Source organism: Quercus lobata, chromosome 3 (assembly GCF_001633185.2).
Source record: "Quercus lobata isolate SW786 chromosome 3, ValleyOak3.0 Primary Assembly, whole genome shotgun sequence".
Classification (NCBI taxonomy): Eukaryota; Viridiplantae; Streptophyta; class Magnoliopsida; order Fagales; family Fagaceae; genus Quercus; species Quercus lobata.
The window spans coordinates 10,661,137-10,733,225 of record NC_044906.1 but is presented as its reverse complement, the minus strand read 5'-3'; the positions used below and the strand labels follow the sequence as shown (position 1 = coordinate 10,733,225).

General features: G+C 33.7%; 2 protein-coding genes, 1 long non-coding RNA gene and 2 pseudogenes across 3 annotated transcripts; all 5 read right to left on the bottom strand.

Moving 5' to 3' along the window:
- Positions 1 to 4,146: 4,146 nt before the first annotated feature.
- LOC115980310 (putative receptor protein kinase ZmPK1) lies at positions 4,147 to 6,534 on the bottom strand. Its single transcript, XM_031102572.1, has one exon. It carries the CDS (start codon positions 6,532 to 6,534, stop codon positions 4,147 to 4,149), a length of 2,388 nt encoding a protein of 795 aa, XP_030958432.1.
- Positions 6,535 to 13,521: 6,987 nt separating this feature from the next.
- LOC115983017 lies at positions 13,522 to 13,608 on the bottom strand (annotated as a pseudogene).
- Positions 13,609 to 22,062: 8,454 nt separating this feature from the next.
- LOC115980309 (putative receptor protein kinase ZmPK1) lies at positions 22,063 to 23,928 on the bottom strand. The gene has a single exon (XM_031102571.1). It carries the CDS (start codon positions 23,926 to 23,928, stop codon positions 22,063 to 22,065), a length of 1,866 nt encoding a protein of 621 aa, XP_030958431.1.
- Positions 23,929 to 46,431: 22,503 nt separating this feature from the next.
- On the bottom strand, positions 46,432 to 48,925 carry LOC115982379 (annotated as a pseudogene).
- A 15,552-nt stretch (positions 48,926 to 64,477) lies between these two features.
- Positions 64,478 to 68,197, bottom strand: LOC115982602. Its single transcript, XR_004089671.1, has 4 exons — positions 67,774 to 68,197; positions 67,610 to 67,681; positions 65,932 to 66,159; positions 64,478 to 64,597 (listed from the first exon to the last, which is right to left on the bottom strand). It is a non-coding gene; the product is annotated as an uncharacterized LOC115982602 (long non-coding RNA).
- Between the last annotated feature and the right edge of the window lie 3,892 nt (positions 68,198 to 72,089).

Below are 72,089 nucleotides of genomic sequence, written 5' to 3'. Positions count from 1 at the left end.
TATTCACATGTCCGCAGACAATGTAATAGACCAGCGCATTTGTTAGCAAAGCATGCGACTGGTATTATTGATTTTATTGCTTGGTTAGAAGAGAACCCTTGCTTTATTGAGCAATCTCTTCACCATGATGTTTTGAACTTGAATTGATTATTCAATGGAAGTTGCAATTTTCCTATCAAAAAAAAAAGTCTGCGTTTGCCTAGCGTTTCAGCTGCCGTTTAGCTTTTTTTGGGTCTCATAGTACTATTCATGGGATCACCAAACTCAGCAAAATGCGCATACCTATATATTTTTGGGTCCTACAGTGCTATTCACACATTTAAAAATTATTTTACTACAATATTTTCAACAATAAGTTTTCAGTTTTCAACAAATAAGAAGTATCCAAATAAATCCTAAATTATTTATTTATTTATTTTAAATAGCACGGCCAGAATACGTTTATACATTTTTTGAAGTTTTAAGGAATGTACTCATTTTGTAGGAATAATAATACAATGTACTAGTTATTAATTCTTTTTTTTTTATGTGACTAATTATTAATTTTTGACCCAACATTGCTGATGAAACTGTCCAACAAAGTCACAATTATAATTGTTTCTTATATTAAATTATTATTTTTTTAGAATGAGAAAAATAGAACTGCCCGAGTACGTTTATACACTTTGAAAGTTTCAAGGAATGTACTCATTTTGTTGGAATAATAATAAAATATACTAATCAATAATTCTTTTCTTTTATGTGTCTAATTATTAAGTTTTGACCCAACATTGCTAATGAAATAGTCCAGCAAATTAGTTTAAAAAAAAAAAGTCCAGCAAATTCACAATTATAAATGTTTCTTATATATTAAATGATTTTTTAGTAGAATGAGATATCATGGAATAGCCAAAATACGTTAATAAACTTTTGGAAATTTCTAGGAATATACTAATTTGTACTAATAATAATACGTGGCCTTGTGCATGTGTTGGGAGTGTTTAATTACATGATTTTGAAATCTGGATTGAACCGTACAGTCAGACCGGAATAATCGAAAACCGATCATCATTCTGGTTTTTTAAACTTATAAAACCAAAAATTGTAATTTTGCTGTAAAACCCTCAAACCGTGGTCAAACAGTGCAGTTTTCTAAACCGAAAACGGGTTTTCCGGTTTCTTCTTTCCAAAAAATTTCTCAATAAAAAATGGAAAAAAAAGTAGATAGGGTCTTCATGGAGAGCAACTACCTGTTTGCTGGATCTATTCTTCAAAGAAGAAAGAGTGAGGAAGGGAGAGAAAGAGGTAGAGTAGAGATTCTGTGTTGCTTTACTCTGTGTTTGAAAAACTGGGGAAGACGAAGTGTAGTAGAGTCTGAGAAGTGAGAAGAAGGAGATGAAGATTGAGAAGCAGACGTTGGAAAGAAAAGCTAATTAAAGACCGGAAGAAATTATCAGATTTAGATCGCTTGGGAAACGTGACAGTGGGAATGAGTTGGCTTTCTCTTTATTTGTTTAAATTATTTTCAAATTTAAAAAGCTAATCATTTGTTTAAATTATTTTTAAAGGATTTATATCATATGCAATATTTAGAATATTGTACTTGATACAATAGTAATATATGATTGAGATTAAAAAATTTAAAAAGAAATTTTCAATCTCAATCATTAAATAAAAAAAAAAGTTAAAAAATGTTAAAAAGTTTAAGTCAAAAAATAAAAGTAATAAAAATTAATGTAAGTGAGTGTAGTATAATTGCACCCGATGCAATACCACAATATCCAAATCCATTTTTAAACTTAAGAAGCCAGGTCTAAGACTTGGCCTCTAGGGCTAGTGATTAGTGACGTGCTCACTACTCTCTGCTTACTGTGAGATCTTAATATCTCATGCATGAGTTGTGAATTTTGAAATTTTTTTTTTATATATTATCTTGAAGGACTTATTTATGTGAAAGTATTATATAAAAAATAATAATAAAATATGCCAATATAATTTGCACATTATTATTTAATATCTCTATATTTTTAAATCAAGATTACTTATTTTTATATTTTTTTCGTAATTTTTTTATATTATTATTAAGTGATTTATGATATCATCACGATTCAACCTCGATTGAACCTCATTTTGATCTCAAAAACTTTGAACCTTCAATAAATGGTTCGGATTTCAAAACCATGTTTAATTATTGACAGGGGATAGAGATTAAAAAAGTAAAAAGAGAAAAAAAAAAAAAATCTACTCTTGTACTTTCTTTAAAGCTTTATATCATATAATTCAAGTTTGTTTTAATTTGTTTTCTATTTCTATTTTATTGAGTGAAATGTTGCATAGAATGTATAAATGTTTAAGTAGTTTTGGTATCATATTCTCTAATAATTTCGATTACTACGATTATAAAAATACGTTTTTAATAATGTACCTCACACAGTCACACATAGTGCAAGGCTATCTTGTAACCTTTTAAGATTTGCTAAGTGAGAAAAAAGAAAAGAGAAAGTTATCTTAATTTAAATTGATAATTATAGGCTTATATTGTACTAATAATGTAACTTTTATATTGTAAATCAAATAAAAGCATACAGTGTTATGCACATTTGCAAAACATAAAAAATATTGTATATTTTTTGCAAAATAGTTTACATTATTATCAATATATATATATATAACCAAAACCTTTAAAACTTCCACAATTTTCCACATCAGCATAATATAAAAAAATAAAAAATAAAAGTAATTGAATTTTTTAAAACCTGACTCTACCTTTTCCTTTCACGAAGACTCTGCCTTTACCTTTTATAATATTGTGCCTTCTCTTCCAGCTCCTCTCAACTCCTCCTCAATCAAACCCACGACAAGCCAATCGGACCCATGGCAAGCCAACAGCAATGCATAATCGCATCACATCGCATCTAAAAACCCACCATACCCACCAACAGATATCTTCTTCCTCAAAATCGATCTCCTTCCTCTGACCACCCATCATGAACACTATAAAAGCAATACAAACCTCAATATTTTAACATTTGAATTATTCTTTTGACATTCTCATGCTACAATCTCCTTCCCCCAAAACCCAAAACTCAGATCATTTAAATATTATCCACACAAAAAAAACCCATAGAGAAAAATGGAAGTTGATACTAGATAGCTGCTGTCACCTCCATCTTCTTCACCAAGACTCCTTTCTTTTTGCTTTGTTTCTTTTCCCTATCATTCTTTTGTCTTCTCAACCTTATTTTATTTTGTGTGCCTCTGCCTGACCAAGCTTATGAAGCTTTCAAATTCAAGTTTATATGCCTCTGCCATGTCCATCAAGTGTTAACTTCATGCGCTTGCATTATTTATTTTATTATTTATATTATTTTACATTTAGTATTGATTGTTTATTTTATTATTTATATTATTTTATATTAATTATTGATTGTTTATTTTATTAATAGTGCCATCTCTTTTGACAGTTCTTTTGATAGTAGCGATTTTAAATAGCCATGCATATGTTTTGTGGTTTACAACGACCACTATTAATGTTTTATAATTTTAATTTACATTTAGCCTTTTGTTTTGTTTCTCTCTTTGTATTAATATGAGACTTTTTTTTCTTTTTTCTTTTTGTGTTTGGATATAATTTAAGCTTATGAGTTGTATTATTGTTGTTGGATGGGTTAACATATTTGCTATTGTTGTGGTTCATCATGATTAATTAGAAATATTGAATAATTTGTTCTTTAAATATTGAATGTTAAACCTTTATACCCAATAGCTTTCCCATGCATCGCATGGGTTAGCGACTAGTTATTATTATTATTATTATTTTGAGATGAAAGGCAGAAATTGTATTGATATAAAAAGTATACAATCCTGTGGACAAAACCACAGGCATGAGGAGCCCCAGCCACTTACTTATGCTGAGTCCATGCAGTGAAGGAAAATAAATACAATATATGGGTAACTACTTAAAAACTCATGCTATACTTTGTGTTTCCATCATACTTTGGTATTCCTCTAGCAAGCCCGTCGCCCCTTCCAGGATTACCTTCGGGTGGGTCTGGAATTGTTCGAAGATCACCTTTTTTTCGTGCATTCCACATTAATAGTACAACGGAAAGTAAAAATTTTTCAATTTAAATTACATTAAACTTCAAAATTAATTTTCCTATAACATCATTCCTCATGGCTTACAAGCATTTCAACTACCTGGTTCATGGTGGGTCTATCATCCTTGTTTTCTGCCACACATTGCAAAGCCACTTTGACCAAAAGTTCCACCTTAACCTTGTCATAGTTACCACAGATCATGGGATCTATAATTTCCTCAATCCATGCCATTGTTATAGCGTTCTCAAAGTCAATAGTTTCTCTTACCAACGTCACCAACCTCTTATGCTCCCTTGTCTCTCCGTTGTCTAAGGTATGCATGCCATTTGGGCTTTTTCCAGTCACCATCTCCAATAACACAATTCCATAGCTATACACATCCACTTTTGAAGTAATGGGAAGATTATAAATCCACTCAGGAGCCATATAACCTCTAGTTCCCCTCATCTTAGAAAAGTTGGAACGATCAATTGTACTTCTACTTTGTAGTTTAGACAAGCCAAAATCTGCTACTTTTGGTTGATAGTCAGCATCTAGTAGTATATTTTGAGGCTTTACATCACAATGTAAGACCCACTCTAAGCACTCTTCATGAAGATATGCTAGGCCTTTCGCGGTGCCCACTGCAATTTCAAACCTCTTCTCCCAATCTAGTGCATTAGAATTAAGATTTTCAGCTAAAGATCCATGCTCCATGTACTCATACACCAAGAGCTTATGCTTTCCCTCTGCACAGTATCCCCACATCTCTATCAAGTACATGTGGTTCAACATTCCAATGGTGTTTACTTCTGCTAGAAATTCAGCTTTTCCTTGGTTAGCTTCATTGAGTCGCTTGATTGCTGCAACACGCTGATTAGGCAGTACACCTTTGTATACTATCCCTCCTGCTCCTGCTCCAATCACTTCTTTGAATCCTCGTGTCGCTTTTCTTAGCTCATCGAAGGTGAATCGTTGAAATCTATTAGTCAAGAGGTATCCTTTTGCAGCTGGATTTGGATGTTTACTACTTCTTAACAAGAAAAGCCAGACCAAGACAATGCAGGTCACCTCAACACCTCCCACTGCTGTGGCAAACCAAAGCAAAAGCTTTACCGTCTTATTTTCATACGTTATTCTTTGTTGTGTGGAATTTTTGGCAGAGCACTCCAATCTGGATGCTTCATCAGGACTCTTGTTATTGGAAAGACCAGCTTTGGGTACTCTCAAATAAAAATCTCCTTCAAAATTCGGTGAATGGTGTCCACTAACTAGTTGAAACTTGGGGTAACAAAAATAGTAACCATTATACACAACAAATTTATATTGAAAGCCTTTGCAAATACATGAGTTCCTGCATTTGTCTTCACAATCTGGCAAAGTAATATTAGCATAGACGGTTAGATCCGAGCCATAGTATTCAACATTATCAAGTTGAACAAAGCTAGACGGATCTTTTCGGTTGCAAGAGATACTGAATTCTGGTTCACATCCATATGACCAATCAGTATGATCTTTAACCTTGAAGCCTGGCAAGCATGAGCATCTCCTGCCAGAAACATGATCTGCACTACACAGACTATTGGGTCCACAGATGCCATGAATTCTGCATGGTTGAGAGGAGACTTGCCATGTTACAGCCCAATCCCACGTCCGATTCATCTTTTTCAGGCTGTATGATCGAAGATTGCCATCAGAATCAAGCGTTAATCGTCTATGAGTAACCACACCAAAATCTGTTGCAAAGAATGTGAAATTGTCAGATGACCGGAAATAGCCTGAGTCATGAAGTATCGCATGTCTACTACTATTGTGCGGATCCCTTTGAGGTAATTTTCCAGGGTCTGTAACCCAAGGGTCCGGCCAGTACAGACTAGTCATAGTTGGACCTACAAAAAGCAGGCGGAGGACATTATCATTGTCAAAAAAGAGCTTGTAGTTGCCTGAAGCATAGTCGTCTTGGCTTCTTTTCGAGATAAGACTTGAAAGCATGGTGAGTGCTTGTTGAGGAAGAAGAGTATCTGTAGGTGAATCAAAACTTTGCCAGATGATAACACTTTTGGAATTACTAAGAACAAGATTTCCTGTGTTTAAGAGCTGTAGTTGCAAATAGGTGGCCTCTGATGTTGCCAAGGCTGGTGTTCTAGTGGTCCAAATAGTGATACCAACTGAATTGGTAAGGATAAGTTTCCCTTCATTCAAAACAGAAAGCTTTGAACCTGTTCCATCAACAGGGTCATCTCGGTTTGCCATCCAAACAACTGTAGAATTTGTGGATTTGTTGAACCATATGGCAAAGCAGAAAGCGTTGTCACCAACGGGGAAAAACCCTGCAGAATATTCTCCGTTTGCTGAAACCAACCGGTTCTCAATAGATAGAGATGTGCCTCCGAGAGTGTCACTGTCAAATGTATTAGCTAATTGTGGAAGAGTTTGCAACAGACATAGAAGAAGGAAGAAAATTGAGATATCCATGACAAATGTAAGAGCTAGGTTTTTTTTTTTTTTGATAGGGGAGCAAGGTTGAATGAGATGTTTCTGTTTGTTGAATCATCTTCATTTATATACCTTATATATAGAGTTAGGACCTCACTCTTTGCGTAGACCAAGACTTGGAATGCGATGCTTGTCTAGGGAGAAAATTATAATTACCAAAAAAATAATAAATAAATAAGACAACTAACTTGGACCAATTAGTAAATGATATGAATCTAAGGAATATTGACGACATAGGATAAATAAATAAAATTTATAAAGCAACATTAACATAGTGATTTTTGAAATTGGGGGGTTAATGATATATATTTTAGGTTGGAAACCCTAGTTATTCTTAAACCAATAAGTTGCATTTGATTCAGATAACTCTAGAGAAAAGACTAGGGATTCAAGGGAAAGAAGGTTTGAAAATGTTTAAGATTATTGAGTTAAGTATCTTAGAAGTCCTTTTTTCCATTGGTTTAGTGAATTAAAATGGCTAGTTAGACCCTAGGATCATTCTAGTAAATTTTTGGGACACCATTCTCTTTAATTGAATTGATTATGTTAGATTGTTCTTTTTTTTTTTCCTTTTTTTTTTTGAAAATACTAAATATTTTTAACACACACACAGGGAGAGGAGAAAATGACTTAAAGAAATTTACAATGATGTATATCTAAAAGGACCTAACTCTTAAATATACAACACAGGTTTTAAACCTCTTTAACTCTCATTCATTTTCCAATGTGGGAGAGAAGGTCTTGAAGAGTTCTAGGAGTTTTGAGTAGAGGTATTAAAGGCGGTAAGTAACTATTATTTTGACTAGTTATGTTTTGCTTAAAATATAAATTTTTACTAATTAAATATTCATTTGTTTTCCCTCACAAATTTTTATTTAGTTTTTTAGCTGCATTGATTTTTTTTTTTTTTTGTTAGAAAAAAAAAAAAGAATTAGAACATATTCCTAACAAAAATATTTTCAGTCTCCCAATTGAACTAAGGTACAATATCTAAGCCTACAACATTTAATCCTGTAAGGGCACAATTTGTAACGACCCCCGAAATGATGTTGGGTTTGCACGTTAAGGGTTCAAACAATACAATTTGTAGAGCGTGGGCTTAAAAGGTTAGGCCTTGGTCATCGGACAGCGGTTAGTCGTGGTTTCTATAGAAATTTACACGAGGGTGAACATGGCGTGTCTAGCAAGACCTTCTTCCGATGCGACTTGAGTGGTTCCGGTCCTTAGACCTCGTCCGAGGAGCTTAGTGTTCTTATTATTCTCCTCCTTTAGGACTTTATGGTCTGGGAGATGACTTGTCTCTCTTCTTACTCAATTGGTTCTCTTTCCCTTTTATACTAGCATTTACCCTCCTTCTAGTGTCCACGTGTAAGCTCCACTTTCTAGAGTTGAGACTTGTCCTATTAGCCCATACCTAGAGTGGTTGGGGGTGGTTGTAAAAGCTGAATAGCATGGTGAAGAGTATGGACCTGTCAGACGCAGAGTTCTTTATTGTAGTATTGGTAGCTTTTTCACTTGACCTGCTCCTGCACTGAGCTCGTCCTTTCCTTTAGGGGATCTATGGGTTGCTGAGCATAAGATCGTCCTCGGCCATATCCTTAGGCCTTTTTTGGACTTTCATTATGCGTCATCGGTAATACTTCTCCTCGGCTCAGGCCTTGGGCCTTAATATAAAATGGGCCGGGGTCATAAATTTTCTGACCCCACATTAGCCCCTCAAAATCTTGCTGTCCGACCTCTTGGTCGGAGATGAGGGTTTTGGTGATGTCAGGCCTTTATCACGGTTTGCCTGGTTTTATCCCTCATTAATATCGGTGTCTCTTCATTTGCCTGTAAAATGCGCCTGGTAATGAGACATTCCTTTAGATTTACTCACGCCGCGTCCTCGCCGTTTCAATACTCGAGGCGCATCTTTAATATGTTCCCTTTACGAGGCCATTCAAATCTGACAATTGTAGACGGTGTTGGGAGTTGAGTGGAAATTGTCTCGTCTGTAGCATTTCTTGGAAATCTGCGTAGATTAAATGCCACCAAACTTGCCCTCCGTATAAGAAGCAGGGTAGGAGGTCACTCCCTTTACGTACAGACCCTTCGGTCCTTTCAAATTCCTAATCCATCAGCTGTGCTAAAGTTTTCATTGCCAGTGCAATTAAAGCTTAGAGAGTGATATGTTTAAGGCACGAGTGGGAGTGAAGGAACCACACCTGCTCCAGAAGCACTGGGTCCTTCCGAGACTCAAGATGGCGCGGTCAGGGCAGGGGAGACGGAGACTCAAGACAGTTCTCTGCTTTCACAAGGCAGGAGCGATGCCTCCACCCCTTTCAGTCAAAATCCGAAGCAGGTGCTGGTCACGTCAAATTTTTGGTGCGACAACAGTGGGACTTCTCGTCGTCAATACCATACGCTCTCTCTCAAGCGCCGCTAATATGACACCTACGTGTTAGGAGTCAGAGCTAATGCGGGGATTAAGCATCCCTGCTTCCTCTTCTTTTCCTTCACTAGTGCCTCTTTCTGCCTCCGCTTCTTCTTCTTTCCCATCACCAGGGCCATCCTGGTGTTTCTACTTCTTCTTCTGCTTCTTCTTCTCTTCCATCAATGGGGCCATCCTGTCATGCATAATCTCTACTAGAGTAGAGTTTTGAATGATTTATCTCTTCCTTGTATCTTTTTCTTTTTGCTTCTGTAGTTAGCTTTTGGTATAGGCTTACTTAAGCCCCTCATTGTACATTGTACTATTTCTTTGTCTTAATAAAAGATGATTCTGTTTTATTTTACATATTCTTTCTTTTCTACAGTAATTACTTTGTGAATGGATGTATTTCATATGTGTATATTTTATTTTATTTTTTGAACGATACTTATGGCTGAAACTCTTGTTAACAAAAAGCTATTATTTTGAACTTATTGAGACTATCAAGCATAATAATATCAACTTACAGTAGATTAAACATACGAGACTAATCGAGATAACAGCTGAATGCTCTGTATTGCGGGGAAGGTAGTCATCCGAGAATGAGTAACCCAAAATAAACCGTCCGAGAGGGTTGGCGAGTGCTAGGGGGCTTGGCCGCATTCTTGGTAACACATGGCCTTAATCGTCTTTGGCATCTGGTCCGAGGACTAAGGTATGGCTATACCGGGCCTAAACACTTGTTTGCATTAGTTCCCTTAGAATTGAGGATTCGAGGATAAACCAGGACTTCCATTCGGTCTAGGACTTAACCCAATTTTTAATAGGTAATCTTTCCATGGGTCAGAGTCCGAGGACCATATAATACCCTAGTTCTGTTCAGAAGTTATAATAACAATTAATTAATAATAAAAAAAAAAATTTAGGCAGTTGGTTTCCCCATAGGCTTGAGTCCGAGGACCATACAATACCTTGGTTCTGTCCAAAACTTATAATTTTTCTTTTAAGTAGTTGGTTTCTCCATAGGCTTGAGTCCGAGGACCGTACAATGCCTTGGTTTTGTCCAAAACTTATAATTTTTTTTTTAAGTAGTTGGTTTCCCCATAAGCTTGAGTCCGAGGACCGTACAATGCCTTGGTTCTGTCCAAAACTTATAATTTTTCTTTTAAGTAGTTGGTTTCCCCATAGGCTTGAGTCCGAGGACCGTACAATACCTTGGTTCTATCCAAAACTTATAATTTTTCTTTTAAGTAGTTGGTTTCCCCATAGGCCTGAGTCCGAGGACTGTACAATACCTTGGTTTTGTCCAAAACTTATAATTTTTCTTTTAAGTAATTGGTTTCCCCATAGGCTTGAGTCCAAGGACCGTACAATGCCTTGGTTCTGTCCAAAACTTATAATTTTCTTTTAAGTACCGAGGATTAGCCCCCCGGCCAAGGCACGAGGCGTCGAACTGATGGTGGAAGCCCCTAGAACTGTCCTTGTCACTAGTGCTTCGAAGCATAGCCCCTAGTAGAACTTTATACTAGGGCAACAACACCAAGCCGCTGGAAGTAATGGAGGGGCTTTCGCAGGCCCTGGGTTGACAGGAGCTTGACCCATCGTCTATGCCAATGCACAAGTCTTTCCCACAAACAGCGCCAATTGTAAGGGCACAATTTGTAACGACCCCCGAAATGATGTTGGGTTCACATGTTAAGGGTCCAAACAATACAATTTGTAAAACATGGGCTTGAAAGGCTAGGCCTTGGTCATCGGACAACGGTTCGTCATGGTTTCTATAGAAATTTACACGAGGGTGAACATGGCATGTCTAGCAAGACCTTCTTCCGGTGCGACTTAAGTTGTTCCGGTCCTTAGACCTCGTCCGAGGAGTTTAGTGTTCTTATTATTCTCCTCCTTTAAGACTTTATGGTCTAGGAGACGACTTGTCTCTCTCCTTACTCAATTGATTCTCTTTCCCTTTTATACTAGCATTTACCCTCCTTCCAGTGTCCACGTGTAAGCTCCACTTTCTGGGGTTGAGACTTGTCCTATCAGCCCATACCTAGAGTGGTTGGGGGTGGTTGTAAAAACTGAATAGTATGGTGAATAGCATAGACCTGTCAAACGCAGAGTTCTTTATTGCAGTATTGACAACTTTTTCACTTAGCCTACTCCTGCACTGAGCTCGTCCTTTCCTTTAGGGGATCTATGGGTTGCCGAGCATAAGATCGTCATCGACCATATCCTTAGGCCTTTTTTGGACTTTTATTATGCGTCCTCAACAATACTTCTCCTCGGCTCAGGCCTTGGGCCTTAATATAAAATGGGTCGGGGTCATAAATTTTCTGACCCCACAAATCCTATGTGCAAATTATTTATTTTATTATTATAAATTACTGATCTAGTTAGTTGGAATTTGATTACTTACTAAGTTCTCAAGCTTACCCTCATTTTTATCCCTTTTCAGATGATGAGAAATAAAGTTTTTAAGTTTTCGCTGAAGTAGTGCACATTCAAGGAGTTTAGGAATTTCAAAAAAAAAAAAAATTATTAGTATTCATTAAAAATTTAGAGAATTTTTGGCAATTAAATTACTGAGGTTAGTTTTAGATTTTATATGAATTATTGCTTTGTAACAATTACAAGCTTGTAAGGTGAAAACTTTATATGTACGTTAGGTTGGGGTGTGAAACTACTTGTCATTGGAAGCTAGACCTTGATATGTCTTTTTTAGAGCTTTCAAATTTCAATAATAGGGTTTTATTTATTTCTTTTAGAGTATCAATGTGTGTGTGCGTGTTTTTTTTTTTTTTTTCCTTAAAAACTGATGAGTGATGGGTATTTAATTATGAGTCTTTATATTTTTTCAAAAAAAAAAAAAAAAGTGTGAGTCTTTATACGTTTAAAATATATTTAAGAATATGTTTTAAATGGAACCTAAGTATTTTAAAGTCGTTGCCTAAGCTGTAAAACAAGAAATTAGAAGTCCATACTATATTATACTTAATTTAGTGGATTCAGAATATCAACCTTGTGGATTAATCCAGAAGGTTGATATTCATAGTGTTTTGAATATCAACCTTCTGGATTGTCTAGTCGTGCAGTAACCGTTCAGTTTACTTTTTTGCCGCCGCATAAACTGACCAGAAACTATCAATGTAGCTTTTTTTTTTTTTTTTTTTTTTTTTTTTCTTTTATATATATATATATATATATATATTTATATAAAAGAGTGCAACAACAGTTAAGAGACGGTCAAGATCCCGATTGTCTAGGCCGTTGATTATATTGGCTAATTGTGTTCACGCGGCCACCGACATTTTAACTCTTTAATTAATCACATGCTTATATATAAGGTCTAGTTTAAGAGTTTAAAACAACTAGTTGAGGTCCTTGTTTAATATACCAAATATGGTAATTTTGTTCCTTCGAGTACGGCATCTTGGAAACTTTGCTATTGGAAGAGTTAGAAGTCTAGTAGAGTAGCTTCTCTTTCTGCAATATTTCTTAGGCTAATATTTTAAATCAAACTTTGAATATAGTTTTTACTAGTTAAAGGTGCATGCATTGCACAATTTACTTAAAAAGATATATGTAAATAAATTAAAAGATTTAAAACTATATTAATAATTAGTTAGTCACATTATAAAAAACATTAGTGTTATGACATAATTAATACATACATTTGAGTCATTTTTTTTTAGCACGGTGTGTTATATATAAATTTTACATATTAAAACATAAAATTATGATATACAATTAAAATAAATATTAAATTTGTTTTAAATTACTTGAAAATTTTTGTCAATTGAATCTTAGATGAAGTAGAATTTTAAATTTCTTATAGTTTAGAAAATAGATTTTTAAATTATTAGTAAAAGTGTTTGATCTACATCAACTACAACAGTATGCATATAGTAGTATAACCTATTACCAAAGCACTTTAGTTTTGAAAGGAAAATTTTGAAAAGGAATGGGCATTTTGTGGAGATAAAACATGGCATTTGAGGCTTATGAGCATTATTTTGACTTTCATAATGCATAATGTAAATAGGGATGGCAATGGAGAGGGGCGGGGCCAAAGGATGAGATCTTCACCCCCGCCCCGCATGAATTTTTCTTGCCCCATCCCCGCCCTGCCCCGCATGACGGGGAAAATTTCTTGCCCCATCCCAGCCCCTTAAGGCCCTACAAAGACCCGCGAAACCCCGCCCTACACCATAAAACTTTATTTCTTATTAATTTTCCCTATAACTATTACCATTTTTTTCAAATAAAATGACATTTTCAATAATAAAAATATACTTGAAATTATAAATAAATTTATCCTATCAAATCAAACTAATTTTTAGCCAAAATTAAATAATATTATCTAAATTTTTATATTTCATTGGCCTAAAAAACAGTAAAACAAATCTCCTTTATACTAAGTAGTGTGCATTATTTAATTCCTCCCATTTTGTGACTATTTCATAGAGAATGGGACAAAGTCTCAAACCTATACCTTATTTTTTTTAATAAAAATACAGAAAACTAAATTAAATTGTATATAATTTTTGTGTGGAGAATGAGAACAATCAGCTAGAGCTAGTACATGATTGATGTCATCATATCTGCAATCAAATCAATAGGGAAACATATTCCTCATCACCTCGTTCTCCAAAAATTAAAAAACAAAAACCCAGCTTGTAAAATAGATATGGATTTTGACAAGCATAAAGAAGCAGTGTTGTTAAACAGCCAAATACCCACACAAAATTACAAAAACAATGACACTGACACAAATATTTAGAGCCTTAGACCAGTACCTCATTAAAAAAAATTATATTATGTTCATGATGAAAATTAAGTTGAGCAAGATGTATGAATCATGAATGAAACCAGTAATTCAATAGTATATAAATTTGTTTCTAATAAAGACAAAAAAAAAAAAAAAAAGTTAAAATTGGTACCTTATTTCCAACTTTGCTGGAAAGAAAAAAGAGGTAGAGCCACGTTAGGTATAATAAAATAAGCTAATGATATTTTTATTTAAATAGCAGGGTTTTAGGGTATGAAAAAATTACAATTTAACCCTTATTAATGCGAGGTGGGACGGGGTAGGTCTAAAAAGTGTAAACCCATCCCCGGCCCGCCCCGTGGTGCGGGTCTAAAATCTTGCCCCATCCCCACCCCACCACCTTTGCGGGGCGGGGAAAACCCGCACGAGGCGAAGTGGGGAGGGGCGGGTCAAGCAGGGCGGGGGAAAATTGCCATCCCTAAATGTAAACAAAGAAAGAATAAGTGCTAACCTTATGTGTGGAGTAAAGTTGCTTGAGATGATTGTATATGAAATCTTCACATGTTTTGTAACCAAATAGACAAAAAAAAATCTTCATAAGAGTGTCATTAAAAAGTAAAATAAATACTAAACTAAAACTCTTAACTCACGGAAAAAACTGAAATTTGCAAAACTTTAACTTTTTCAAGTGTGTGGGAAAATTTTAAAAGTATATAAATTAACACTTAAATTAAAATAGGACAAAAAAGTGTAGTGACAAAATAAAAATTGTAGATAATTCATATAGTGATGAAGAGGGAAAAAAAATTTGATATAAACTTTTGTATCTATCCAAAAATTAATATAGCAATGGTTTAAAAGTTGTAAACTTACTCTAGATTTAGCGGAAATAGAATTTTGTACTATTAAAACTTTAGCTAATAGAGTTTAATCTTAAGAAAACTATCTTCATAAGAGTGTCATTAAAAAGTAAAAATCAATACTAAACTTAAATTCAAACTCTCTTAATTTGTGGAGGTGTGAAACTAATAAAATCTAAATCTTTAAAACACCATGCTTTTGCTCAATTATTCTAATTTTTATTAATAAAAATTCTACTACTCAAGAAAATTAATTTAATCTAATAACGCATATATAAACATAACACAAATACATATGGAACCTTTGTTGTAGGAGAGAATACAAAATTTGATAATTCTTAAATAATAAATAGATTAAACGTAAATATTTATAGAGGTTTATATAATAGATTTCATGGATTTAAAATTGCATTTATGACTCATAAGCAAAACTAAAAAAAAAAAAAAACACAAAAACAAAGAAGAGAAATACATACCTGTAATAGTTTGGATGGTAGGTTTCAATGTCCTAATGATATTATTTGACCCTTTCGCTGAACTATTTTCTTGGTCATTTGCTGAATAATGATTAAGCTTGTGGAAATTCTCTTGGTTTTGGGAGCGATTTCAAAGTAAATTTTATAAATTAAAATTTGTTAATATATTTTCGTTAAAATTCATCCATGAATGATAAAAGAGCTTGGTTGGAGTTTTACCATTTATCAAATTAATCATCTCGCTTTAATTTGATGGGAAAAAATTATTAATGGGTTGTTTTTAAAACTATTTTCAACTTTTAACGACCTTCCAATGGTTGAAAATTCCAAATCTCTAGAATTATAAATTCTTCAAAGTTATAAAATAAAAACCAATTGAAACTTTTGACAGGTTTTTTTTATTTGGTTAGATAGTGGGAAATTTTTTTGAGTTGATTTTTATGTTATTCAGATTTACAAAATAATTTAAATTTATTTCACATTATTTTAGAAAAATTTATAGAAAATTGATACTGTGCCAATCACATCCTCCTATCTTAGTAAGTTGCGAAAAAATATCAATAAAAAAAATTCTCTTAATATTATTACTTGAAAAAAAAAAAAAAACTCTAAAGCTACTAAAGGAAAGTTTTCTTTTCTTTTTTTGATAATGCAATAATTGGTGGATAGGCAATTTGTAGGATTTAGATCCTCTAGATTTCTTAGACTACTCTATTAATAGATTTTCTTAAATCCTAACCACACTTTAACAATTTATGGTCTAGATTCTGCCATATCAGTATTCCACTAACAATATTCTTAAAATAATAAAATAATGTTGTAAAAAAAACAATTAAGATTATTGTTAGTGGAATGCTGACATGGCAAAATCTAGTCCATTAAATCATTAAAGAATGATTAAGATTTAAAGAAATCTATTTGATAGAGTACCTTAGGAAATCTAGAAGATTTAAATCCCAATTTGTACCATGTATATCTTTGTTAATAACACCATAAGGTGCCAATTTATTGAATTCAAGATTCTTGACACTGAAAATTATGGCTTCACAAACTTTAAATATTTAAATTTTTTCATGTTTCATTAAACAGAAAGTTTTAACCCTTATAACCTAATTTAACTTTGTGTTAATGAAAAATTATAAAGCTACTATAAATTTTATTACATAAAATTTATGAACTTATATATCAATAAGTATAATTAGTAAGTTTCAACCACCTATAACTCTGTGTTTGGATTAAGAATTTGGCAAATATTCACAAATTTACAACTGATGAGATCTAATGACTTCCCCATTATTTAAAAATTTCCTTGTTTGGTTTTAAAGTATAGATATTTCATCCATTTACACCAATGAAATATAAGTATATAACAAAAATATTTAAATTACAAGATTATAATATTTTTTTTTATAATAAAAATAGAGAAGGTGTTATTAAAAGGACTTTTTTCAATATACCATAATTAATTGACTATTTGAACATATCCAAGAATAAAAAACAAAAACAAATGTACACCCTTACTCCATAGAACACATGTAACATATTGCATTAAGTTTAGCTCAAAATTAAAGTGTTTGACCCAAATAAAATAAAATTTCATATGTTCAAACCAAAAATTAGTTGAAAAAATAAATTTTGACCCCAAAAAAAAAAAAAAAAAAGCCTACAAAACGAATCAATTTAAGTCTCAATTTCTATTAAATAAAAAAAATAAATAAATAAATAAACCTAAGGCCAAATTAGTCAAAAATTGACCGAATGGACCAAGTTAGACTGAATGAACTGAAGTGAATTAAGTTGACCAAAATGGATAGAATAGACCAAACTGGACCAAATAGGCAAAACGGGACTGAATGGAACTGAAGTAGACTAAATTGAACCTAAGCGGACCTAGTAGGACTAAATGGACCAAATTGGACTTAAGTGAACCTAAGTGGACCGAATGTGGCCAAAGTAGGCCGAATTGAGTTAAGTGAACCAAATTAGACTGAATAGACTAAAATACTACGCTGATGTGGCTTAAAAAAAAAAAAAAAAAAATGGGGCCTAAAATTTAAAAGGCAGCTTACAAAAAGAACCAATTTAAGGCCCAATTATTCCAAAATGGACCAAAGTAGACTAAATAAACTGAAGTGGACAGAGTTGTTTAATATTCCAAAATGTAGTGTTAGTCTAATTTAGAACAGCTTGAGGACGTTGTTTAATATTCCAAAGGTAGAAATTAATTTTGTTCTGGCGAGAATGCACATGGAGACTTTCTTATTTGGTGGCAAAACTAAATATTAAGCACCACAAGGTAATTGCGAGTTACCTTCTCTTTCTGCAATGTTTTTTAGGATAATATTATTTTAAATCAAACTTCGAAAATACATGTAATTCAGAATTGATATTAGAATGTCCTAATGATATAGAATAGTAGATAATTAAGATAAAAATGATGGATTTTGCTTACCTCCAGTATTTTTTTAACTGGACATGTCCTTTTGTTTTAAATATACAATGACAAGTAGTAGTAGATTTTAATCTTCACATTTTATTTAGTTAGTGGGTGACGTGGCATTCTCTCATAAAAACAAAATGAGATTCTTGTTAAAAAAGTACTGGAGGTAAGCCGAACCCAAAAATGATAAAGACTAAGTCTCTGTCACTCCCCAACCCCCACCCCCCAACCCCCCCCCCCCCCCTCCCCAATTGGTGATCAAAAATTTGGAGCCAGAGGTAAAAGAATCCAAGCGTGTTGATCACAGTAGTCAGAGTGGTTTAGGTTCAATGAGAGTTGCTAGTATTAATAATTATTATTATTATATATTTTGACAAGAGCATTAATTATTATCTTCTAATGCATGAATATTCAATGCCCTCCAATTGGTGATCAAAAATTTGGAGCCAGAGGTAAAAGAATCCAAGCGTGTTGATCACAGTAGTCAGAGTGGCTTAGGTTCAATGAGAGTTGCTAGTATTAATAATTATTATTATTATATATTTTGACAAGAGCATTAATTATTATCTTCTAATGCATGAATATTCAATGCCCTAATGATATTATTTGACCATCGATATATTAATTATTGAGCCTTTCTCTAAATGATTTTTTGGGTTAGTTAGTTTAACTGATAAAAAATTTTGTCGTCGAATAAGATATCCGAAGTTCAATCTTTGGCTACACCAAAAACCAATTGATATCTTAATTTGATAATAAAAAGAAAATATCAAAAGTGGACACAAATTCTATCTCTTGGCTTTTAAAGGAATTAATTTGAAATTAAATACTGTATATTCAGGGTTTAAATTCACCCTCCCCATTTTAACTATTAAATTACCATAATAAATAAATAAACTATACATCAAAAAATTTTAATTAAATTTTGAACTTCTAATACTCCTCTCATGTTCTTCAAAAAAAAAAAAAAAAAACAGTAGATTTGTGGAATTTAGTGAAGCAAAAAATTATTAGGACTAAAACAACAAATATTCACAAATAAATTAGGGTCCATTTGGATACAGGTGAAAACTGAAAAATGAAATTGGAAACTGAAAAATACTGTAGCAAAATAATTTTTAAATGTGTAAATAGTACTGTGAGACCCATTTTTAATGAAAAAGTTGTTGAAAAGTGAAATTTGTGGGTCTGTGAACAGTACACAATATGCACTGATTGGCTGAAAAAAGTTAGAAAAGTCAAACTTTACAGCTACTATTCATTGAACAGTACATGAACGGTAGGCGCAAGTCTTAAAAACACGTGAAAAAAAAAGAAGGAAAAAACACAGATACAGACACGCTCAAAATCAGCCCAATCCAAATGTACTCTAAATGAAAGAAAAAGAGTAGATAGTATTTGGCTAATAGTCCTAGACTTAGTAAAATTAGACTCAGACACGTTAACCTGACCCAAACTCGAACGAAAATGCTAGACCCAATTCAAGATTTTTAGCCCAAGTAAAAAAAAAGGTCAACCCAACCGACCTGATTAATTTTCGAGAGGGACCAAGTCAATTTGACTAAATTGTCAAAAGCGACTATTCACTATATTAACATCACATTCATCAAGTCTTATTTGTTTCGCACACTAGCTTAATAGTTTAGTACACCACCCCACTATTAATTTTTTTTTTTTTTTTTTAAGCCTTTAAACCTAAACCTTTACATTTGAAATGTTATTGTCTTTGTATGTGCTTCTCGTTCTCACTCTCATATCTCAATTCTCAAGTATGAAGATTTTCAATGCTAAATTTTACTACATATTTTTCATATTAAATATTTACATATTTTTCTTTAATTTTTGTAAAGAATATTTCACTTTTTATAATATATTATGATTTATTCTTAAAGGTTTTTTTTAGTTATTTTATAGTTAATTTAATTTTATTATTATTTTACATACAGCAGATCGAAACAAGTGAACTTAAGAACATTGATAACTTGACATGACCCACAAAAACGTCTTTTTAAAATTTCTCTTGTCAATGTGCTAGATACCATCTTCTTTGATGATACGTAATCAATGAAAATTATATTTTTAGTACCATATCAAATGGGGCAAAATTTAGGTACACTACCTTAGATTACCTATTTAAAATTTTGACATCTGTCCAATTTTACAATCCAAACAAATAGCGTTAAAACTAAAAATTCTTTTTTTTTTTTTTTTCCTTCTTTCTTCTTTTTCCTGTACCACAACTGCAAGAGAACCCACTGCTTCAGATTCAAATCTTTCGGATTGTAAGATTTGTGCCTTCCGCTGTAGAATAAATAGATGAGCTATGCTTTCTGCTCCAAATAAATCCAAATAAAGTAAACAGCAAAAAGCACCGTGGGAAATCCAATAGTCACTGCAACTAAAACCATATAAAACAATAAAAATAAGGCAAAAATGCAAAACTGACCCTCTAACTTTCACTGTTTTTCATTTCAGTCCTTTAACTTTCAGTTTTGTCAATTCAGTCATCTAACTTTTAATTTTTGTCAATTTAGGACTCCGTTACAACTCAATTAGTGACTGCCGTTAAAACTCCTAAAACGACACCGTTTTGCTTTTTCTTTTTCAATTCAATTCCTAATTATTCCTACTCTCTCAAATACAATTCCACAGATTGATTACCAGATTCCCCCTCTCAGCTTATTTAAGTTATTTATAAATAATTTTTTTTAAGGATAAAAAGAATCTTGAGCCTTGACGCTTTGCAGTGTGTAATGGACAAACTAAACCAAGTTCACTGGTTCAGGCTTTAACCAGAGGAGAAAAGAGGATCTCTAAACTGAGCTGCAGTATCATCGAAGTTCAAGCTCGGCCACCGAGAAAAATCAATCTCACCGTTCGTGGCTTCTATGTTTCGCTCCCTCTCTCTATCCCTTTCTTTGTGTTTGGTTGCTAAGAAAAACCTACAGAAAAATGAAAACATATTGGTGATTTAGACAAACACAGAGACAAATCGAACAAAATCCTTCTCCCTTTTCTTCCTCTTCTTCCTATTCCTCTTGGAACTGCAAGCTCCTTCTTTGTTTTGTTTTGATTTGATTTCAGGGGACACGTTTTTTTTTTTTTTTTTAGAGTTTTCTTATTTTCTTTTAATTTCAAAAAAAAAAAAAAAAAAAAGCAAAACGGCGTCGTTTCAGGAGTTCTAACGGCAGCCATTAACTGAGTTGTAACGGAGCCCTAAATTGACAAAAATTAAAAGTTAGAGGACTGAATTGAAAAAACTGAAAATTAGAGGACTGAAATGAAAAACGGTGAAAGTTAGAGGGTCAGTTTTACATTTTTGCCTAAAAATAACCATGAAGATAGTGGAGGTACTCCTTTTGAGAGAACAAAAAGGAAAACAAAGAAGTCCACTTATATTAAAAGCTAAAACAACTTTCAAGGAACTTACGTGTAGCAAAGATTATTTGTAAAGGACTGCAGCCCATCAGCTATAAAATTGTTCTCATCTCAGCCCATCAAAGGCTATGCTTTCAGCTTTCCCACGATGCTCATCAAAAGCAAACAAAAAAGCCCTAGCAAAAGAATAAAGAAGAAAGGAGAAAATAAAGAAGCTGGAGATTTTTTATCACTGGAGAAACTATGGAAACCCTAACTTTAACTATTCTAACACTATATCTAGTCGAAAATCAGTGGTCCGGCAAGAGATGAAGAGGTATGTCACCACGGTGGAGCCAACGGTCTCGAAGAGGTTGAGCTCTGCGGACGATCTGAGAGTGGCGAAGACCGGTCCGGTGATGGAGAAGATGACAATTTTGATAAGAGGCGAGTTGTTGGACTTAAAGATCAAGAGCGAGTCTAGGAAGGAAGCTTTTTGCTTTTATCCCCCTTTCTTCCTTATTTTTTTTTGCTGGGGTTTTTTTTGTTTGCTTTTGATGATGATATCTATTTATTCTTCAGCAAAAGGCATAGATCCTATCATTTGAAAGATTTGAAGTCGGGGGTTCTCTTGTAGTTGCAGTACAAGGAAAAAGAAAAAAAAAATAGTTTTAACACCGTTGCTTTGGTTGTTAAATTGAATAGATATCAAAATTTTAAGTAAGAAACCTAAAGTACTGTATTTATGGTACTATACTTAAATTTTTCCCTATCAAATAATAGTAATATTAACGACTAATATGTTGACCTCTTGTGCCGAGACCATTTTTAATAGCAAATATTGCAACTTGTTTATCACAAATGATTTTATAGACTCCTCTGGTATATTTTAAATTTAGATTTTGAAGAAAACCTTTTAATGCTTACAACATGCAGTAAATATAAAATACAAATACATTTTTTTAATGCATCTAACGTTGCATTACTTCCGGGTATACTTCTACAGATTTCAAAACAAATATAAAAATATTGCTGTTAATAATGTATCTCACCCATAGTGTAAGGCTATCGTGTAACCTTTCAAGATTTGCAGGTAGAAGGATGAATAAATATTAAATCCCTTTATTACGGCTCGGAAACATTTGTTTTTCACAAAAGAAAAAACGCATACGATCTTTTAAATTACCTTTCCAACAACATCATTCCTCATGGCTTAAAAGCATTTTTACAACCCGGTTCATGGTGGGTCTATCATCCTTTTCTTCTGCCACACATTGCAAAGCAACTTTGATCAGAAGTTCCATCTTAGCCTTATCATATTTACCAGCCATCATGGGATCTATAATTTCCTCAATCCATGACATTTTAGCATTCTCAATGTCAATAGTTTCTCTTACTAATGTGACCCACCTCTTATGGTCTCTTGTCTCCCCACTGTCAGAGGTATGCAAGCCCTTTGGGCTCTTTCCAGTTACCATTTCTAATAGCACAATCCCATAACTGTACACTTTCACTTTAGAAGCAATGGGAAGATTGTAGACCCATTCAGGAGCCATATAACCTCTAGTCCCCCTCATCTTGGAGAAGCTTAAATGATCAAAGGGCTTTAGTTGATAGTTAGCATCTAGAAGTATGTTTTGAGGTTTTACATCACAATACAAAACCCACTCCAAGCACTCTTCATGTAGATAAGCTAGGCCTTTTGCAGTTCCCACAGCAATTTCAAACCTCTTTTTCCAATCAAGTGTATTAGAACTAAGATTTTCAGATAAAGATCCATGCTCCATGTACTCATACACCAGAAGCTTATGATTTCCCTCTACAAAATATCCCCACATCTCAATTAAGTACGTGTGGTTCAACATCCCAATGGTGTTCACTTCTGCTAGAAATTCAGCTTCTCCTTGGTTGGCTTCATTGAGTCGCTTGATTGCTGCAACCCGCTGATCAAGCAGTACACCTTTGTATACTATCCCTCCTGCTCCTTGTCCAATCACTTCTTTAAATCCTCGCGTTGCCTTCCTTAGCTCATCAAAGGTGAATCGTTGAATTCTATTAGTCAGGAGGTAACCTTGTGCTGCTGAATTTGAATCTTTTCTACTTCTTGACAAGAAAAGCCAAACCAGGACAATACAGGCCACCACAATACCTCCCACAGCAGTGGCAAACCAAAGCAAAAGCTTTACCGTCTTATTTTCGTATGTTATTCTTTGTTGCTTGGAATTTTTGTCAGAACATTCTAACCTCAATTCATCACCAGGAGTCTTGTTATAGGTAAGACCAATTCTGGGTAATCTTAAATAAAAATGTCCTTCAAAATTTGGTGATTGGTGACCATTTATTAGCAGAAACTTGGGGTAACAATTATATGCACCAACAGTACCGTTGCTGCTAAATTTAAATTGAAAACCTTTGCATTTACACCAATTCATGCATATATCTTGACATTGCTGCAAGGTAACATTAGAATAGTAGTTTAGATCTGAGCCATAGTATTCAAGATGTTCAAATTGGACAAAGCTTGCCTCATCTGTACGGTTGCATGAGAGACTGAATTCTGGTTCACACCCGTAAGACCAATCAGTATGATCTTTCATCTTGAAGCCTTGCAAGCAAGAGCATCTCCTGCCAGAAACTTGATCATAAGTACAAAGACTATTGGGTCCACAGATTCCATGAATGTGGCAAGGTTGAGAGAAGGCTTGCCATGTGACAACCAAATCCCAACTCCCATTCATCTTTTGCAAACTGTATAATCGAAGATTGCCATCAGGATCAAGCGTTAATCGTCTGTGTGTTACTGCACCAAAATCTGTTGCAAAGAATGTGAAATCATCAGGTGACCAGAAATAGCCTGAGTCATCTAGTAGTGTTTGTCTACTTGTATTGTACTTAGACCTTCCAACTTGTCCGGGGTCTTCAACCCAAGGGTCCGGCCAGTACAGACTAGTCATTGTTGGACTTTGAAAGAGCAGGCGGAGCACATTATCATTGTCAAAAAAGAGCTTGTAGTAGCCAGAGGAATAGTCATCTTGGCTTCTTCTTGAGATAAGGCTTGAAACCATGGTGAGTGTTTGGTGGGGAAGAAGAGTATCTGTTGGTGAATTAAAGCTTTGCCAGATGACAACACTTTTGGAATTATGAAGAACGAGATTGCCTGTGTTCAGGAGCTGTAGTTGCAAATTGGTGGCCTCGGATGAGGTCAAGGCTGGTGTTATAGTGGTCCAAACGGTGATACCAACTGAGTTGGTACAGGATAAGTTTTCCTTCGTTCAAAACTGAGAGTTGTGAACCTCTTCCATCAACAGGACCATCTCAATTTGCCATCCAAACCACGGTGGAAACTGTGGATTTGTTGAACCATATTGCAAAGCAGAATGCGTTGTCCCCAACTGAGAGTGAAAGTTCAAATATATGTGTATAAACACCCTTGAACGTTTAGACCCCCAATTTACAAAATAACCAATTCAAGCTTTATATCAAACAACCAGTGTGCGGAAAATGAACAAAAGCTATAATATAGAATTGGAAAAACTATCTAAGCCAAATTAAAATCACAACCCACAGCAGATAATAAAAGATAAAGATAAAAGGGAAGGAAGATGTAAACACAAAGACAACACGCAATATGTTATCGAAGAGGAAACCGAAACCCTCAGCGTAAAACCTCTTCGCTGCCCTCCAAGCGGTAAACAATCCACTAGAAAATGTAGTTGGAATACATGGACAGCAATAGACCCTCCAAGCCTAATCTACCCAGTGCACCTAAGCCCTCCAAGCTTCTTGCTCCAACGAGGTTGCGCCGAACCTTTTTCTTTTCTAACTTCCCGGATTCCGCTACTAGACCGTAGCATCAACCAATGTAGATTGATTCCTTCCTAACTGCTTCCCAGAACACCAAACAGCCCTCTCACATTGATGAATATGGTGAGAACAAGGTTTTGGTAAAATGCCTCTCAAGGGTTTGACAATGGAGAGGAAGAGAGTTGAGGAATTTGAAGAGACTCTAATGTATAGATTGTAGGTGAATCAATCTTGTTTTACTCTAGGGTTTCTCTCTCAAAATTCTCTCTGGAAACTCTCATTCATTTGTGGGTATAAAGAGTATATATACTAGGGTGAGAGAGGAATGTGAAACGTTAGGTTTTTCAAAACAGGGTTGGCTCGCGGCTTGACCTCGCGACTTGACTGAGTTGCGAGATAACCGTATGGCCAGTTGTATTGTTTTGTCCTGTAGTCCTCTAGCTAGCATGATTGTTCACCTTCTAGCATGCTTGGCACGTGTGGTGCATCTGGCGGCTTGCAGCCGCGAGTAACCGCGAGATCCAGCCGCGAGACTCTGTTTTCTTGCACACTCTTGAGCATTCTACACTCTATCTCACTCACTACCCTTACAAGAAATCCACCTAAATACAGGGTTACTAAATGCTGAAATACAAACAAATTTGACACGGAATAAAGCCAATAAGATGGTTGATTAAATTCAACCTTACAATCTCCCCCTCTGGCTATTCCGTGACAAAACCCTAAAACAGACTCTAGACTTAATATGTGAGTTGGGAACAGTTGAGCAAAACTCACTCACACCTAACTCTAGAAAGCTGTGAAGCACTTGAATCATAAGAACATGAAACTCTTGAAACACAACAATACACCATGATCATTGTATGCAGAAAAGTATGAAATGCATATGAAACAGGCTTAAGGTGATCAAGCAAAGATGAAGTGAAGTTCCAAATCATGGCTTGATCAACCAAGTAATCACCACAAGGTAGTGATCACAGTGCTCATTCCCACTTGGAATGAACACTTGAACATACAAGTTAACAAGAACAAAGCAAGTTACTTGTATGCCCAACACTCAACCAATGCATAATACACTAAGTATATGCATCTAGGAACAATCCTATAAGGGCACAAGAGTGACAGTACTTAAAACAAAATGCAAGACATTTAGATAAAAGTACTGATTTAAACAAAGCATAAAAGGTTGCATAAAGCATGGTACAAACCATAAAACATGGTACAAACCATAAAACCTACAAATTTGCATAAAAACATAACCCTAAAAGCTTACAAAAGCAGCATGGGTACAAAACACAATATATACTGAATAACATCAACAATATATATAAAAAGAGTAAACCAAGTTTATAAGTTATGAGTTAGACACAAAAATACACCAAAACCACAATGTATCAAACCCATAGTAACACTAAATATCCAAAAACATAAACCTATAAGTTTAAAGGATAAGACTTAAACAAAAGTATGTGTGTACTCCCCCATTACTATGCACACTTCCCTTTGAGCTTTCTCCCCCTTACTGAATGCTCTCCCCCTTTTTGGCACGAATAGCTAAAGGCTGTCGTCCAACTTCTGTTGAATAGCTTCTAGCTGATTCTCCATGGTCTCAAGTCGCATTTGAACATGGTTGTTAGTGGAGTAGAGAAGTGTCACCATCTCATCAATGCGTTTCTGAATATTTGCAAGCAAACTAGCCACTCTATCAGTTTGAGGATCAGTCTGTGCTTGCGGAATGCTAGCTTGTGGAACTTCAGGGATGACACGTGAAGTAGGTGTGGTATGTACAGGTGTCTCTGACTCTGGAGCAGATGGAGTGACCGGAGAGATGTGTGCACTCTTTGGTGTTTTAGAGGAGTGACTTCTGCTAGCTTGAAGTGTGTACGCTGACGGGTCAACATTTTTCCATCTATGGGAGGAACAATGCCTTCACGAAGAATGAACTTCATGATGAGACTGCAAAATGGAATACATCCTCGAGCTGTAGTTCGAACCGCAGTCTTCCTCATGGTTTGAAAGATGTGAGCACAGATATCAATGGGGGCTCCTATAATGAGATCACAAAGGAATTGAGCTCTCCCAAGATTTATGAAGGTAGTGTTGGACAGAGGGTAGAGATTAGAGAACATGATCAACTTCAGTGTGGTCAGCTCTGGTGCAAACTTTGCAGTGCTGATGGATGTGCCTGTATTGGATACTTCATGATCAGAGCCTAGAACTTGTAGAATGTCTTGAATCTCTGGAGTTCGATCATCATACGGAGTTAGATCCACATTCTAAGGTCTAGTGATGCAGAGAATATCGGTGATGGAGTTCGGGGAAATGCCAAATTCCTTTCCTCTAACCCAGAAAATGAGTTCAACTCCAAGATCAATTGCATTAGAGAAGCATTCCTTAACCAGTTCATCCATTGGATCGACAAAATTCCCAAACAAGTTTGCCCAATCTCGTGGCTCAAAGATTCGAGGGATAAAAGTGGTCCCTAAGGTGTCAAACTCAACCACCCGTTCCACTATAGGAGTTGACTTGTCAAAGATGTTTGAGTAGATGTGTGAGCTAAGCGGGGTTCTGAACCTCTCCAAATTGGAGTCTTGAGATGACTGTGATGAGAGTTGAGTCCTTTTAGCAACTGGGATTGCTAGATCGTCAGCAACAATGTCTTTGCCCTTAGAGGATCGATGAGACATCTACAAGAGAATAGACCCACAGCAAAGAACAAAAAACAGCATCACACAAGATAAATATCAACATGATTAGATGCAAATAAGAGTGTAAACCAGAGATTTTATACACAAATACAAACTTAAGACAGGTCAGACCCAAACACGCCGAAACAAACCCATAACTAAAATCAAACACACCAACACAAATATTCACGAAAATGAATATCAAAGTAAGAGATATGAGGTGAGAGAATAAGAGCCCATACCTTGTTTTTCGAAGATTTGAAGGTGAACAAGTGCAACAATGGAGTTTGTGAATGGAGACACGAAGTGTTTGGGTAAGAACAGTTGAGAGAGTAAGTGAACAGTCACAAAAAGTTCGAGGGAAAACTGAAAAAGATTTAAAAACTGCCCCTATTTTTGCCAAACACGTGTTTTTCGCGACTGAAGTGAGTCGCCAACAAGTCACCAGGTCAAGCCGCCAAAACACTCAAAGACAAAATTTTAAAAAAAAATTTCTAAGTGTTTTTCGCGACTGGAAGGTCTACTCGCGAGGGAGTCATGAGCTGAGCCGCGAAAATTTCTGTGTAACCCTCGCGACTGGACCTTCCACTCGCGAACAAGTCGCCAAAATTGACCCGCGAACACGCGACTGAGGCTTGCAACTTGATTAACCCACGATTGAGTTGCCAAAACAGGGCAAAAATGAATTTTTGAAATTTTCAGATTTTAAGAACAAAATACTTTCCAAAAACACCTAAAACACTCAAAAATCTTTTTATGCTTGAATCAACAAAGATTGAGCATATGAAAACACATTTCAACAAGTACAATCACACAAATGAATATGGCATTTATTGAACATAAACTTGTGTGTTGTGTGTGGATATCAACAATGAGATAGTTCTTAGTCTAATGTGAAGTTTCAATGATCAATTCAACCAAGGCATACACAATTAGCACTAGATCATGTGACCCATCTCAATTATAGAAATATGCATATATGACCTCCCACAAAACTTGATAACATAACTTGGAGCTTTACATTTGACTCCATTTTCAATCATAACAATTGATCTTTTTGATCCTTTTGAGACAATCACCTCTCATTGTGAGATTGATATTTGATATTTCACTTTAATGGACTATCCTTTGGCTTTTTGAATAAACATTTACTTTAATTTTTTTGTCGCTTTCCCTTTTTCCTAGTCGAATACTAATATGTGAGACAGGCTTTTGCAGCTCAATATCTCTTTTCATTTGAAGATTTACGTTTGGTGAGCTCTTTTTAGCAAAAACAAAAAATAAAGAGTGGGAAAATATATAGATACAAATCTATGCATATCTCAAGATCATCATAACCATTCACTCATCATTCATGACAAGTTTGAAGATCTATTTACAACAATCACATAGATTTCAAGATTTCTCCCACAGTGATAAGAGTGTAAAGAAACAAGTTATGGTAAAAAATGCACAAAGCCATTAGCACAAAGGTACAAGGCAAAACAAGTTTTGAGACAAAACTCAACTACGTCAATCAAACTTTTTGATTTTCTAATTTTTATGTGATTTTTAGATTTTTTACACGAGGAAAAAGATTGATCAAAAACAAAAAGAAAACCAAAAGTATGCACAAAAAGACAAACAAACAACCATCAACACACAAACAATAAGCAAACACTCAAACACCGTCACAAAGCATAGGAAGAATTAATGCATGGACATGTTGTAATACTTATGCATGAGTACCCTTTTTCACCCACACGTCACTTGCGTTTGGTGTGATTTCCTTATAAGATTGGGTACGGGAGTTAGGGCTTTCAAACCTTCGTGTGAAACTTTCCCAGCAGTTGGTGAATGCACCAATCATCTTCATCACGTTCATCATTCGGAGATCACCATTTTGATCTCTTGATGGTTCACCAGCCCAATTTTTTCTATCATTTCTAGGTCCTTGTGACCTTTGAGAAGTTGCACTATTCATTGCTCTCAGCTTTGGACAATTTGGTCGAGTATGCCCTTGAAGTCCGCAATGATAACACACATAATTTGATCTAGGACCTCTTTGTGATCGTGGACGAGACTTGGCTCGGGATTCAAACCTGCCCACAGATTGATTGCGTGAATTCAACAACCGTTCGTTCCCCACATTTCTCTTCTCCTCTATCTTGGGCTTCTCAGCAGTAGGACCAACATCAGCTGATTCTTTGGCCTTTATAAACTTCACTTCTTTAGTGACATTTCCAAATGAGCTACTTCCTCCGATATATCCCAATCCGGATTTGTCTGAAAAGCTCTTCTGAGATGAAATAACATCATCTAGCTTCTTAGTGGTGACCCTCTCTATTTTAGCATTTGCTCGCACAACCTTTTACTCAATAAATCTCACTTTTGTGTAAGCTTCTGATAGCTCACCGTTCAGTGTTTCTATCTCACATTTGGCTTCCCTATATTGAATTAGGAGACTTTTATAGTCCTCCTCTGCCTTCTTCATTTTTCTCACAGCTGCCTTGGCCACCCTTGTGTACTCACCCGACTTTTCCAAGAGTGAGTTATAATTCTCTTGAAGATTAGCTGTGCTTTCATCTTCTTCAGCATCTGATTCTTCAACAACTCCTAGTGATTCTTCATTACTATGTTCTCCAAGGTCTCGTACAAGCAGATTCAACTCGTCTGAAGACTCAACACGGGCAATAATCATAAAAGCTGAATAGTTCCCCTCTCCATCACAGCTTTCTTCAGAATCTGAGTCGGATGAATCCGAGTCACTCAACGTCGTGGCATACATTTTGCCTTTCGATTTTAAATAATTTGGACATTCTTTCTTAAAGTGTCCATGCCCGTTACATTCGAAACAAGTGACACCTTGTGTAGATTGAGATTCTTTTCCATCTTTCTTTTTGAATTCCCTTTTCTCCCTTCCTAAACTTTGAAATTTTCCTTTATCACCAAATTTGCCATTATTTTTGAATTTCAAGAATTTTCGGAAATTTTTTACAAGGTATGCAACATCTTTGTCAACCACATCTTCTCTCGATGAGTCATGATCTTCCACCTTCTCATTAATAGTCTTAAGAGCAAGAGATTTACTCTTCCGTTGATTGGGCAGCGACATCTCATAAGTCTGAAGAGAACCAACCAGCTCTTGGACTCTGATGTCATCAAGGTCCTTGCTCTCTTCAATCGCTGTCACTTTAGCACGAAAACATTCCGGCAATAATCGAAGGATCTTCCTTACAATTTTAGAATCCTCTGTTTTCACTCCCAAATTGAACTTGCTTACAATCACCTCATTCAGCTTGCTATAGAAAGAGTCAAATGACTCATCCTCACTCATTTTTAACTCCTCAAACCGAGTGGTTAGCATCTGCAGCTTGGTGTCTTTTACTTTCTTCGTGCCTTCGTAAGTGGTCTCCAATATCTCCCATGCTTCTTTAGCAACGGTAATGTGAGAGATCCTATGAAATTCATCTGAAGATACAACACAGAAAATAGCATTGAGTGTTTTACTATTAGCATTAGATGCAGCAAGTGCTGCCTTATCCCATGTGGATTTGGCTTCCTCAGGCCTGGTCCAACCTATCTCAACAGCATCTCAAACAGTTTCATCAATAGAACATAGAAAAGCTCTCATGTGAACCTTCCAAAAAGCATAATTACTACCATCAAAATATAGAGGTGCATTTAGGGATTGAAACCGATCCATCTCAATAGGGAGTCAAGGATCACACAATGGTAATGAAACCACTAGAAGTGTACCCACTCTGATACCAATTGAAAGTTCAAATATATGTGTATAAACACCCTTGAACGTTTAGACCCCCAATTTACAAAATAACCAATTCAAGTTTTATGTCAAACAACTAGTGTGCGGAAAATGAACAAAAATTATAATATAAAATTGGAAAAACTATCTAAGCCAAATTAAAATCACAACCCACAGCAGATAATAAAAGGGAAGGAAGATGCAAACACAAAAGCAACACGCAATGTGTTATCGAAGAGGAAACCGAAACCCTCAGCGTAAAACCTCTCCGCCGCCCTCCAAACGGTAAACAATCCACTAGAAAATGTAGTTGGGATACATGGACAGCAATAGACCCTCCAAGCCTAATCTACCCAGTGCACCAAAGCCCTCCAAGCTTCTTGCTCCAACAAGGTTGCGCCGAACCTTTTTCTTTTTTAGCTTCCCGGATTCCGCTACTAGACCGTAGCATCAACCAATGTAGAATGGTTCCTTCCTAACTGCTTCCCAGAACACTAAACAGCCCTCTCACAATGATAAATATGGTGAGAACAAAGTTTTGGTAAAATGCCTCTCAAGGGTTTAACAATGGAGAGGAAGAGAGTTGAGGAATTTGAAGAGACTTTAATGTATAAATTATAGGTGAATCAATCTTGTTTTACTCTAGGGTTTCTCTCTCAAAATTCTCTCTGGAAGCTCTCATTCATTTGTGGGTATAAGGGGTATATATACTAGGGTGAGAGAGGAATGTGAAATGTCAGGTTTTTCAAAACAAGGCTGGCTCGCGTCTTGACCTTGCGACTTGACTGAGTCGTGAGATAACCGTATGGCCAGTTGTACTGTTTTGTCCTATAGTCCTCCAGCTAGCATGACTGTTCACCTTCTGGTATGCTTGGCACGTGTGGTGCATCTAGCGGCTTGCAGCCGCGAGTCACCCGCGAGATCCAGCCACGAGACTCTGTTTTCTTGCACACTCTTGAGCATTCTACACTCTATTTCACTCACTACCCTTACAACAAACTCACCTAAATACAGGGTTACTAAATGCTGAAATACAAGCAAATTTGGCACGGAATAAAACCAATAAGATGGTTGATTAAATTCAACCTTACAGAGAGAAACCCTGCTGAGTATTCACCATTTGCTGAAACCAATATGTCATTTGGGTTCTCAACAGATAGAGAAGTGCCTCTGAGTGTGTCAAAAGTATTAGAGGAAGATAGAGGAAGAGTTTGTAATAGACATAGAAAAAGGAAGAAAAATGAGGTATCCATAAGAAATGCAAGAGGCATTGCAAGATCGAGATCAATCTACTTGTTAAATGTTATTCATTCATACCGTATATATATATATATAATTGAAGATGGCAAATGCTCACAAGTCAAAACCAGAAGTCATTGTTTTCCTTGCTTGGCAAATGGCAAATAACGAAACCTTTGCAGTTTGCAGAACAAGACTTGGAATGTAATGTTAGACAAATGAGAAAAATTAATGAAACAAGGAGATATTGATAGCATAGGATATCCTACTTGTCATTGGAAGACTTTGTTTAATATTACCAAATATTGTAATTTTGTTTCTTCGAGTACTTCATCTAGAGACTTTTGCTATTGGAAGAGTTAATCAAGATTAAGTCTAGGTCTTGAGGGGGGTTTTGTTTTATTTTTTCATTTTTGGGACCATTAATTGCTTAAAATTTTGGATCTAGCTGTAAGAGCTTATGCATGTTTATCACAATGGTCAGACTTCATAGTGGTATATCAATGTGGGAAGATGTTTTCATTACTCAAGACAAAGAGAAAAAGTTTGCTCAAAAAAAAAAAAAAAAAAAAAAAAAAGACAGAAAATGGGAGTTGTTAGTATTATTATTTTCAATGTGCTAGTGACATTATTTGACCACTGATAATATAATGAACATTTTAAGCCCTTCCCTGAATGATTTTCTTGGTCAGTTGTTGAATAATGGTTAAGTTTGTTATCCAAATTTTCTTTCTTTTGGGATAGATTTCAAAGTAAACACAGTACATTGTAAAGTTTCGATTGGAGGATCACAATTCAGTTCCCTTCGACTATTCTAATAACAGGCCTGCAAGACACGATGTTGAATGTCATAAATGACTTGAGGATGCCTCCATTACTTATCACCAATTAATTGATTTTAAAGTAAAATGGTACATCTCATGGTCTAACATACGCATTTTACATTCATCAATTTCACATATGACAGCCATTGCAAACACCTGTTACCAAAAATGTCAGTAAACTTTTGACAAACTAACTTCTTGATTTGTTAAATATGCAACTTGCTCTAAAATAATTTTCAATATATTGATCAATAGTATAGCCCATTGTGGTTTGCTAATTAATTTTCCTATTAGCAGCTGGAATTCAGGCAGGTGGGATCTACTTCTAAGTTCAAAATGCTCTCACTTGGGATTTGGGGGCAAAACGTAACCTGACTTTGATGGGGACATAATATCTTGGGTGGCTTCCAATTAAATAGTTTTTTTTTTTTTTTTTTGAGTTATCCAATTAAATAGTTAATATAAAGACACTATTTGATCTAAAAGACTTAAACTTATGAGTTTTGGCTCAATTATATTATATTATCGCTTACTCTTATCATTATTTATTCAATTGTAGACCTCACTCACTCATGTATTCTTAACAAATTTATTATATTTTTATAGAAATTTTCATGAATAAGAAAACAGTTTTTTATTTGTAGATTTAAAGGGTACAAACATAACAAAATTCTTAATAAAATTCTTAAACATTTGAATATTGTAATCTTTGTATAATAGGTTTTATATATGGGGTTTTTTATTAGCCTTGAATCAAGGACAATAGTGACAAGCACCATTATTGAGCAGGTGATCCCACGCCATGTATGACAAAGATAATGACCACACGAGTCTCACATGAAACTAAAAAATATTATATTGATAGCATAAGATATCATACTTGTCTTTGGAATACTTTGATTATTTATTTTTTTTTTTTTACTTTCTGAATTTTTTATGGCGTATTTACTTGTTTTTCCTTGGAATTTATATTGTTAAGGCTATAGAGTGAAAGACTAATTGAAAAGAGAAAAATGGAAACAAAAATATAACATGATTTACATCTACATTGAAAAGCTCTTGACAACTGTATCTTTGTTATTCATATTTTTATAAATATAAACACAATGTAGGATTTACATACAATAAAATCCTAGGCTACTCTTACACTGAACCTAGGATTTGTGTACTTACTCTACAAATATATGGGCGCGCTTACAAATGGTTTGGTTTTATTGGGCCATAATACTTATAAGTTCTAACACACCCCTCAAACTTAAAATGAATACTTGAAATTGAAATGTCTTGAATGAATAACATGACCAATCTGGAAAAGCAAAAACGAACATCGGTGATAGCGAATGGCCACAGTTGATGGTTGACAGCAACTATTGAAAACTGCATCCACAAATGGAAGGGAGTAAATGGGCAAATGCCCTTTTCAAAAAAAAAAAAAAAAGCATTTTACCTCATTTTCCACACTAATTAGAGAAATGTCTCTCTTTTACAACTCAATTTACTCAAAATCGAATTAAGCCCTATAATGGCATTTTTAAGGAGCCTATAGTGACGTTTCAAAACTCAAGCTCCATGAACTCGAGATATAGGCCAAAAAAAAAAAAAAAATTACATGTAACTCGAGTTCATGAAGCTCGAGTTACAAAACGCCACTATAGGGCTTCAGAAAATTTTTTTTTTTTCTTAACTCGATTTTGAGAAAATCGAGTTTCAAAAAAAAGGTATTTTTCTAATTAGTTTGGGAAATAAGGCAAAATGCTGGATTGTTTTTTTAAAAAGAGCAAAGGCCAATTTTGTCAAAGGCCAATTTTGTCCCGAATGGAAGTATCATATTAATGCTACTAGTGGTTGTACGACATATGGTTCACAGGATGTGTCTACCCTCAAAAGGCTTAAGATTGATCATGGTTATGGGGTTATGTGAGATGCTTGTGCATATGAGCACACATGATCATGATGGCACGTGGTCATCTTCTCATCTTTTTTTTTTTTAATTTTTTTTTACATTTATATGTATTTTTTATGCATCTTTTATATATATATATATATATATATATATATATATATATATATACTCATAAAAGAAAGTTCATTGAATAAAGGGCAATAAAGTGTTCCTATTTATCAATCATTTTTTAGGGTTGAGAAGTTATAAAAAAGCGTAAAAATAGAAAAATAAAATAAAAATAAGTTTACTTGTTTTGTATTCCAGTGTTTATTACATTGAGCACTTGAATAGAAGAGCAACATATTTTAATATTCAAGTGTTTATTATAATAAACTCAATATAGAGTTCATATACTTGAGAATTTTAGACAAACTCTAAGATTAGTTTATTTGTTTTATAAATATGTCTGCGCCATCAATATTTGGATCCCTTAGACTATCACCTCTCAAATAGTTTTTTTAAAAGTTTTTAAATTGGTGTCTATAACTTAATTAAAATAAAATAAAAATTGGTCCATCAGCTGTAAACAATAATTCAGAAGTCTCAATAAGGAATAATAATAATAATAATAATCATTAAAAAAAAAAGTCTCAATAATATTCTTTATATCTTGTGTTAAAAATAATATTTTCTTTATATCTCTAGTGGATAAGAATTCTAAGTATTTCATGACTAAAGAAAAAAACTAAAAATATATATTTTTTGTAAAGTTGTAATTTACAACTATGTTTTATGTTGGTTTTATTCCATGACAAAAAGTGTTGTAATTGCTTTAATTTTGTTCCTTGTATTTTGTGGGATTTTATTGTATTGGGCTTAGTATTAAGTTGGTGAAGACTCAAGCTTATCTGAAGATCAGTGCATTTCGCGACTAGCTCGCGAGAAGGGTTCCGGCGAAAAGGCATGTGAGAAGCACAGGACTGGAAGCTGAAGAGTCGTGCCAGGCTGTCGTTTTCGCGAGTGTCTCGCGGGTAAGGCCTTCCTGCAAAGTACTTGCGAAACATTCTGCCTAGAGGATTTTTAAGTGAGACTTTCATACCCTTCACCCATACTATATATACCCTCATTACCCACAAATGTAAAAGAGGCCATTCAGAAAGAAAAACCCTAGATAGGTTTTCTACAACACACACACCCATCTTTTAGAGAGAGCTACTCATCCTTAGTGAGAATTCATTGTAGCTTCTTCTCCTTCCCTCTCCCATTATCATACCTTGATATGAGATTTGTATCTAAACACAATCCATACCTTTTCAGAGTGTAGTGAGTGTTTTTGGAGTTGCTAGGAAGCATTGGAAAAAGCCAAGGATGGCAGATGCAACATGGAGCTTGTTACGGGATCCGGAGAGCTAGACAAGACACAGTTCCAAGAAGTCTTGTTGGAGTAGGAGCTTGGAGGGCCTAGGTACAGTGGGTAGATTAAGCTTGGAAGGTCTCTTGCTAACCCATGTATCCCAACTAATTGTCTAGTGGATTAATTACCGCTTGGAGGGCGGGGGAGAGATTTTTTGCCGAGTTCTTCGGTTTCCTCTTCGATAACATATTGGCGTATTATCTATGTGTGAGAGACCACGCCCCCGGCCCCTTTTTATGAGATGTTGGGCCAAACCCACGTGAATGGGTGGAGTCGTATTATTGCCTCTCAAAATGGAGGTTCGACTAGTTATATTTTTCCCTTTAGATTAAGAGTTTTACAATGGAGTCGCCACTTATTTAATTATTGGAAAAATAAGAAAATCATGAATAAAAAATTCCTCATTTTATTAATTTGAAATTGAATTTACATTGATCATAGGAAAATTACATGGCTTTGGTCCTAGATACAATCTAAGATAAAATACATGGTTTTGTTTCCTATTTACAATCTAAAAAAAATTACATGAATAAGCATTTGATCTACTAACTCTTGATCTAAGCTTGGAGGCTATGTTACAAGGTGGGAAGGTGTTAGGCACCCACCTTGCCCGGTGAAACCGGTCTTCTAGACTATGGTGGCCAACATTCATATCACATCATCCAATATGTCAATCAATTTGTATATTGAATTTAATGTGTGTGTATGTGATAAACCCTAATTCAATTTATTAAGCATGACATTTGGATTGAAAAATAAACTCTAGTGAATGTGTGTGGATAGTGATAACCTAGATTCAAGGATTTGAAAGAATTACTAAACAAACATGTTTTTCATATTTTTGATGTGGATTTAAGATTAAATCTAGTGATATGCATGAACATGTGATGAACAACTAAGAACATGTGAAAAACACATAAGAGCATTCTAACATATTCAAGGGAATTATCATACTTTAATCTTAAATTCTCATTATGGCAATATAAACAAACAGTTAGGGAAGGGGATTATACCTTTATGCAAGATCCATATGATGAAGGAAGAAACTCTTGATGGAGGTCCTAAGGGTAGAGGAAAAGAAGAGTTAGGAGAGGGAGAGTAAGTCTCACTCAATATCTTGAGTCTTAAGAAGACCAAAATATGACAAGACTACTTAACTTCACTAGAACTCAAGAAAAGAGAAGAGAGGGAGTTTTTTTTTTTTTTTTTTTTTTTTTGTCTTGGAATGAAGAAGATGGGGGGGTTTATATAGTAGTGGTGGAGGAAATATGAATGGAAGGTCATTTAATGAGGGTTGATAAAAAATCATGAACCTAGACCTCATCAGCTTTGGGGGAAATCTGGTGCATTAAATGGAAAGATTGGTGAGAGTGAAGAGCAAGCCAAAATTCATTTTTCCCATAGCTGCTGTAATAGCCTATAGAGCCAACTTTGAAAAATCATATCTGCCTTAATTATGATCGGAATTGTCTCATTCTTGTACTCAAATTGAAGCTCTAGATATCTAGTTTCTGGGAAAATTAACCTCATTTACAGATTCAAAATATTCTGAGAGATATCGATGAAATAATGAGCAGAGGTCATTTGCTAGAAAATGGTTTCAGCACAATTAACACTAATAGGTCCCAAATTAGCTCCCAATTAAATGGCTCCAATCACTCACATTTCAGACTTAATTAGTTCCAAATTTACTCTAATTAAATGATAATTGCACAAATTACTCATTGAATAATTAATGTTTAACTATCTAATTAATTAGGTGTGTGCAACCCTACCATAAAATGTAGTTCTAACCAATCAAATTATGACACATCATCGATCTCAAATTGATTATACTTATAACCAATTAAAATCAATTGTTTATAATCACACATAGTCGTACTCAATTTGTGATAGTGCATCTCAGCTATTAAAACTTAATTTGATGATAACTTTCAATCTAATGGTCCGATTAGGCTCATGACCAGCCGATTTGATCATTACAACATCAAGATCATTTTGGTGAAATGAGATTAAGGATCTAATCACCAGAATCAAGATGCATATTTTCAATGTGAAATTACCCTTTTACCCTCCATGTGAGGCTAAGTACGGGTTGCAAAATAGGGTGTCAACACTATGTTTGTATTCTTTTTCCCTACTCTTTTACATTTCATTTTACTGCTATGATTATATGAATATGTGTTAGAGTAGATTGTTTGTTTATCCGGTCACATTTATACTATTCCGCACTTAGAATTAAGTTAGTGTAAAATCGATCGAGCCGTAACTTTTATTTGGGGGTCTAAACAGCTCTTGTGTTTTTTAACACATTTTCAAGCTTTCATTTTTTTAAACACTAATTTCAACTGTTATGCCTATTGTGGAAATAAATATGTGAATTTCTTACTTTTACTCAATAGCTAAGTACAATCGTAGAAATTTAAAGCTTTTAATAACATTTTTTTAATGATAGTAGATAAAAATATGTTAAAAAAAACTTAAGTTAGTTATAGTGCAGCAAGACCCATGCACCCTTGTGTTTCACGCTGCGTAAACTAAGGGTGACAAAGTAAACCAAAACCCATTTACCCACCTACTCTAATTGAACCCAAACCCACCCAATTATTAGTTGGGTTAAATGGGCATCAATCCAATTTGACAGTTTTTAGACCCCTTAAACAATTGATTAAACCTAGGTAATTAGCCAAGTTGTTACTTAGTCCAATTAAACAAGTCTAGGTTATCACAATAATAAAGATCAAATCATGCAAAGCAGCGGAAAATAAATAACACACGATATGATCACCCAGGAAACCAAACCGGTAAAAACCTGGGGAGGATTTAACCTAGCTATCCTCAAGGTAAACTTGAATCCACTATCAGAAAGAATCGAAGTTCATACAAAAGGACTTACAAGCACCCCCGCTCGACTTCCTAATGCTACCAACCAGTAGAACTTACTGACACGACCACGTGCAAGCTCCGAATCCACAGACTCCTTCTTTCTTTGGCCTTTGCAAAACACAAACACCCCCGTTTGTGACTTTGAGATCCCACTCAAAGGTTTAGCAACACAAACTCTCCTGTTTGTGACTCCAAGACCACCCTTAAAGGTTTAGATCATCAACACCTTTGATGAGAAGAGAAGGCAACAACTTCTACAATACCGGATCTTGAGATTCTTCAAGGAATAATACCGGTAGAAGACATAAGAGAGCTTTTTAGGAACAAAACCCTAAATACAAAAGAGGCACACTCTTTTCTCTCTGAAAAGCCACTTAAAAACGTGCTTAGGGTTTCCTTTATATACTGGGAGAAGTAGATTAGAAACCCTAATCCTAAATGGGCTTGAACTGCTGTTTGGGCTTAATTAAAATTCTGCAGATACGACTTTCGATCGGTCGAGCCTGTCTTTCGATCGATCGAACTAGACAAATTATGAAATCTTCTTTCTGCAGCTTGTATGTTCTTGAATCTTGACTTGAATCATCTTGAGCATTGTCTAATAAAACCTATAGACTCTAAGATCTATATCTAGACAAGTTTGTGTTCACGATTTGCCAATTGTTCTAAACATTTAGAACCTAACACAATTAGACCCAGTGATTATTGGGTTTGAACTAAAAACTCGTTGAGACCCGTTTAACCCAAAAACAATATACCCAAATTCGACCCAGCCCCTCCCATAAAATAAAATAAAAAGAAAGAAAGAAAGAAAGCAGTATATGAACAATCAAAGTATAAATTTATATTTTTTATAGGGATTATTTTCTCAACAAACAATCATAGAAATCAAAACCCTACAAATCAAGCAAAAGCAGTATGAGTTTCTAGACTAGATAAGGTACCATTCTTGACCAGCAGTGTCCCGGATCTGAGCCTTGACGGTGACCAGGCCGACCTCGAACACCAAGTCTTCACCGATGGATCGGATCCCAGCGATGGGACCACCACTTGAATAATGCACGGACCCGAATCCCATCGAGCTCAGCGATCTTACCTGAAACGATCTTTCCCTTGATTGTCTTGGAATAGGTGGCAAGGTAGTTGTTCGGTGGGAGATTGATCTTGCAGTCGCTGAAGGTCTTGTTTATGGAGTAGCCATGGACTGAGGAGGCTAAGAGTTCGACTGGGAAGCTGTAGTTGGTGAGCTCAGTGTGGGTATTTGTTGCACTGTCTGGTTGCCAAGAAAGTGAGAGAAAATAGAGAAGAAAGGAAAATATTTTTTTATTTGGATTTTTAATATAATTGCTGATGTGGATGTGCTTATATGGAATTTTTTAATTCCAAGAATGGAGACTAGAGAAAGTGGAAAAGGGAATCCAAGAAAGTATTGGAGTTTTCACTTTAATGGCATTTTGGTAATTTTGATAATTTAGTAATTGGGTGAGTTGGGGTTTACCATAATAATTGCGTTGTGTTGGATTTGGATTAGAAGCAATTAGTTAAATGGATTTTAAAGGGTAAATGGGTTTTATATACCTAACCCAATTATGCCCACCCCAAACCTATCCATTTGACACCCCTAGCGTAAACTGACTAGTGACCAACAGAGTATAAGCTCAATAAAGAATAACAAGCTCTCTATGGTAATATATTTGCCGAATTGATGCCTAATTGAAATAATGAGTCCACGCACAATATTGATATTTTAAACTCTTTAATTACATGCTTATAAAGTCTAGTTTAGAACAACTTGAGGATAGTGTTTAATAATTAATATGCCAAATATAGTAATTTTGTTCCTGCGAGTACGGCATCTTGGAGACTTTGTTATTGGAAGAATTAATCAGGTCCAAGTCTAGTCGAATATATATAAACAATGGACTCCTTGGGGCAACGTTCGCTTTCTTCAATTGATTTTCGAGCAAAATGTAAGACAGCCATTGTATACACCTGTCACCAAAAATATCAGTCAACTTTTGACAAACTAACTTCTTGTTTCATACATGCGCAACTTGCTCTAAAATGTAAGTTCAAAATTTTGGTCAATAGTACAGTGCATTGTGGTTTGCTAATTTATTTTCTCTATTAGCAGCTGGAATTCAAGCAGGTGGGATCTGCTTCTAACTTCAACAGCACAGTGCATTGTGGTTTGCTAATCTTTATATGGGTCTTTTTGTTAGCCTTGACAATATTGACAATCACCAATATTGGGTAAGTGGTCCCATTCCATGTATGACTAAGTTTAAGTGGGCAAAGAAAATGACCACACGAGTCTTATTTTCTTCTATGAAATAAAAAAATTAACCCAATTTAACCAATTATGATTATCAATAGATTTTAGGTTACTACCACAAATTTAACTAGTCACCAAATAAAGCAATAAAGCAATAAAGAAAAGCACATTGTAAGATAGTGACAAAATGGATTTTTCTCATGAATTTCGTATGTTATTTCGAGGACCACCTCGAAGATTCTCTTCATAGCAACTAAATTCGATGGTTCTATGACTTCAACAATTGATCTTCAATCTTCAATGGAACCTTCTTTAGATTGATTTTTCTTGATCTTTGGTTTGGTGATTATAAGAGAGAACAACGGTGAGATGGATAAAATTGGTTGACTAAGTGAACAAATAGGGAATGCTGGTCCTGGTAATAGTGAGATGGATAAAATTGCCAAACCAACTGGCAATAGAGAGCGCATATGGGCGCTTCACATTAACCTCTAGAGTGGTAGAAACAGTCTTGCAATTAGTCAAGATGGCTTTGGAAAGAAGATCATATGTATATTTAGCCTATGAGAGAGATGATACCCATCATGAGTGGAAGTGACCTCAAGCCCAAGGAAATAGTTCAAGGTCCCCAAATCATTCATCACAAAGTTCTTATTGAGAAATTTCTGAAGAGCTCATAATTATATCATCAACATAAAAGAAGAATATATAAGAGTATATTCATAGTCATTTTGCGGATGAAGAGTGTAGAATCATAAGAGCTAGGGACAAAACCATGTTGAGCAATTACAAAGCTGAATTTGACAAACCAAATAGCCTACTTGAGTCATGGCAAACTCTACAGGCCTTATCTGAGGAATGCACGTGACCAAAAGGAGGTTGCATACTTCTTCAAAAGAGTCACCATTCAAGAAGGTACTTTTTGACATCCATCATCTAAAATAGAAACCAAAATAAAGATCTAACAAATGTCAAAGGCACCGGCCCAAAAATGAAAGACCTAGGGCCTCACTCCCGAGAATGAAAGACTTTAGAGCCTTGGCCAAAGATAAAAGACTTATGGCCTCAGCCCAAGAATGAAAGAGTTTATAGATTTACATACTACAGTATAAAATTATAGATAAAACGAATTCCTACACTTGACTTGATGCAGGTTTTGATTAACCGAATTCCTTTCAGTGCTCGTAGAGCTACTGAACTATTAATTTTTAAAAGTGATTGTGTATGAAGATTAAAAGTAATTGGCATGCAATACTCTGACAGTGGAGAGACAAGGGAGCATAATAGGTTGGTCACTTTGATAAGAGAGTATATTAACATTGGAACACCTGCAAGGAATTCATGGATTGATGAAATTATAGATCCCATGATAGCCAGCAAATATGATCAAGCTAAGTTGGAACTTCTAGTCAAAGTGGCTTTGCAATGTGTGGCATAAGGCAAGGATGAGAGACCCAACATGAACCAAGCAGTAGAGATGCTTCTTAGAATGAGGATTAATGTTGTTGAAAAAATAATTTAGAAATTTTTTGTAATTTAAATTATGAAAACTTTTTCAAATTGTTTCCTTTCATTCCTTTCGTTGGATGTTAAAATATAAGTCCAATAGGCTCATGCCCATTCTAGTCATGTAATATAGTATACTTTATTTTACCTTCTACTACACATTTATTTGTACTTCTCTTAATGTAAAACAGACCACCATGACCTTTCTGGACTCTCATACCTGCCTAAAATCATCGCGTAAGGCAAAAAGATACTAGTAGAAATTATGGGCCTCAGAGTCACAATCGCATGAAATTTGGCAGCCTGAAGTGAAACATCCTTCTGAGCAATAGTCATTACTTTGCCAGATGGTACCCCTTGAAAATGACGAATTCCTTCATTTAGGCCCCCAAAACTACAATTTTGCCGTTTATGATAATTTTTGTTTCTTTAATAACTTTTTGTTCAAAAGTCAGAATAAGGTCCCTTTGTTTTGGGACGACTCTTAAGGTCAATAGTTTATGATTTTTCATATAACTCAATTTTGCCATTTTAGATAAATTTTGGTATTTTGTCACCTAATCGCATAATTAATGCAAATTAGGGTTTCAGATGTTTTTCTTAATATTTATATATTTTGTAGCCATCAGAGGCAAATTAGATTATTATCAATAAATATAGACTTTTGTCAAATTCTTTATCTGCTAGATTCTAGTTTATCTCCTTGTGGATTTGGGGAAACCCCTTGTGGATTCGAGGTTTACTATCAGAAGCTAATAGTTTAGTTTAAGTTCCATCAAGAGAGTATCATGTGTGCTTTCTTCAGGCTTCTGCGACATCATCTATATTATACTTATACTTCTACACGTATATCAAAGGCATTCCTCTGTACAATTTGATACACAATTCAACAGAAACATTTAGTCTTTTCATTGTATAAAAGTCGGGGCTCTAGAAAAAGTTTCTTCCATCTCTCCAATGTTTTGCCATGTCAAGCACTGCCATCGCCATTCCCATGGTCGTTCTAGTTATGTATAGACTAATTCAAGCCAATCTTGCATTGATTTGATTGAACAACCACTCGAATCTACAAATGGGAGAATGACAAACCCATCCACACCAGAATCACCCAAAAAGGCTTTAGATTTTTTTTTTTTTTTTTTTTTCAAATAAAGATGTATTTTATTCAAATCAGCAATGTAGCTTTAGTATTATTCAAACTTGACCAAATTGGACTGAATTGACCAAATAAGGCCAAATGGATTTAATTGAATTTGAGTGGATCGAAGTAGACTGAAATTGACCGAAGTGGATAGAAGTAGACTGAACTGGACCAAAGTGGATGAAGTGAACCCAAATAGACTAAAATGAACTAAATGCCAATCTATAATTAGCATAGCCAAGATTGTGTTTAGATATAAATTCAAATTCTTACTTCCAAAATAATCAAGTATTAACTCAAAAAAAAAAAATAAATAAATTGAACCTAAGAGAGAGAGAGAGAGAGAGAGAGATACTACTTGTAATGAGGATCTAAAAAATACAACACCAAAACGTATGAACCCAAATTAGAGTTTATAAAATCACAAATGATTCATCAATATAAAGTAGAATTGCAAGAAAGAATAAAAAAAATCAAGAGAGAGAGAATAATTACTTTTTCAAGAGAGAATAATAAGAAATCTATAGAAAATAATATGAGAAGAAAAAGGTAAAAATAAAAAATATATATATAGTAATAAACACTAAATTATCCAAATCAAGTTATGTTATGTAATGAAATAACATTATATTCTTATATATTTATAATACAATATGATAACATCGATCTATGAAATCAGAGAGAAGAAAAAAGAAAACAACTTAAAAGCACAACTTAATCAAATCAACCCAAATTAGAGTTCCAAATAATACAAAATTTCATAAACCTAAAGTAGAGAATCTAGAGATGCAAGAAAATTTTAAAAAAAAAAAAAAAAAAAATCCACCAAAAATGAAAAACAAAATTATGAGAGAGAGAGAGAGAGCGTGAACATTTTTTTTGTAGGAAAACTATATATAGAATGAGAGAGATAATTGTAAATTTATAGTAAGAGAAGAGGAATAAGATAAAGCCAAAAATAGAGGAACATAAAGGGATAGAGGAAAAGTAAAATTAAGGTAGATAGTAATAGGAAGATGAAAAGGTAAAAGGGAGGGAAAAAGTTGGAAAAAGTATAAGAATAAGTTGTGAAATTAATATGAAAAAAAAAAAAAAAAAAAGAGTTGAAAAAAAATATATATGTTGAAAATGAATGGATGATATAGCTGCAAATTTGGCTCAAAAGGAGTATAGCAATAATAAATACTAAGTTTCAACTTTTAAAATGTATATAGATAGATAAATATGTATTTTTATAATTTTTTTTACTTGGTTTTTTCTTAAAATAATAAGTGACGAATGCAAATGTAAAACCTGATAAAGGGAAATTTTCATCAATTGAGTAACTATTTTGAAACTCACTTTGACCCACTCAGGTCGTGATTCTCCCAAAGCAATCTTAACACACCTTGAAAAGCCTTTTATTCCTTACTATCATACCCCTAATCACACCACCAGCTCCCTCTGGTCCAAGGCTTTACAAGGAAGAAACACGAGCTTAGGATGTGTACTCCTTTATATTCCTATCACTAGTAAGAGGAAGGTTTTCTCAAAACCAATTTCTAGACTCCAAGGAATGAAATTCCATTATAGCATGTCATAAAATTTCACAAAACCAATCTTGATCGACATTTGGGCTTGCTTTAATTCCCTTGAATTTCATAACAGCCTTTTGGAATATACAATGTTGTCTATTGCTCTCCTGCCGAAGATGAAGCTCGCCTAAAGTGGATTAATGAGTTCATATGGGAAAGGCCTTATATGTCTGGCCAACAACTTAGTAACAACCTTGTAAAGCATGTTAAATTAACCAATAGGCCAAAAGTGACCAACATTTTTAGCTTTCTCTCTCGTATTCTTATCAAAGAATAATGCTAGAGATACAAACTATTTTATAAAAAAAATTTACAAACTGCTAATATGATGAGTGATTATTGATAAATAAAATAGTTACATTAATTATGGGCCTTAATGAAAAGCAATAAAAATTCTACCACATCAACATTTTGTAAAAATATTGTAAAATAGATTGTGATTGTAACATTACTCCTTATCAAATTTTACATGTTAAAAAAAATCAAAGAAAAGTCTATATACATTGGAGAGAAGATGAATCCATAAATTCCTTTATTACAATTTAGAAATTTCTATTCTTCCACAAAAAAGAAATACGAATGCATAATGAAATCTTTTTACAACTCAAATTAAACAAAACTTCTAAATTATTTCAACAAATATTAATCCTCATGGCCTATAAGCATCTCTACTACCTGGTTCATGCTGAGCCTCTCATCCCTGTCTTCTGCCACACATTGCAAGGCCACTTTGACCAAAAGTTCCATCTTAACCTTGTCATATTTGCCAAACATCATGGGATCTATAATTTCTTCAATCCATGACTTCCTGGTTGCATTTCCAATGTTAATATACTCTTTTACCAGAGTGACCAACCTCTTATGCTCTATTGTCTGTCCACTGTCAGAGGTATGCATGCCACCTGGGCTCTTTCCAGTCACCATTTCCAACAGCACAATTCCATAGCTATAAACATCTACTTTAGAAGTAATGGGAAGATTGTAAATCCACTCAGGAGCCATGTAACCTCTAGTTCCCCTCATCCTTGAGAAGCTTGAATGATCACTCATGCTTCTACTTACTAGTTTAGACAAGCCAAAATCCGCTACTTTTGGTTGAAAGTTGGAATCTAGCAATATATTCTGAGGCTTTACATCACAATGTAAAACCCATTCTAAGCACTCTTCATGCAGATAAGCTAAGCCTTTTGCAGTGCCCACTGCTATTTCAAACCTCTTCTTCCAATCAAGTGCATTAGAACTAATATTTTCAGCTAAAGATCCATGTTCCATGTACTCATACACCAGAAGCTTATGCTTTCCCTCTGCACAATATCCCCACATCACTATTAAGTACATGTGGTTCAACATCCCAATGGTGCTTACTTCAGCTAGAAATTCTGCTTCTCCTTGGTTAGCTTCATCGAGTCGCTTGATTGCTGCAACCCGCTGATCAGGCAGTACACCTTTGTATACTGTCCCTCCTGCTCCTCGCCCAATCACTTCTTTGAATCCCCGCGTTGCCTTTCTTAGCTCATCAAAGGTGAATCGCTTAAATTTAGTTGTGAGGAGATATCCTTGTGAAGCAGTATCTGGGTTAGGATGTTTACTAGTCCTTAACAAGAATAACCAGACCAGCAAAACACAAGTCACCTCCATACCTCCCACTGCAGTGGCAAACCAAAGCAAAAGCTTTACGGTCTTTTTTTCATACGTTCTTATGATTTGCTTGGATAGGCTGGCCGAACATTGTAACTTGAATTCTTCATCAGGAATCTTGCTATAAAAAAGACCAGCTTTTGGTAGTCTTAAATAAAAATCTCCAACAAAATTTGGTGATTGGTGTCCGCTCATTAGTAGATACTTGGGGTAACAAATATAGTAACTACTACCCTCATTGTATTTATATTGGAAGCCATTGCAATCACACCTATTCAGGCACTGTTCTTGACAAAATTGAAAGGTAACATTCTGATAGAAGAAGATATCTGAGCCATAGAATTCAGCATGAGCAAGTTGGACAAAGCTAGACTCATCTGTATGGTTGCAAGGGATGCTGAATTCTGGTTCGCACCCATAAGACCAATCAGTCTGATCTTTAATCTTGAAGCCCTGCAAGCAAGAGCATCTCCTGCCAGAAACATGATCATAACTGCAAAGACTGTTAGGTCCACATATGCCATGAATCCTGCATGGGTCAGAGAAGGCTTGCCAAGTTACAACCCAATCCCAACTCCCATTCATCTTTTGCAGGCTGTATAATCGCAGGTTGCCATCAGTGTCAAGTGTTAATCGTCTGTGATTACCACACCAAAATCTGTTGCATTGAATTGAAAATTATCAGATGACTCAAAATAACCCGAGTCATGTAGTAGTGCACGTCTACTAGTATTGTACATAGACCTTCCAGCTTGTCCAGAGTCTGTAAGCCATGGATCCGGCCAGTAGAGACTGGACATTGTTGGACCTTGGAAAAGCAGGCGGAGCACATTATCATTGTCAAAAAAGAGCTTATAGTTGCCAGATGAATAGTCATCTTGGCTTTTTCTTGAGATAAGGCTCGACATCATGGTGTGTGCTTGTTGAGGTAGAAGCGTATCTGATGGTGAATCAAAGCTTTGCCAGATGACAACACCTTTGGAATTATGAAGAACGAGATTGCCTGTGTTTTGGAGCTGTAGTTGCAAATTGGTGACCGCTAATGAGGTCAAGTCTCCCGCTTTAGTTGTCCAAATGGTGATACCAAGTGAATTGGTTAGTATAAGCTGGCCGTTTGCCAAAATAGAAAGCACTGAACCTCTTCCATTAACAGGTTCATCTCGGTTTGCAATCCAAACAACTGTGGGAGTTGAAGACTTGTTTAACCATATGGCAAAGCAAAAGGCATTATCTCCAACAGGGAAAAACCCCGCAGAGAATTCACCATTTTCTGAAACCAATTTGTCACTTGGTTTCTCAACTGATAGGGATGTGCCTTTAAGAGTGTCTAATGAATTAGATGAAGATAGAGGAAGAGTTTGTAGCAGACATAAAAGAAGGAAGAAAATTGAGATATCCATAAGGAAATGCAAGAGGTATTGCACGATTGAGATCTTTCTACTTCTTAAATATTCTTCATCATATATAATTGAAGAACGAAATCTGAACTGCCCAGTTGTTGAAATAATCTTTCTACTTGTTTGCCTGCCCACTAGTTACGCACACCAAGACTTTCTATGATGTATTGCCAAGAAAATATAAACAAAAAATAAATTAATTTATTAAACAAGGAAAAAGACTATGCATATGGACCAACTTCTAAATGAAGATTTTCTATACGTGATTTTAAAAAAATAAAAATAAAAAATTCTAGTTTCTGCATACCCTTTTTTTTTTTTTTTCTTGAATATTTTCTGCAAACCGTTCATTAGGATGGCTGATTGTATTCACATTCCAGCAAACATTTAATATTGATTTGTTGACTCGTTACATGTTTGGTCCAATCAATATTAATATTATATATATATATATATATATATTTATATATATAAAAACAGAGATTTCATACGGGAGTGCATGAGGATCTACCAAGTGACGCACTCCTTGAAAAGAGAATTGAACTCTCACCACAATCTTCCAAATTGTTATTAAATACTCTTTTTTTGGGTGAATGCATCATCATTAATTTACTACTCTTTTTAGATTTTTAGATACAACATCAGTAATTTACTAATTAAACTTCAAGTAAGAGATAAGATAGAGGGATGTTAATTATTAATAACTCTTCATGACCTTTGGTCTAATTTTCTAAAAGCAAAGGTTCTTTTTTTTACCTTGACAGTCAACCATTGGGCTTGAGATTAATATTCTGCATTGAATCATTGATTGTATACATGATATAATACTGAATAGTAATAAGTAGTAGAAAAATTCTTGGTAAATTGAAAGAACTATCGTAAATTTGTTAACATTCCAAAGTAAGTTCCTATATTTGAATTTATGAGAAGTAGATGAATCCATTGGAGGTGCATTGGTCCAAGATAACTAGGCTAATCACTAATCAGGTCTCTCCCATCTTATTAACATATATCAACCTTTTTATTCCATAGACACACAAGTTTGTGACATCTTGACAAATAAAGCAAATTGTCAAAAAATTGTTTTTTGGTGCCCAATTTTTCATTTTGTTGAGGTTGGGGCACCTGCAGTTGCCACAATTGTTCCCATGGCAGCAACAATGGTGCGAGTTTTGGCACATGTGGTGGCACTCGTGGTAGCAATATCTGCTATAGTTATTACTGTGAAGGCAATCCAGAATATGATTTCTTAAATTCAGCTTTTGGAAAGGAGTATGAGTATCCATATGCATACTTATGTTTGGCAATTTACTCTGTAAATTTACAAAATGTTCTATGCATGATGAAGATTTGAAAGCTTTATGAGGGCATCCATATATATGTTCTAAGAATCACTTTACAACCATTGTGGTTTTTGGTTGATAAGTGCCTGCATATTACAAAAGGTTATTTTCATATTAGTTTGGGATACATACAAAAAATAATAGAGTATTGCTAAATTTGAATTTTGCACTAACTGTGCTCACTAGAAAATTTTCTTCATTTTAAGCATTAACAATATTTGATTAAACATTGACGTTTGGAGGACAATGGTAATTTTTATCTTTTATGTTGATGTCTATAATTTCTTTAACATTGTAAATATATTTGTCACATTACTCTTCTACAACTCATGATGAAACACTACATAGACAAAGAATACCCAGTTTTGAAATAAAAAGTATGTCCAAGGATTAGGGTTTAGTTTGAATTTAGTTTTACTAGCAAATTTTGTGGATTAACTGTGACTAACAATTGAAATATTCTCAAGTGCCACATCAAAGATAAAAACAAATTAAATATTGAATTTTTTTTTCATTTGGTTCAATGTTTCAAGACTTTTTGAATTAAAAATTTAATATTATTATTTTTCTTTGGACTTATGGTTTTTGTAAAGGCTGAGATTAATTGTGAGTGTTTGAAATGTGTATTTTGTTTTAGAAATAAGGAGAAAGAAAGAGAGACATTTTGTAACAATTTTTATTCTACAATATTACTCCAAAGTTGTTTTTTTTCCCCTCATTCCTTGAATTGAATAATCATAATGGTTATGTGTGTGCAATTTATAATTGTTGCTTTTTATAATGAACTCATTACTAACAAATTTTTATTACAATTATTCTATAATATATGTACAACATTATTTAAAATCATCTTACATAAAATATTATAATATTATCCGTGCATTGCACAGACAACTTACTAGTTTAGATAAGCCTGAGAACAGTGTTTTTCATACCAAAATAGTATATCTATACCTCTCCACATGGCATAGGAAGAATTTTTTTTTTTTTTTTTTTTTCCTGATTTGGAGGGCAAATCAGCATAATCAAAAGTCTTGTCCAACCACTGAGTAAATATTTAAGCTCAATTATGGCCTTCGTTGATGGGAGGAAAGGGGCCAAGTTCTCTTTAAGCAGCCTCTTTGACCCTTTTTTTTTTTTTTTTAGAATAAGTATGATGATATAATTTAGTATATATTAGGGAAAATTATTGAATACTCTGAAAGTACCATATATGCATACTCTCCCCTCTCACATGAATTGTAAGTTCTACCATAAATTTAATATTAATGGGTCCCACAATTATGTGAGAGGGAGGAGTGTTTATTTATGGAACTCTGAGAGTACCCAATAACTACCCATATATTAGTATATACCATTGATATGGAAAAGGCCTTGAGGGATTTTTTTTTCCCCCCTTTTTTAATTCTTGAGACCATTAATGAAAATTTTAGATCCAGAGCTAATAATTTCTAGAGTGTTGTTCACAATGATGACAATGGTACTACCTTATCAATGTAGGATGATGTTTCCATCAACCATAAGAAGAGTTGAAAATGAGAGGTGTTAGTAATTTAGTATTATTATTCCTCCAAATGCATTTATCTTAAATTTTTGATGATATTTTTTCCAGCCAAAAAAAAAAAGACATTATTGACCACATATATTTGACCCTTTTCGCTAAATGATTTTCTACTCGGTGAATAATGAAAAGCTTTTTGCTGCAAATTACATAAATTTTCTCTAGTTTAAAATTTTTTTAATTAAAACAATAAATTTTCTAATTCATTTATGAATATTTTCATATATGTATGTGAGAGAGACATTTCAAGGTTGCAGTATTTTATGAAAAGATGAATTATTGTTTTGACATCTCTTCGTCTCCTTTGTGACAATCCTAACTCATTCCGAAATAATATATTAAATTTTTTTTTAAAAGGAAATAATATATTAATTTTGCCAATATTTTATAGTCCAATATGGTTGGCTAGTTAGTTCCTCCAAGTTGCAACCGGAGGGTAATACAAAGAAGGATCTTTTTTTTTTTTTAGTATTGGAGAGGATAAAATTGAGGTAGACGGATCTGTTCAATAAGGTTAATCGTAGGCGACGGTATTAAGGAAATGGCCAAGTTATGCCCTGGACAGAGAAAATGGAAAACGAATGAACCCCCCATATTGGACGGGTTCAAATCAGACAGATGTAAAGGAGATGGGTAGTTGAGCCACACGGCATTTACGTGGCCTAAGTGGTCTCCAAGAAACCTCAAATAGAAACATCTTGCACCCCATGATTAGCCCTAGTCAACGAAATCTCTATATGGGAAGAATCTCGTAAAATACGTGTATTAATGAAGATCTTCCCTATAAGGAAACGTCTTCTTCACCAAGAAAACCAAGGTCGATTCTACACTACTATAGAAACCCAAAGCCCCCAGAAATCAAGGTACGCATAATTTACCTCAACTCTAGCACTCTAGAGTTATCAAAGTTCTCTAACTTAACATTTGGAGAGTCTTTGGCTAATACCACACCGATACTCTCTGTAGGGTTTTTCTTCTTCTTTGTTGTGCAGATTTTTTCCAAGGCATGTGAGGACCGTGCAGCTTACTGAAGATTTTCAGTATCATTAATTGCATTGTCTGTGGGAAGAGATTAGACCAAAAGCCATACTATCGCTTCCTAGACAAAAAGTTGCATGGTACTTACTCGCTCAATGGCAACCAACAATAACGAAGAGGAACCACGCACTACTGCCCTTGAAAGACAAGTACAAACCCTAGCTGCGACGGTGGAACGCCTTACTAAGTAAAACCATGACCTGGAGAAACAACTATGCCAAAGGGATACTGGGCCCAACAATCACGGAGAAGAATAAGAGGGCACGAGCGCCGAAAGACGGGACCAAAAGGACCGGAAGACTGCAATTTATCAAATTGTGACAACGATTGAAATATCCACATTTAATCTTAGCAATCTTAGCAAAATATGAAGACTTTATAAACATAACTTTGAATCACCCATAATTATTTTAATAGCTTTGACAAAATTTATAATTTAAATGTTAGGACTCTGAAGATGGACCCTACCAAAATGAAAAGAGCATATGGTCTCCAAAAAAATATATAGAGAAAATTACTCATAACATACAAACTATATTTGCTGACTTAGAAATATCTAAGTTGGTGAACGGTTACTGTGGTGAATAAAGACTATACCAATAATCATAAATGAATAGAGACTAATATATAGTGTCTGCACATGCGAGGTACAGTGCTCCGTCCCCACACAGCCACACCGTCCATCCACGCGTAAAAGACTATTAAAGTCTCTAACCAAATCCAATAAAAGTCTCTTTGATTTGTTGTTTTCAGACCAAGACTTGGCATTTCATGTTAGACAAATGAGAAAAATTAATGAAACTAGGAGATATTTTTTTTGAGAAAGTGAAACTAGGAGATATTGATAGCATAGGATATCCTACTTGTCATTGGAAGACTTCTTTTAATATTACCAAATATTGTAATTTTGTTCCTGCGAGCACAGCATCTAGAGACTTTTGCTATCGGAAGAGTTAATCAAGATTAAGTCTAGGTCTTGGGGGGTTTTTGTTTTATTTTTTCATTTTTGGGACCATTAATTGCTTAAAATTTTGGATCTAGCTGTAAGAGCTTATGCATGTTTATCACAATGGTCAGACTTCAGAGTGGTATATCAATGTGGGAAGATGTTTCCATTACTCAAGACAAAGAGAAAATGGGAGTTGTTAGTAATATTATTTTCAACTAGCATGTAACTCCATACAAAATGTATTTAAAATTAAACAAAATTTTTATTATAAAAATATAAATAATTAATCAAATTTTTTTAAAAACATGTAACACATGCATTCATGCATACGTATAAATACATTTAAAATTAAACACAATTTCTATCATAAAATATAGATAATTAGTCAAATTATTTTTGTAAAGTAAATATAATTAGTCACATATTAAAATTCTTACCTAAGTTTAATACTACTGATGATCATTTTTTTTTTTTTCGAATTTTTAATAAGATAAAACTTGTGGTGATTTTTTTTTTTTTTTTTAAGAAACATGTGATTTTTACTGAGTATATGTAATTTTTTTTAAAAAAAAACTTCATTAATATTAGATTCTTAATATTTTGCACTCATTAACTCACTTGACACAAAGATTAAAAAATTTAAGTACACACATGACACATGCTTAAGTATATAATTATGGTGTAGTGCTCACATAAATTTAGACACATGCAAAATTGGATTATAATTTCAAATTCTAATTCAACTTTCTCTAAGTTTTACCTATTAATATATATATAGATGACTTATAAATTTGAATTTTTTTTAGTTATATGATTATGTTTTTTTGGTTTATTATATTGGACTCCTCGTTTTTTACACTAAATTAACTAATTTAGCACAAAAATTTAAAAATTTAGATTAGATGAGACACGTGGCACAAAATTAAACTCTAATTGAAATTTATTTTTTACACTAAATTAACTCACATGGCACAAAATTCTAAATTTAGATTAGATGAGACACGTGACGCAAAATTAGACTCTAATTGAATTTCAATCTGAAAATAAATTGGATTTTCTCTCTGTTTTACCTATTATTATATATATATAGATGTGCTAGTGACATTATTTGACAACTGAATATAATAATCATTTTCAGCCCTTCCCTACATGATTTTCTTGGTCAATTGTTGAATAATGGTTAAGTTTGTTATCCAAATTCTCTTTCTTTTGGGATAGATTTCAAAGTAAACGCAGTACATTGTAAAGTTTCAATTGAACTTCTGACTATCCTCTAATGTGGATATATGTTATTGGAGGATCATAATTTGGTTCCCTTCAACTATTCTAATAACAGGCCCACGATGTGGAATGTCATAAATGACTTGAGTATGCCTCCATTACTTATCACCAATTTTACATTCGTCAATTTCACATATGACAGCCATTGCAAACACCTGTTACCAAAAATGTCAGTCAACTTTTGACAAACTAACTTCTTGCTTTGCTAAATAAGCAACTTGCTCTAAAATAATTTTCAATATATTGGTCAATAGTATAGCCCATTGTGGTTTGCTAATTAATTTTTCCTATTAGCAGCTGGAATTCGGGCAGGTGGGATCTACTTCTAATTTCAAAATGCTCTCACTCAGAATTGGGGGTAAACGTAAACAGACTTTGATGGGGACATAACATCTTGGGTGGCTTCCAATTAAATAGTTAATATAATATATAAAGACACTATTTGACCTAACAAACTTAAACTTATGAGTTTTGGCTCAATTATATTATATTAATCACTTACTCTTATCATTATTTATTTAATGAAAGACCTCACTCACTCGTGTATTTTTAACAAATTTATTATATTTTTATAGAAATTTTCATGAATAAGAAAAGAGTTTTTTATTTGTAGATTTAAATGGTATAGAGATGACAAAATTCCTAATAAAATTTTTAACGTTTGAATAGTGTAATCTTTGTATAATAGGTTTATATATGGAGTTTTTTATTAGTCTTGAATCAAGGACAATAGTGACAAGTACCATTATTGGGCAGATGATCTCACGCCATGTATGACAGAGACAATGACCACACGAGTCTCACATGAAACTAGAAAATATTATATTGATAGCATAGGCTATCATACTTGTCATTGGAATACTTTGATTTTTTTTTTTTTTTAACTTTCTGAATTTTTTATGATGTATTTACTTGTTTTTCCTTGGAATTTATATTGTTAAGGCTATTGAGTGAAAGAATAATTGAAAAGAGAAAAACGGAAACAGCAATATAACATGGTTTACATCTACATTGAAAAGCTCTTGACAACTATATCTTTGTTATTCATATTTTCATAAATATTAACACAATGTAGGATTTACATACAATAAAATCCTAGGCTACTCTTACACTAAACCTAGGGTTTGTTTACTTACTCTACGAGTATATGGGCTTACAAATAGTTTGGTTTTATTGGGCCATAATACTTCTAAGTTCTAACACACCCCTCAAACTTAAAATGAATCCTTCAATTTGAAATGTCTTGAATGTATAACATGACCAATCTGGAAATGCAAAAACGAACGTCGGTGATATATAGCGAATGGCCACAGTTTATTACACCATGGTTGACAGCAACTATTGAAAATTGCATCCACGCGCGAATGGAATTGGAAGTATCATATGTGGATAACGTTACTAGTGGTTGTACAACATATGGTTCACAGGATGTGTCAGTGTCTACCCTCAAAAGGCTTTATAAGATTGATCGTGGTTATGGGGTTACGTGAGATGCTTGTGCATATGAGCACACATGATCATGATGGCACGTGGTCATGCATGATGACACGTGGTCTCAAATATAAGTTTTTTTAAAAAGTTTTTTTTTTTTTGGTAACAATGGAAAATCAAAGAGTGTATGTAAAAGACTGGGTTGCCATCTTCGCCAATTGCTGGACTTCCTTGAATATGGGTTCAGGAGCAACTTTGATTTGTAAACTATGAAACATTCTCTTTTGGGTTCGGATATCTTCTAGGAGAATCTCTGCTTCCTTGGTGTCTGTATTTATGGTTGCCAGCTCATCCGCTAAATTTTTTGAGTTAACAAGTAAGATGGCTTTTCTATATCCTTCCTTCCAAGCAATATAGAGCGCTTCGCGAATAGTTAAAAGATTGCTGGTCTTCTTATTCCTCGTATGCCATGAGAAACATTCCTTCTTGGCGGACTGTCCTATGTGATTTTTAATCACAAAGGCTCCTCCATCCCAATTTGTATTGCCACGACGGTTTTTGTTTCCTATGATAATTAAAATCTGCCATCCCTTATAGCTTGAGAAATTTATGTAATCTCTTTTTTCTTGTGGGTTGTAGAAGTGTTGCTCTTGGGGAGTCATTGCTTGCATCCATTCACTCTTTAATCTTTGGATTGTGCGCAAAACTTGATGGATGTCTGGCTCTAGTCTCTCAAAAATAGCTCTATTTCTTGTCTTCCAAATTGTCCAAAGAATCGCTCCTTGTTCAGTCAATATCTCTAAATCCCCTTGACTTTTTATATTACACTTTTCAATTTGTGACTGCATCCAGTTAGCCATATCTGTTGTGTATATCAAATGAGTTCTTAGCCCTTGAGCAGAACCATACCATATAGCTCTAGCAAAGTGACATGACATGAACAGGTGATCTAGAGTTTCCTGGTCTTCTCCACAAACTGCACAAGTATCATCCGTAATTATCTGCCTCTTGGCTAATTCGGTTCTTGTAGGTAGTCCACAGTGAAGAAATTTCCACAAGAAAGTAGACACCCTAAAAGGAAACCCTGATTTCCATAGATTAAGCCAGCATTTTTTCCTTGTATGGTCATTACGATTAGTGTTTTCTTGATATAAGGCCGTTAATATCTTGTAGCCCTTTTTCACTTGATATTCTCTGCTACTAGAGAAGGGCCAGATTACCTTATCAATATTTCCAAATTTGGAGAAAGTCGTGCTCAAGATAGCTTCTGCCTCAATCCTATTATAAACTGTATTAATCAGATTGCTATTCCAGTTCCCTGATATAGGATCCATAAGGTCTTTAACTGTACCATACTGTAGTTGAAGAAGATCTAACTGGTCAGCACTCCTCGGCTTATACCAAAGGGAGTCTCTTAATCTAATGCTGTCCCCGCTTCCCACTTTCCACTTTGCTTGCACCAGTGGGGAATTCCTTGTTTGCCATATATTTTTCCACATCTTACTAGAGTTTTTAGGAACTCGATCTATTTCCCATATATTGTTGATCTTGGGGAAATATTTGCTTTTCAAGGTTTTGGCTAATAACAATTGCGGATTTTGCCCTATCCTCCAGAATTGTTTTGCTACTAAGGCTTTATTGAATGTTTCTATTTTCCTAATTCCAAGACCACCATTGCATCTTGTTTGGCAAATCTTTTCCCAAGCAATTGTATGAATCCCTTTCTTCTCAATATTATCACCCCACCAAAAATCTCGCACTATTTTGTCAATTCGATTGCAAGTATCTTTTGGAAGGAGATGTATCGACATTGTGTAAATTGGCATAGCTTGCATGACTGATTTGATCAAGGTGAGTTTGCCTGCTTGGGACAATAACTTACCTTTCTAGTTCTATAATTTACTTTGAATTCGGTCAATGATTTGATTTCCTATTTCCTTCATTTTGGTGCCTGGATCAATGAGAATCCCCAAATATTTTCCAATCTTTTTTTTTATCTGAATCTTGAACTTGTGTTGCAACTCTTCCCTTTCTTCAGAATTGCAGTTCGGACTGACAGTCATGACAGATTTGCTATCATTTATTTTTTGTCCAGACATTTTACAAAAGTTCTCCAAGACCTCTTTCAATTTTTCTGGAGTATGGTTGTTTAGTTTCATGAATAAAAGGATATTGTCAGCAAAAAATAAGTGTGATATAGGCTATAAAATAAAATAAAATAAAAAGTGGTCCATCAGCTGTAAACAATAATTCAGAAGTCTCAATAAGGAATAATAATAATCATAAAAAATAAAAAATAAGTCTCAATAATATTCTTTATATCTTGTGTTAAAGAAATATTCTTTATATCTCTAGTGGATTCTATGTATTTCATGACTGAAGAAAAAACTAAAAAAAAAAAAATATATATATATATATATATTTTTTTAAACACAAATTTCAACTGTTATGCCTACTGTGGAAATGAGTATGTGAATTTTCTTACTTTCACTCAACAATTAAGTACAATCGTAGAAATTTAAAGCTTTTAATAACATTTATTTTTAATGACAGTAGATAAAAATATGTTAAAAAAATTCAAGTTTGTTATAGTGCGGCAAGACTCATGCACCCTTGTGTTTTACGCTGCGTAGACTGACCAGAGACCAAGAGAGTATAAGCTGAATTCACCTAAGAGTAAGAGTGCACTAAGCTCAATAAGGAGTAATAAGTTCTCGATTGTAATATTTGCCTAATTGAAATCACGAGTCCACGCACAATATTGCTATTTTAATTACATGCTTAATATTATATAGTCTAGTTTAGAACAACTTGAGGATAGTGTTTAATAATTAATATATATATATACCAAATATAGTAATTTTGTTCCTGCGAGTACGGCATCTTGGAGACTTTGTTATTGGAAGAATTAAACAGGCCTCCTTTGGGCAATGTTCTCTTTCTTCATTTGATTTTCAAGCAAAATGTAAGACAGCCATTGTATATACCTGTCACCAAAAATGTAAGTCAACTTTTGACAAACTAATTAATTTCTTGTTTTCTTACATACACAACTTCCTCTAAAATGTAAGTTCAAAATTTTGGTCAACAGTACAGTGCATTGTGGTTTGCCAATTAATTTACTCTATTAGCAGCTGGAACTCAAGCAGGTGGGATCTGCTTCTAACTTCAAAATACTCTCACTTGAGATCACAGGGCCAAATACCAACCAACTTTGTTGGGGAAATAACCTATAGGGACACTATTTGACTCAAAAAACTTAAGTTTGTCAGTTTGGGTTCAACTATAGTATATTAAGTATTAACCACTTTCTTTGGTTATTCTTATCCAATATGAGACTTCACTAATTAGTGTATTCCTAACAAATTTATTATGTTTATATATTTTTATAGAATTTTTCCATGAATGAGAAAATGGTTTTTTATTTCTAGATTTGAAAGGAATAGACAAAACAAAATTCTGAATAAAATTCTTGAACATTTGAAATGACAAATCTCTCCATAAGTCATTGAGGAAAAAAAAAAGGGAAAAAAGCAAAAGTCATTATTTAATATTTTAAAATAAACTGTAATTTAAAATTTTAAAATATGAGATTTTAATTTTGAAATTGAGGATAATTTTAGAAACCTACCCTTAAGCATAGGCAGGTTAGTACACAATATTTTAATATTAATTTAACAAAATTTGGCCAAACAAATGTAAAGGGTGAAAATATTTTTTCCCTTCAAATTTAGGGTGGACTATCATTTTCCCAAACCTTAAGGAAGGGCAATGTAATTACCCATATATATTATTGTTGTTGTTGTTGTTGTTGTTGTTGTTGTTTTAGTTATTAATAATTGATTTTTCATTTTCTTTTAAGTCAACAAAAACCTTACAAATACCTTTTTTTTCTTATTTATAGAATATACATTTTTTTTAAACCTTTACATATGCTTTTTTTTTTTAATGTGAATCTTTACATATATCTTAAGTAAACTCTATATATTCCATTTCTTTAGATGTGTTAAATCATAGATTACTACTTCATAATGATAGTATCTAATTAATTTTATCATTTCTTTTTCATAATCTCATTTGTAACGTTTCTTACTATTATCATATATTTACTGGCTGATGATTTGCATAAAGGAGGTGTTAAATGTGATGTAACATCGTTCACTAGATTTTTAAAAGTAATTGTGTATGAAGATTAAAAGTAATTGGCATGCAATACTCTAACAGTGGAGAGATAGAGCAGCATAAGAGGTTGGTCACTTTGGTAAGAGAGTATATTAACATTGGAACACCTACAAGGAATTCATGGATTGATGAAATTATAGATCCTATGATAGCCAACAAATATGGTCAAGCTAAGTTGGAACTTCTGGTCAAAGTGGCTTTGCAATGCATGGCAAAAGACAAGGATGAGAGACCCAACATAAACCAAGTAGTAGAGATGCTTCTTAGAATGAGGATTAATGTTGTTGAAAAAATAATTTAGAAATTTTTTGTAATTTAAACTATGAAAACTTTTTCAAAATTGTTCTCTTTCATTCTTTTCGTTGGATGTTAAAATATAAGTCCAATAAGCTCGTGCTCATTCTAGTCATGTAATACAGTATACTTCATTTTACCTTTTACTTCACAGTTATTTGTACTTGATCTAAAACAGACTGTTATAGCCTTCCTAGACTCTCACGCATGCCTGTGTGAGAGACCGCACCCCCAGCCCATTTTTATGAAGTTGGGGCTAAACCCACGTGAATGGGTGGAGTCATGTTACTGCCTCTCAAAATAGAAGTTTGATTGATTATATTTTCCCCTTTAGATTAAAGGTTTTACAATGGAGTCGTCACTTATTTAATTATTGAAATAAATAAGAAAACCAAAATTGAAAAATTCCTCATTTTATTAATTTGAAATTGAATTTACATTGATTATAGGAAAATTACATGATTTTGGTCCTAGATACAATCTAAAATAAAGTACATGGCTTTGTTTCCTAGTTACAATCTAAAAATCGAAAATTACATGGATAAGCATTTGATCTACTAACTCTTGGTCTAAACTCGGAGGCTATGTTACAAGGTAGGAAGGTGTTAGGCACCCACCTTACCTGGTGAAACCAGTCTTCTAAACTATGGTGGCCAACATTCATATCATATCATCCAATATGTCAATCAATTTACATGTTGAATTTAATATATGTGCATGTAATAAACCCTAATTCAATTTATTAAGCATTTGATCTACTAACTCTTGGTCTAAGCTCGGAGGCTATGTTACAAGGTAGGAAGGTGTTAGGCACCCACCTTGCCTGGTGAAACCAGTCTTCTAAACTATGGTGGCCAACATTCATATCATATCATCCAATATGTCAATCAATTTACATGTTGAATTTAATATATGTGCATGTGATAAACCCTAATTCAATTTATTAAGCATTGCATTTGGATTGAAAAATAAATTCTAGTGAATGTGTGTGGATGGTGATAACCTAGATTCAAGGATTTGAAATAATTATTAAACAAACATATTTTTCATATTTTTTATGTGGATTTAAGATTAAAACTAGTGATATGCATGAACATGTGAAGAACAATCAAGAACATGTGAAGAACACATAAGAACAATTAAGAATATTCAAACATATTCAAGGGAATTTAAATAATTACTATTATACTTTAATCTTAAATTCTCATCTTGGCAACATAAACAAATAGTTAGGGAAGGGGATTATATATTCATGCAAGATCCATATGGTAGAGGAGGGGACTCTTGATGGAGGTCCTAAGGATGGAGGAAAAGAAGAGCTAGAAGAGGGAAAGTGAGTCTCACTCAATACCTTGAGTCTCAGGAAGACCAAGATATGACAAGATTACTCAACTTCACTAGAACTCAAGAGAAGAGAAGAAATGAGGTTTTTGTGTGCCTTGGAATGAAGGAAGGGAGGGGTTTATATAGTAGTGGTGAAGGAAATATGAATGGAATGTCATTTAATGAAGGTTGACAAAGAATCATGAACCTAAACCTTATTTTAGCCTTTGGGGAAATCTGATGCATTAAATGTAGAGATTGGTGGGAGTGAGGAGTAAGCTAAATTTTGGTTTTCCTGTAGCTACAGTAACAGCCTGTAAAGCCAACTTCGAATAATCATATCTGACTCAATTCTGATTGGAATTGCCTCGTTCTTATGCTCAAATTGAAGCCGCAAATGTCTAGTTTCTGGAAAAATTAACTTTATTCACAGATTCAAAATATTTGGAGAGACATCAACGAAATGGTGAGTAGAGGTCATTTGTTAGAAAATAATTTCAGCACAATTAACATTAATAGGTCTCAAATTAGTTCCCAATTAACATTAAATGGCTCCAATCACTCCTATTTCAGACTTAATTAGTTCCAAATTTACCCTAATTAAAAGATAATTTTACAAATTACTCATTGAATAATTAATGTTTATCTATCTAATTAATTAGGTGTATGCAACCTCACCATAAAATGTAGTCCTAACCAATCAAATTTTGACAAATCATTAACCCCAAATTTATTATAATTATAACCAATTGGAATCAATTGTTCATAATCACATATAGTTGGACTCAATTTGTGATAGTGCATTTCAACCATTAAAACTTGATTTGATGCTAATTTTCAATCTGATGGTCCGATTAGGGTTTATGACCAGTCGATTTGATCGTTACAACATCAAGATCATTTTGGTGAAATGAAATTAATGATCTAGTGATCAGAATAAGTATGCATATTTCCAAGGTGAAATTACCCTTTTACCCTCTATATGAGGTTAAATGCGGGTTGCAAAATGGGGTGTCAACAGCTTGAGATCATCACACAAAGCAAAAAGACACTAGTAGAAACCATGGGCCTCGGAGTCGAAATCACATGAAATTTGGCAAACTGAAGTGAAATGGCCTTCTGAGTAATAAACATTACTTTGCCATGAGGTACCCCTAAAATGGTGAATTCCTGAAAACTGCAATTTTGCCATTTATAGTCATTTTTATTTCCTTAATAACATTTTTCTCAAAATTCAGAATAAGGTCCCACTTGTTTTGGGACGACCCTTAAGGTTAGTAGTTTATGATTCTTCATTTAACTTAATTTTTCCATTTTTGGTAAATTTCGATATTTTGTCACCTAATTAGTGCAAATTAGGGTTTTAGACGTTTTTCTTAATATTTATATATTTTGTAGCTGTCAGAGGCAAATTAGACTATTATCAATAAACACAAACTTTTGTCAAATTCTTTCTTCGGTAGATTCTAGTTTATTGCCTTGTGGATTCAGGGAAACCCCTCGTGGATTTGAGATTTAATACCAGAAGCTAATAGTTTAGATTCTATTCCATCATGAGAGTATTGTGTGTGCTTTCTTCAAGTTTCTGTGACATCATCTATATTATACCACTACAACAAAAGTGGACTATGGTGATGAAACCAATCGTCACAATATATCCTTATTTCGTCACCGAATACATATGGTGACGAAATGGTGACGAAACAGTGTTCGTCACCTAAGCTCCGTCACAGAATGTATTGGTGACGAAAATGTTTCGTCACTAATAAAAAAATGATAGGTGACGAAATTTTTTCGTCACCAATAAAAAATGATAGGTGACAAAAGTTTTTCGTCACCTAATATTTTCGTCACTAAACCTTATTTTCAGTGACGGAATATTTCATCACCAAATGTTTTTTTTTTTCCAATTTCAATAGATTAGGTGACGAAGTTTTGCGTCACCCTTTTTTTTTTTTTTTTTAATTTCGATAGATCAGGTGACGAATTATTTTGTCACCAATTTCTACTTATAGTCAAATATGGCGATGAAAATTATCGTCAACAATTTTAATTTTTTTTATTAATATTCTTTACATTTACTTGCCATTACATTAAACTGCTCATTTCTAACCAAATCCATAAAAAAAACATCCATTCATTTCTAACCAAATCCATAAAAAAAAACATCCATACAATCTAAAAATGCAATAAAGATGTTCACAAAGTAATTACAACCATTTATATACAAATGATGTCTTAGCTTCCAAACTTTATAGAAAATTATTTGAGTTCAAGTAGCCTCACAAAAGCTATCTTTTTGCCACCAATCCCATATCTGCACAAGTATAAAGGAAAATACATCAATAACAAACTAAATTGCAAACCTATATCCCTAATAAGATGTACTGCAACAAAAAATACTAAATTAGTAAGATAATGCAGAAAAAGTCCACAAAATACCCAATAACAAACTAGACAAAATAATCATAGTGCAGCATCATATGAAGCCAAACTATCAAAGAAAGAAGACTCACAACATTCTCATCAAATAAAAACCAAACCCACATTACAAATCATGGAGAAATCATAAAGAATGCAAAAAAATCTCAATTTAAAACAAAACAAATAGAGTGAAATCCAAAACAAAAACCCAACCACCATCATAAACACAAACCCAACCACCACAACGAATAAAAATCTAGCCAACACTATTTAAAAAAAAAAAAAAAAAAAAAAAAAAAAAAAAAAAAAACCTAGCCACCACCATTAAACAAAAACCACAGCCACCACCATTAACACAAAACATAGCCACCACCATTAACAAAAAAACCCAGCCATCACAATAAACAAAAAACTCAGCCACCACCATAAACAAAAAACCCACCACCACTATTAAACAAAAAAACATAGCCACCACCATTAACACAAAAACCCAACCACTACCATAAATAAAAAAACCCAACCACCACCATTAAACAAAAAACACAGCCACCACCATTAACACAAACCGAGCCACTACCATAAGCAAAAATCTCACCACCGCCATTAAACAAAAAACATAGCCACCAACACAAAAACTCAGCCACTGTTATAAACCAAAAACCCAATTATCACAATAAACAAAAAGCATAGTCACCACCATTAATTAACACAAAAACCTAGCCACTATCATAAACAAAAAACCCACCACCACCATTAAACAAAAAACACAGTCACCACCATTAACATGAAAACTCAACCACTGTCATAAACAAAAAACCCAACCATCGCAATAAACAAAAAAACCCACCACTAACATTAAACAAAAAACTCAGCCACCACTATAAACAAAAAACCCACCACCACCATTAAACAAAAAACACAATCACTGCCATTAACACAAAAACACAATCACTGCCAAACAAAAAACTCATCCATCACAATAAACAAATAACCCACCACCAACATTAAACAAAAAACCCAAACACCACCATAAACACAAAAACCCAACCACATAATAAACAAAAAATCCAACCACCATTATTAACACAATCCACCGCCACCATTAAACAAAAAATCCAACCACCACCACAAACAAAAAACCCACCACCACCATTAAACAATATAGCAACATATACCATATACAAGCCTCAATACTAATGCTTTTAGGCAGGAAAATAAAACACTAACCAAGGTGTGTTCTAGTTAGTAGATGAGCTCCCTCCACTGCCACAAATGTCACTGTCACCCTTGCTCCTCAAATATTGTATGATGCAATCCATCTTCTCCTCCAGCCAAAAGTTTGCATCTTGGAGCTCTTCTACTCGATCCTCCAACTTGTAGTTTGCATCTTGGAGCTCTTCTACTCGATCCTCCAACTCATCTTGGAGCTCTTCAGGGGCCCACAGCAATAGGTTACTGACAATGATAATGAGAAAGGGACAAAATTAGTCACTCTTTGTTGTCTAAATTCAACACATAGTACGTTTAGCAAAGAAAAATTGAACACATAGTACATACGTTACACTATTGCAATTCTGGAAAGTGCAAAACCTTTACTTTTAAACAAAGAGACAAAACTTTTACTTTTAAACAAAGGGATGAAAAGATAAAAAAAGAAAGAAGAAGAGGGCAAAGGCAGTGCAGTGGTGAGAAGGGGTTGATCTATGGCTCCTAAGGCTTCATGCAATTTAAGAAGTCCTCGGTTTAAAACTCTTAGCTGATATTTTGAGGTTACTCCTATCAAATTCCTTCCTATAATTACCTACTGTGTACAATAGACACACCTTGAGAAATAGCTAGGTGGTGGAAGAGCTTAGGACCCACATTGGCCAAAAAAAGAAAAAAAAAAATCGGTTGCCCCAAGTTTTAAATATGCTTTGTGAATATATTGATTTTGGTCTGCCTTTTTATCATCATCTAAATTATTTTTCAAAAGTTAAAGCTGGAAAAGTATTTATGTCTTTAAACCGTTGTGACAAGCTTAATTATCATCTTAATTGTAAAAGAAAAAAAAAAGATTAAATCCACTTTTGCCTTTGAAATTGTTGTTGTTGCATGATACATGTCTTGTCCTGAGAGTTGATTAATTTACTTTTGTATCTTTCAGGGAATAGTTAGTGAAGAGAAAGTGGACTCCTTTAATATTCCATTGTATTACATGTCTCCCCAGGAACTAGAAGTTGCTGTGGATTGAAATGGGTATTTTAGTATAGAGAGAATGGAGGACTTACCTCCCATTCAAGAAATAATTACTAGTACCATTCCTAAAAGCCAAATAGTCGCATCTCACATGTTTCTTATGTCATGTTTTGCCAAATTTGAAAATATTGACTAAATTTTTTTGAAAGATCTGTTCCAGATTAGCAGACGAAGTAAGCACCAAAAACACACTTAAAGAATTGACTAGAACTGAAATTGTTAAACAAAGTGCACCACTTTGACTAAATATTGCTTAGTTTGAAAATGATATTAACAAGTAAACCAATGTTACTGACAAGTAAAGTAAGCACACAAAAACATAGAAACTCATAAAACAAGCATTTTGGGTACACAGAAGTCAGCCTCAAAAAAACCAAAAAAAAAAAAAAAATTCTTTAAGGTCCTAGAAAAACCCAAATTCAGTACCAAACAAAAACTAACAAAACCCACAAAAATTAAACTTAAAAATCTAACATATCAAGTCACAAAATTGCATTTATTTAATAGACACATTTATGCACACGCATGAAAGGGAAAAAAAAACTATAAAAGCAATGTCTAGAATCCATAATGATATACATAAATTTGCTGCTAAGTTTAAATATTATAAAATCAATAGGGATTGTTGTTCCATATCTCAAAAAATCAATATGGAAAGACTCATTACCTTCTCCAATCCCAAAAGCTATGTCCTAAAATCAACACCCTCTCTAATCCCAAAATCAATATCCTGCTAATCCTGGAAGAAGAAAAAATAATCCACAAAGTCACCAAGTTTAACATGAGAGAGAGAGATAGAGAGAAGAGTGATGTGAGAGAGAGAGAGCTTACCAATATTTTTGGGAGAGGTTGAGAGGCGTGGGTCTGTGTATGGGAGGAGAAAGAGGGAGTAATAGTGTTTTGTTTACACAAATAAAATAAAATAAAATAAAGTAAGGCTTACCTATAATACTTAGATGCTGTTTCTTAGATGCTATTTTTTAGATCACTCTCTTAAGATTTTATCACATGGCTTTTTTCTCATGATAGAAGTGTATTTTTAAAATTAAGTAGCCACATGGAAAAATCTTAAGAGAGGAACTTAAGTAACCGCACCTAAAATACTATACATAAATTTTACCCAATAAAAAATAATGAAAGAAAAAGAAACCTTAAAAATTTAGAACCCGCCTAGAAATTGGTCGCCGCGCGAAAAGAAATAAAAAAAAATTCACTACGTGCTGTGCACTACTCAAAACAAAAGACTGAACCTCTACTTTTAGTTTACAAACTTTGTGCTGCTTTGCTAGTCTGCTAATTCTATTTGTATACACAACCATTCAATGAGAGCCACACCTTTATTTTTTAGTTTTTAATATAGAATGAATGTGAGCCACATAACTTTGATATTCTTTTAGGCCTTGAGATTTTGTTTTACTTGCAACACTGTATATTACACTACTTTCTTCTTTTTCTTTTTTGTTGAGTGTACATTGTACTACGTACTACATCTCAAAAACATTATTATTATTATTATTATTATTATTATTATTATTATTATTATTATTATTATTATTATTATATATTACCACTACTAGTCTACTACTTGATAATTATGATTTAGCTTTGATATTCACATAATTTAGGCTTTTTTTTCTTCTTATGATAATTATGATTAGGAAAAAAAACAGTAGTTTTGATTAATTAAGTGAATAAATTTAAAAAGTACTTAATTTTTCTCTAACATTAATTCATTAATATATATATATACACAAATAAACAAATAATAAACATTTTATTTTTAAGATTACAATTCAATATATGTGATGGTCCAATTTGAAAAAAAATAATTAAATCTAAATGAAAGTATCACTAAAATATGTGGTAGTCCGTTTTTAAATTTTGCTATTTTTATTTTCTAAATATAAGATATGAAAACCCTCAAAAATCTTTTGCAAATTTTTACCAACATATTATTAGTAATAAACTTATTATATTTTTCCTTTTATAATTATAAAATAAATATTTATGACGTCACCGGTCGGACCAAAAAACTAGTAACTAGTCACTTTTTTAGCTCCTTGTTCGTATCAGTTTTTAAAACTAGACTAGACTTGCCAATTCAACCAGGAACCAATCAATGATCTGGTTTGGTTATAACTAAAAACCGAAAAATAGTAAAAAACCAAGATTAACTACGAATCGGTTGATCAACCGTGAAAACTGAAAACCAGGACAGCTCAATCGGTTTTTGAATGTTTCTATTAAGATGCCAAAATGATCCCGAAATAATAGTTGTTATAGCAATCAAAATTCATATCAAATTAAGAAATATAGGGCTGGGTTCAAGTTACACCTAATGTAACTCTAAAAAATATTACACCACCCAATAACTTATTATTGAATGTATATTTTGAAAATCTAACCGTTAGATTACATGATCTATCTATTCTTAACATAAATACCAATTTTCATGTCAATTGGATGTAGTTTACCAGTTGATCTTTAAACTCATCTTTTACGCGTTATTTTAAACTACAAAAACTTGAATTTAGACAATTGATTGATGACATGCCTATTAATCTTTGATCACCTTGAAATTTTGTAAGCATGAAAAATATATAAAGATAATGTAATCTAACGGTAGATTTGTCAAAATCCACATCGAATTAAGAAATATAGGGCTTGGTTCAAGTTATACCTGATGTAACTCTAAAAAATGTTACACCATCCAATAACTTATTATTCAATTTATATCTTCAAAATCTAACCACTGGATTACATTTTCTATATGTTCTTAACATGCATGCCAATTTTCATGTCAATCGGATGTAGTTTACCCTTTGATCTTTAAACCCATCTTTTATGCATTATTTTGGACTACAAAAACTTAAATTTAAATCAATTGATTGATAACATAACTATTAATCTTTGATCACCTTGAAATTTTGTAAGCATAAAAAATATATGAAAATAATGTAATCTAACGATAGATTTATCAAAATTCACATCGAATTAATAAATATAAGGCTTGGTTCAAGTTACACCTGATGTAACTCTAAAAAATGTTACACTATTTAGTAACTTATTATTCAATTCATATTTTGAAAATCTAACCGTTGGATTACATTTTCTATATGCTCTTAACATGCATGCCAATTTTCCTACCAATCGAATGTAGTTTACCATTTAATCTTTAAACTCATCTTGTATGCGTTATTTTAAACTACCAAAACTTAAATTTAGACAATTGATTGATGACATACCTATTAATCTTTGATCACCTTGAAATTTTGTAAGCATGGAAAATATATAAAGATAATGTAATCTAATGGTAAATTTGTCAAAATTTACATTGAATTAAGAAATATATGGCTGGGTTTAAGTTACACCTGATGTAACACTAAAAAATATTACACCACTCAATAACTTATTATTGAATTCATATTTTGAAAATCTAGCCGTTGGATTACATTTTCTATATGTTCTTAACATGCATGCCAATTTTCATACCAATCGGATGTAGTTTACAATTTGATCTTTAAACTCTATTTTTATGCATTATTTTAAACTACAAAAACGTGAATTTAAACAATTGACTGATGACATGACTATTAATCTTCGATCACCTTGAAATTTTGTAAGCATGAAAAATATATAAAGATAATGTAATCTAACGACAGATTTGTCAAAATTCACATCGAACTAAGAAATATAGGGCTGGGTTTAAGTTACACCTGATATAACTCTAAAAAATGTTATACCACCCAATAACTTATTATTGAATTCATATTTTGAAAATCTGGCCGTTGGATTACATTTTCTATATGTTCTTAACATGCATGCCAATTTTCATGCCAATCGGATGTAGTTTACAACTTGATCTTTAAACTCTATTTTTATGCATTATTTTAAACTACAAAAACGTGAATTTAAACAATTGACTGATGACATGACTATTAATCTTCGATCACCTTGAAATTTTGTAAGCATGAAAAATATATGAAGATAATGTAATCTAACGACAGATTTGTCAAAATTCACATCGAACTAAGAAATATAGGGCTGGGTTTAAGTTACACCTGATATAACTCTAAAAAATGTTATACCACCCAATAACTTATTATTGAATTCATATTTTGAAAATCTGGCCGTTGGATTACATTTTCTATATGTTCTTAACATGCATGCCAATTTTCATGCCAATTGGATGTAGTTTACAACTTGATCTTTAAACTCTATTTTTATGCATTATTTTAAACTACAAAAACTTGAATTTAAACAATTGATTGATGACATGACTATTAATCTTCGATCACCTTGAAATTTTGTAAGCAGGAAAATTATATGAAGATAATGTAATCTAACGGTAGATTTGTCAAAATCCACATCGAATTAAGAAATATAGGGCTTGGTTCAAGTTACACCTGATGTAACTCTAAAAAATGTTACACCATCCAATAACTTATTATTCAATTCATATCTTCAAAATCTAACCATTGGATTACATTTTCTATATGTTCTTAACATGCATGCCAATTTTCATGTCAATCGGATGTAGTTTACCCTTTGATCTTTAAACTCATCTTTTATGCATTATTTTGGACTACAAAAACTTGAATTTAAATCAATTGATTGATAACATAACTATTAATCTTTGATCACCTTGAAATTTTGTAAGCATAAAAAATATATGAAAATAATGTAATCTAACGATAGATTTATCAAAATTCACATCGAATTAATAAATATAGGGCTTGGTTCAAGTTACACCTGATGTAACTCTAAAAAATGTTACACTATCTAGTAACTTATTATTCAATTCGTATTTTGAAAATCTAACCGTTGGATTACATTTTCTATATGTTCTTAACATGCATGCCAATTTTCCTGCCAATCGAATGTAGTTTACCATTTAATCTTTAAACTCATCTTGTATGCGTTATTTTAAACTACCAAAACTTAAATTTAGACAATTGATTGATGACATACCTATTAATCTTTGATCACCTTGAAATTTTGTAAGCATGAAAAATATATAAAGATAATATAATCTAATGGTAAATTTGTCAAAATTTACATCGAATTAAGAAATATAGGGCTGGGTTTAAGTTACACCTGATGTAACACTAAAAAATATTACACCACCCAATAACTTATCATTGAAT

What these genes read in the sequence shown, in the direction of transcription:
- LOC115980309 (XM_031102571.1), bottom strand. Translation starts at nt 23,928, where the DNA reads ATGGTTTCAAGCCTTATCTCAAGAAGAAGCCAAGATGACTATTCCTCT.
- LOC115980310 (XM_031102572.1), bottom strand. Translation starts at nt 6,534, where the DNA reads ATGGATATCTCAATTTTCTTCCTTCTTCTATGTCTGTTGCAAACTCTT.